The following is a 69,936-nucleotide window of genomic DNA, read 5'->3' as shown; positions in this document are numbered from 1 at the left end:
AAAACTCTTCAAACTGCGTTATATCGTAGGATGTGTCTATGTACAAACGATAGGTAACAAGGACTTTGTGATAAGAACAATCAATACAGGAACATCATGACAATTTGGTGAATAACAAAGTGACCATTTTGCAATGCCATGCTTCTTTGTCTGTAAAGCCTAATTTTGTTAACAAAAGTTTGCAGGAAGAAAGCCAACAAACCTTATTCGTCATATTATTCTATGCCTCTTAAAATTTCTTTAAATCTGAAGTAAAAATTAATATCAAAACTAAAGTAACCAATTTAGCAGTACTGACTACATATTATATTGTATATCTAGATATCAGTAGCAATATCCTCAGTTTGAAACAACTCTCGTGTTGATTGTTAAAGAAAGAATGCTTTGAAAATCATGAAAGCCCTGCTCAGTGTTTCTAGTACACAAAGAAGTGTCTCATTCAGTCATTTTGTCCAAGTTCTAAAGTGATATCTGCAGAGTTCCACAAAACAGTAGTGAGAAAATCTGCTCTATTCTGTGATTTACACTGTATACTTTGATGGCTGTCATGTAGTCATGCCACACATACATGAAAAAGTCTTACACCAAAGAAAAAAAAAGAAAAAAAGGATTGCTGAGAGTGCAGTGCACTCTCAGTGCTGAGAGCTGGGTTTTTCTAAAATATAGTTTTATGAAACATGGCAAATTACCAAAACAGACCAGACCAAACCAGAAGCAATCTCTGGCAAGCCTCAAAGGACAGTATAACTGACCACATGTACATATAGCAAAAGTCCTAAAAATACGTGTACAACCTATCTTTGGCTTCTGAATCGTTTTTTTCCTGTGGGCCAGTTTCACAGATATACCACTCTCCTACTCTCTTTCCTGGTGTACCCAACTAACCCCCTCCCATGGGGTGATGATGCCACATTGGTTATGCATGATATCAGCAGCTCTAACTCCTCAGACAAACAACTTTCACTATGTCATATTTTTATCTAAAGTAAGAAATTTCTCCATCAAGACCAGTCTTTATTCTTTACTTGCTTTCCCGTGGGTCATCTGTTTTGCATCAACTGAAAACAAAGTGCGTGATCTCTGGAATCACCCCACCCTCCATTAGGACCAAATTTTGTGATTAAAGTACTGTCTCCAGGTTGGATGTTCACTGAAGGTGGATAGAAGCTGTTTGTGTTCTTGTCAATAACTGTTTGGAATTTTTGCACAGTTGCTTCAATGTTACAATCTTTCTTTTTGTGATGAAGACCACTGCAATGGCAAATACAAAATGAAAGAAATAATTAAAGTGTTGATTTATCAATCCCATGAACATGAACTAAATAAATTATTGAACTCAACCCAGTTCTATTAGAGTGGTTCTAAACTGAGTGTCGAAACCGACACCAAAACAAGCACTTAAACCAATCAGACTACTCAGCCAACCTTAAAACATAGTAAAACCAAAACCAAAGTAATTGCCTGATTACTTTTGACACTCAATTGATAACCGCTCTGAATAATTACACATCATTATTCAGGGTTTCATTAACATTTTCATCAGGCAGGCAACTGGTTTTCACAGGAGAGCAAAACTATTAGAACTCAACTTCTTTGTAAGAAAAAACTTTCCCCTGTTAGATCAAACCAGCCAGGCAAATTGTGCATGTGCTCACAGCTGGTCAATTTGCCTGGTGCCTGGCCCTTAATGAAACCCCTAATTATTTATACATTTCATGTAGATAATTAATATAATTATATAATTATATTATTTTGATCATAATGTGACTACTATACAGTACTTTCTAGTGATAAAAAATTTAGAACAACATTTTAAAAGAACTACATGCATAATAAATGGATGACATACTAGTAACATTATGTGACTGACAGGTAGACTGTATGTTTAAGCAAAGGTACAGAATGATGTACATGATTGTGTGAAAAAAGCAAGTAAGGTCAGCTGCGTATGTTATTAAACAAAATGTTTAGTATGGAAGGAGCCAGCTTGGGTATTGAGTTTTTCCATCTCTTTCATTTATTTTCATTTTCTGCAACTTTTTCCCCACCACTTCTCTAAGATGGTACAGTGCAGATTTGTTGGTAGTTAATTCTGCTCTTTGCAAAGATTTTCGCAGTAAGAAACTGATTGACTATGTATACTAACACTCAAAAGACACTGTGGAGCTGTAGAACATTTGTGTACTAGTTAGGTATAAATAGGGTCATGTATGCCTTGTTACAGAAGTAAAGAACTTATTATAAATGCATCAGCAGTATACCATTCTCCAAGATGATACACCCTGGATCCCTTGAGAACAAGTGACTTGAAGGGGTGCGACGAGCAGGAAGCACTTATTTTCATCAGTGACCAGTCCCAGTTGTATTCATCATAACTCTTGCAGAAAACCTATAAGATAAACTTAGGTCTAATCACAGCAATTTATAACACTTCAATCTATAGCACACACCATCCACCAGTTGTCGGTGGTGCTTTGCACAAATAAGTATACATGACTGTATAGTTCAAACATCTTACAAAAAGGATGATACAGGTCATTAATCCTGATAATACATGTAAATTAGACCACTATAAATAAACCTTTTAAAAAGATAAGTTTTTACAAAAAAAGGTCGTCGACAAAATGTGTTAATTAAAGATACAGCTGTAAATGATGGATTGATGGATTGATTGATTGATTGATTGATTGATTGGTTTTAGAATGCCTAAAGGAATACTATTCCACAATCTAGGCTGGGCACAGGTGGAAAAAGTCCTGATATCCAAACATACATGTACATGTAGTGTATTATCAAATAAGTACACTATATACATGTAGTTTACATATTATTTATAGTGACTCAACACATGAAAACAGGAAAAAATGATGATGCCAAGTCTTATCTAACATGATAATCTGGTGAATCTCTGAATGCAACATTGCAATAACTTGTTGAGTAAGATTGCCCTGGTGTTCTGACGGGCACAAATCATCAGTACTGTGTAGAATGCAGCTGTCTTTGATATCATCAAACCTTGTCAACACACCTCACTACACTCCTTGATTCTGTTCCAAGTTGCTCTGTCAAATGCCATTCCCATGTTATGTTCATGTGATCGCCAGACCGAAAGTTGAGCCTGATAAAATAGAGATGAATAATTTAAAGTGACCTCATTTGTCACTACACACTCTAGATTTGAAAAAATTCAAGGGCTGTCACTGAAGCGTTAACAGGCCTACAAACTCCTGTACAGTGTGCCCCAGCATTATCATACCCTAAATATTATACGAGTGACTTACTGTATCTTTGGCACCATCGAGCTCATAATTATCCACTGTTTTGTATGAACCAAGGGTGATCAGGTCACAGTCATCCTTACAACCTCTGTCAACAGAATAAACACAAGAAATGACAGGATCAGTCTCTGATAAAATATCTATAATTTGCAGGTCTTGATACAAATTAAACAGTGAGTTCAATAGTTATGATAATACAGTCATGATTAAAGTTGTACTGTAGTGCCACTTCACCTGATTTTGGTCTTAGAAATGTGGTTTATTAACAATGGCACAAATAATGCTGAAGAATCATGGATTAGAGGGTCTTAGTTACGATGTACTAACCTCATTTTGCCATCATACAACAACCTCAACATATGGTAGAAGTCTGGGCTGACATAGTAGTCTTCTTCAAGAAACAGCACTGGACCCATGTAAGTTTTGGTGGCATTCAGCATGTCAAAAACCATGTTTGCCTAAAGACATAATTACATGTACATGCATGTTAAAATTATGTGTGTTTCTTGAGCATCAATGTAAACTACTGGGTCAGTTTAAATTCTTAATTTAAAGACATCTACTACAGATGAGGCCTGATGTAGCCTTAACTACCTACACTACTGGCATGGAGAATGATGATGATGATGATGACTACTACATACAAATCCTGAATTTATGAGGGGCTAGGCAGTTTGCAATTTATGTCTAAAGTATTTGCATTAAAGATCACCATGTCACTGTGTTACATGTAGGTGTGCAGTGGTCAAAATCTTGGATTTGAGCTTGGGCTATCAGAGACAAGCACATCGTACAAATACATGTAATTTAATAAGTTACAAGTATATGTAGTAGTATGATACTGGTCAGCAATGAATCTTCCTAAGTGCAAATCTTAAAGTTACTATAATTGTTACTGCTGGATCTTGAAGATAGTACTGAGTCCTGTCTTATGAACTGTGCAGCCTCCTCACCTTCCACCACCAGTGATGTTTAATCATGGTAAATTTTGCTTGTCTGTAGTGACCAAACATGTCCGGTGTCGCTGCGTTGTTACATCCAATCTCCCTTGCTCTAAATGAAGAACACATAAACTTGATGCCTAGGGCTCTAAAGTAATTCTTTACATTATCACACACAAAAAATAAATAAATAAATATATAAATGAATATATAAATAAATATATAAATAAATAAATAAATAAATAAATAAGTGAAGAGCAAATAGATCTGTATTATTGACTCACTACAGTGTAGCAGTATACTTGCCTCCAGTTATCTTCACAATAAAAAGAGCTTTATTCACTTCATGTGTTTGTTTGAGATAATAGACAGAGAGATCGGCTGTTCAAATGTAATTAAGGTATCAGCCAACCCACTGCGGCCGTCTGCATGTGGATCATTCTAGCGCTCTTTGTTTCAACACAAATCTCTATAAACCGTATATTTTTTGAAAGCTTAATAATCATGATTACAGCTAATTCCCTTTAAAAGGTATAAAACTTTAATGTGCTTAAAAAATGAGGTTTTTGCAAAGCTAAGTGTTTTCATTCATTTCGTTCCACGCTCACCAAAAACAAATGGAAGAAAACGATTAATACGGCTTTCATTTCTTCACATGTTTGCCTAAAAAACTGTGTCTAAGATTTCTGGAATGTGCGTTCGTTTCATTTTTACGCGCAAATATATTTGGTGATGAGAAATTATTGCCACCACCAGTGAAAAATAGGCTATAACTTTGAAATGAAACAAAGAATTAAAATCCGCAGACACGGTTTTGTAGGTAAGCTATCTGACAACAATTTGGCCAAATTTCAGCCAAATTGTTCCAGGGGCTGCTGACTTGGAGTTGAAAATGCATGCACAACTCGCCCAAATTTTCATATCGAGAAACAAGGAAAAATAGAATTCGACCGCAATGAGATTAGCGACACCTAGGCGTCAAGCAAATAAAGTGTTGATCGATAAAAGAAAGTATCAGTTTTCTTGAACAATAGTAGTTTGACAGGTAACAAGAAACAGACAAATTTCACAGCGGTGGGAAAACAATGGTTCGACCATTCAACTTTAATTTGCCCACGATGTAACATCTTCTTGTTCTTCTTTGGCTTCTTCTAACCGAATTTTAGAATGGATTGCACTCATTTCAACCGACCGCTTTTCACTCGTATCCGGTTTGCATTCATGTTCTTCGATTTCTTGTAGCCACTCGTCTTGGTTGAAGAAAGAACCTTTGTCACTTGAAGCGAGGTCTGCTGCCGATTCACAGCTAAATGCTTTCTTCCCTTTCTTTGGTCTTGGCTTTGACGAAGAAAAAGGACACGTTCTTGTTTTCTTTTTCGAAGACATTCACAGATTTCACAAGACGACAACTTTGAGAGCTTCCAAGATAGCGAATCGCATGTGTTTTGTGAAACACAAACACACATGTACTTAGCTGTCACATAACCTCTCCTTATTTTAACATGACAAGAGTTGTCAGCGGCTATTAGAATAATTAAGATGGCAAAATTGTTTTCGCTTAATAACTTCCCGTACGAATAACATTTTTTTGTGGATTTTTTTTTAAACGAAAACTATTCCTAAGATTTATTGGATCATATAAAAATCCAAAATTATGCAAAACGGTCAATTTTGGGTTGGCTGATACCTTAAAACAATTACATGTATTAATCAAAATACTGTGTAGAGCTCAATTTCTAACTCCAAAAAATGTTTTTACTTGGCCATACAACACAAACATTTTTACTTGGCCATACAACATACATGCAATTAGCCTCTCCCAGGCCTTCAGTTAGTTGGGGCGAAACGTGAAATACAGTGCACGAAATCGTGTGCTGTATTTCGTGTTTCACCCCACCTAACTGAATGCCTGGAAGAGGCAAACATGCAATTGTCTCAATCAACCATCTTGTTCTACAATTTTGTACGATAAATGTACACTTGTAATAGTGACAATCATGCCTTTGAAAAGACTTTGAATGTAGCAAAAAGGATCTTTGTTCAGGAACTAAAACATGTATGAGGGACAAAATTAATTATCTACTATAGTATATGTATACTCACAGTATGCATGTACTCACTTTTCTCGGCTGATATCCCTTGGACAGTCATTAGGATCAGTTCCAGGAAACTGATCTGGGTAGAGCTGATCAGCAAATGGAAAGAATATCTGAATAACCTGTCCAGTAAACACACTTTGTGTTAATACAAGTATTGATCAATATTTGTACACAAAGATCTACTCTGTTCAAGATCAGATTTTGATGTTGAAGGACAGTGGCTGAGTTTTGGTGTAACCAGACAGAAATCAGAAATTGCTTGGGAATTAACTGAAAAGCATCCAATTAAAGTTGTATAACTGAAACATTCATGTCCTTCTCCATGTATAGACCATATGGAAGCTGGTCAGGAACATCAGCTACTCTGTATGAGTGTATCAAATATAATGCTGGGGTTACATTTTGGTTTTAATAGCATCAAAGGATTAAGGGTATAAAATGCTCCTTCTCACAATAATTGTATATGACAAGCAATTATTTATAAGCTATCTTTGACAATTTTGTCAGATTGGAAGTCAGAACAACTCCCGGTATAAAGACGCGAAATAGCATCACAGCTACATAAGCAAGTTAGCAGTTGGGAACAGAGCTTGCAAAAAAGGAAAAAATCAGGTCTGAATGGAATTCACACCCATGACCTTTGTGATACCAGACTATGTCTTGAAATCGTTCCCCTGCGATTCAAACATGCAATATTTCATTTACAGAATTCACTTGCATAAATGTACATGTATCTTCACCAAGTATTTCACAATGACAACATGACCTGTACCCAGTTGTTTTGGTATATGTACCTCAGTTTCATAGAGAACTGGGTTTTAATCCCATGCAAGCCTTAACTATTTCTAAGCTTTACTATTTTTGCAACTGGATAAGTTGCTTACATAGCTCACACAACTGTAGTGATACCTCCTCTCTCTAGATCTTTCTCTCACAGTTCAAATATACAGGTTTTCTATACATTCAACTGCAGCAATTCCCAAGGCAATGACCAAAACAGTACATAGATGTACTATAGGTGGAAGGAAGAACCATGAAAGTGCATGTACATGTAGGTGACTTGTTCAAGAACACAGCATAAGGCCTCTGGGCACAGGCACGAGGCTTCAAAAAAGACCTTTTGATCTTGGTTCCATCACACTAATCAGGAGACCAAGTCAGCACCTCGCACAACCTCATGAACCACTACAGTCATTAGTCGTTGGATTGCCTTGTGTCAAGCATGGTTGTGTGCAGTGTAGCTACTTAATACAAGGGTTTCAGAATCCATTAACTCATTTGCAACCATGAAAAATTTGTTCAAAACAGAGAGTTATAAAGATGTGGAAAATACTCGCCAAAAAACAAAGCAGGCTGTCTACAATAATTTCTTTTAGTGGTCGTTTTTTTTCTTCTTCTTCTTTTCTTTTCTTTTCTTTTTTTTTTTGAACGTATGCATAATGTTGCTCTTCTGAGAAAGTTTCCAGCTGATTTTGTTATTACAAACAATGATTAACACATTGTCGAGTTATTCATAAATAATCAGACCAATTTACAACACGTTTCTCAAAGTGATATACTTCATTTCTTTACGGCAGTTTACTAAGGCAAGAGTTCCCTTTATACTAAAATCACTTTACCAAGAAAATATGTACGAATAAAGTCCTTAAAATGAAAGCTTAAGTCAACGACAAGAGTAAATAATATTTTTTCCCTTTGAACAAAAGATATTTAAATTGAAAGACCTAATTTTCTATTCAACAAGTTCGACAATGGTCATTCGTTTCACAGGAGGAAATTGCATGTCAACTGTTTGACCTGTGTTGTTGGTCAAAACAAATTAAGTAATTTAGGAAATACTAAGCTGAGTTATTATTTCTTTCAACATCGGCAAGAACTTATTGGCTACAAAATATCAAAATGAATTATCAATGCACTTTAACACGTCGAACATTCGCTCGACAAGTGCGTACTACCAGCTGGTTCGATACAGTTGTGGTATTAAAAAGGTGGCTGAGAAGTCACAAATTGAAGTGCCACTTTACCTTACAAAAGTCGATTGATTCCACGTGTCGGTTAATTTCCTCCGAATAGTAGTCGTGGCTGATGACGAGCAATGCGTCCTCTATCCCTTTAGCACGGCTCAACGACTTCAATAAATAGGAAAAATAATCGCGTCTGTCGTGAACTTGCACTATAATAACAATAGATTTCTGTGACAAAGTCGTGCCGAATTTGTCTCCATTTCTGATGTACTCTGCCTTGTTCACAGCTTTCACAATATCTCTTAGTTTCTGTATTTCTGGCGAAACGGTTTTGTTTTGAGAAATCGTTATCGTCGGCCGCCGGATAATTTCGTGTAAACTCTCTTGAGGAATATTGTTGTTTGTATTTTCTTTCTTCGCCATAGTTTTTGTATTGTCTTCGTTGGAGTTTGCTACCGTTCCTTGAAGATGAGGATTATTTTGTGGTTGATCTAAATGAAAACCATTACTATTAGGCGTGGAGTCGCGAGTGTAAGAAGCATCGAATGTAATCATCTCACGTAGGGTAAACACCGCAAGGATTGCACCAATTCCCAACGTAACCAAAATAAATAGTTTTCTACTGAACAAACGAATCGTCGTTCCTCGATACTTGAAAATCATGGTTCGTGTCTTCAAACGGAAAAATAAAGCGGTAAAAACACTTCCCTACAACCAAGAAGAACTGTGTAACGAAGTACATGTACGCGTCCTCGTTGAACCTGTCATGGCCGACACGAAGCCGGCGAGCCGAATAATGACAGCTAAATGTTCCTGAAAACCATGCATGACGGCTCGTAAGCTATATCCCTTGGTACCAAGCAATACCAGGTACCTTCTATGTCTCTCCTCGCGGCTGGGTTTTCATTTGTAAAGGCTTTACAACCCTGTATAGATGATTTTTCGGGGTGTTCTTCATGCATGCGCTAGTTATTCCGTGAACGGCTTCCGCTTCGCGCGCGTGAAAATTTACTTGAAACGCGACTATAGCACCCAATCTCCCCCGGCCTATCCTTGGCGAGCGACAAACGACATGGCGGCCAACAGTGACACTGCGGAAGAACTTTGTGTCACTATAAAATGGAGTGGAAAAGAATATCCTATAGAGAATTTATCCCCTTCCGACACTGTGAAGTTTCTAAAAGAACTCATAAAAGACAAAACTGGCGTTCTACCCGAGAGACAGAAACTTTTAGGCTTGAAATATAAAGGTACAATGTGGTAATTTTGCTGCAGTTGCAGTCATGATCACTGCGGACCATGCATGAATCTCAGTAACTGGAATTCAGTTGTAACTGCTGTTATTACTAAGTTGCTTATGATTGGTTATTTTAAATTGTGTTTTAAATTTCGCTTAATTTTAAAGGTAAAAGTCCAGATGATGAAGTACGCCTTAGTACCTTGAATTTGAAGCCAAATACAAAGATTATGATGATGGGAACACGAGAAGAGAACTTAGTAAGGTTTAGCTACATGTGGAAATAAATATAAAATTTTCTTGGTGGCAGAATGTTGATTGTACCGTAGTTGTTCTCAACAAAGCTGTTATTTAGTGGGAGATAAGGTGATAACTGATTTAATGCTTAGCATGTTGGGCTCTGTATTGAGCAGTCTGGGTTGAAACAAGCTCTAGTTGGGATCATAGTGGCATTTTTTTGTTTTTATCACTGGGTATTTTAAAAATGAATTCATTTTACTCTAGCAAAGACCCTTTCTAGTCACTGTGAGGTTAAATTTGAGTAGTAACATTGCCATCTTTTGGCGGCCTACCATTCTATTGAGGGGGAGGGGGGGAGGGGGGGTAGGGAAGTGGTAACAATAGGCCAGCTGAGGATGGTTGGTTAAAATATAACAGCGTTGTTGGCGTAACTGAATCTTGTTTTTTTTTTTTTTTTTTTTTTCATTTGTTTGGCTCATGTTTACAACCATGGAGAAAAATACAATCAGTTTCTTGCAATAAATGGTAAAATTAGGAGAAAATACACAGTTGATGGCTTGCTATTGTTTACCATTGTTTTAACAAGTATTATAATATTGTGTTTTAGAATATGTGCAGTCTTTAGTTAATATTATTAATATTATTTTTTGGTGAACGTCAACTTCATTTTTAGGCTGAAGTTATTTCTCCTTCTGAAGAAATTTTAAATAATCAAGTGATAAATGACTTTGATATAGAGGAAGATGAGATTGAAATAGAAAACAGGTATGTATTATTAATAAACTTCTGGTTTTGATTTGTTTGGTTGTTGTGTATGGTACATACAACAACCATTATTGGCCAAAAGGCTACTGGTGTAATTAATTATCAACCATGCCAATCCCAGAGGTAGAACCAAAATGTTTTTTAATCAAATTTTGTCAACTGTTGTTTAAAGGTTCAACTGTGTAATAATTATATAATAATTATTTAATTATTAAATCAATGTAACATTTGACATGTGATTTATTAATTTTTACTGGTAATGTCATTTTTTCTGTCCTTATGGTTATCATTTTCTTATGATGTTAAGTTCTACTATGTTTTGATAGGGATGAGAATCTTGCCAAAATTAACAAAAGGATATCAGACTATAAGTTAGAAGTTCGCAATCCCCCGAGAGCTGGAAAGAAACTACTTGTCCTTGATGTGGATTACACAATATTCGGTGTGTACTTTTTTTATATGTAATACTAACATAATTAAATGAATGAAAAATGAATATGAATCAATGAACCAACAAACGGATGACACAAAAACTAATAAATATTATTTTGATATGGAATCTAATGTATTTTCAGATCACAGGTCAGTTGCCGAAACTGGTTTTGAGCTTATGAGGCCATATCTCCATGACTTTCTGACAGCCTCCTATGAGCATTATGACATTGCTATATGGTGTGAGTCTCAGTGTGTTATTTAAGCTTTTAGAAAATGTCAGCTTAAAATTAAAAGTACAAATTGCATCAATTGATTTAAATCACAATTTTATTGTCTTGATATATATACTATTACTGACAGTGTACTGGATATTTGGCCTCTCCTGTGTTATTCGGTAATTTTGTTTGATAGTAATGCAATGATAGACTAAATAATGATGAGGTAACATAAATCAAGCATTTGAAATGTGTAACATGTCACTTATTCTTATTAATATGTTTATTATCTTTTATGCAGCTGCCACCAGTATGAAGTGGATTGAAGCTAAAATGAAAGTATGAACATTATTCCATACAACTGTATCGGTAATACTGTCAGTAGAACAAAACTGTTAGAAGTAGGCATCCATCTGTGGACTGTACCTGGGTTTAGAAGCTTTGAGCAATTGGTCAAAGTTGGTAACGAAATTAAACGGAAAGATATCCTGATATTTGAATAAAAATGTATCCTAAGTTGTATCATATTTATGACAATATTATTACAACTTAATGTACATGAAAAGTACATTTTTCTTGTTTTCTTACACAACTGCATTTGCACACAATGTCGTTAGAAGTTTAGAATCTAAGTACAACCAAAACCTTGTATATAAGTTAAATATCTTAAATGTTACACCCGTCAAGTATTTACCTCCAGTTGGGATTTCATATATAATTCTTGCAGGTATGGCACTGTATACTGTATGTTGATCATACTTAGCATGAGATGTGTAATCCAGCTCTGTAGTGTAATGATGTTGCTATAATCAAATACTCATTTTTCTTTTGTAGGAGCTGGGCATACTAAATAATCCAAATTACAAGATATGCTTTCTACTAGACAGTGGAGCTATGATTACTGTCTTGTCATCAAAATATGGCCTTATTGAGGTATATCTACTGTTGTGCTAATTAATGTCAGTTAATTAAATTTGAAATGATCACTGACCATTATACCTGTCAGTTTTCTATCAATAAATTAATATATGATTATGATTATGACTATGACCACTTCATTCATATTACATGACAGTATGATAAAGCTCTGCAAATGTATAGTGTGATGTATTTTTATATGTACCAATCTTGCTATAGATCAAGACTCCTAACAGCACGGTATATTATATTATTGCAGACCAAACCATTAGGTGTCATATGGGGAAAGTTTGAGGAATACAGCAGCAAAAACACCATCATGTTTGACGATCTCAGAAGAAATTTTCTTATGAATCCCCAAAATGGTCTGAAGGTAAACATGTATGCCTGACTAGTCCCTTTCTATAATAATTCTAAGAGACCTTTACTGTGAAATGTTGATAAGTGATGCTATGTATGATAATTTTTAATTTATTTCTCAAAGTAATGTTGCTGCAAGTCAATTCCAAGACATTTCCAGTTGCTTGCAAAATGCATACTGTAATACTACATGTATATGCACCATTTTGAGTGCAGGGAGGCTAAATGTTGTCAATTGGTCTCCCTGGATTGAGTGCTCTGAGTTTGATCCTTGGCCAAGGTCATTGTGTTTGCTCTTGGGCAACACAAATATCTCTCACAGTGCTCCTTAGTATCCCTGAAGTACACTGTGCAGCACTGTAATGTTAACCCAACCAAATGTCGGAGAAGGGTTAACTTGGGATGGTAACCGGCTGGCATCCCATCCAGGGCAGGGTAGCAATTTTCTTTTTTGGGGGGGTGGCAATATTTTTACTATGTACATGACTTGTAACTTACTTTGTGCTTCAGAAACCAGGATAGGCTCTGTCATTTTGGGCCACTCTAGCCCAAGAATTTTTGCATGAATTTTTATGAAACTAAGCAGAATCAGTGTTATCAATATTGCTTTAAAAAAAAACTTATTGCAAACTGTTTGACAGATCATAATTTTTTTAATCTCATTTTGCCTTAAGATTAGACCTTTTCGAGAAGCCCACAAAAATAGACAAAAAGATAAAGAGCTGTTAAAATTAACAAAGTATCTGAAAAAGATTGCTAAACTGGATGACTTCAGCAATTTAAACCACAAGTACTGGGAAAGGTCAGTAGACAGTATAATGATGTAATCTAATTATTGTTTATCAGTCAACTTTGCTCAGCAGAGTACATACAAATACATACAGGTACAAAAAAGAAAAAAAACAATACATGTAACTGGCCTGAAAAAAACAAACAAACAAACAAACAAACAAACAAACAAGTTTCAAAAATTAATATTTCAATAACAATAATTACAATTAATATGAATTTTTTAATAGTAATCATGATAAAACTGTTAGTCTGATAATATTGTAGGTTTGAACATTCTTGAAGGGAATTTTGGAAGACAAAAATTAACACAACTGGTTGTAGTGATCAAAATGGTTGAGTTAAGTTGTGCACATCACCTAATGTATGTATATGTACAGGATTGTACATGTATAACAACGCAAACATAGAGAATCACGAATCACTAATATATAAATTGTGTGATTGATTTCCAAGTATTATTTACAAGGTTATTAAAATCCCAAGTTATTTAATATATAAATTATCATGACAGTAGCAAATAGTTAATAACTTCTTATTGTAATAATTTTCTTATTGTTTCAATATTCTTCTTGCAGCTACAAGTCATAGATAATAGTCAATATTAATCATATGAAGACATCAATCAGCTTCTTAGAGGCATGCCCAAGGAATGAGTACAACAGCGGATCAAAACAAGCTTTAAAAAAATACTAACAAAACAAAAAAAAAGATGCACACATGAAAGTGTGGCATTATTTATTGTACACTACTTTGTAGAAAGGTTCCCAGAAACTTCATCCATGGTGTGTAGATAAATGAATTGATTTTGAACACTAGCAATGCTTTGCTTGCCACATAGTTAAACTGTTTGGTTCCATGAAATTTGTATGTAGACGTTAAACTGGATAGGGTACCAAGCTATCAAATTGGCAAGACGTTTTTTCAAAGTTTTAAATCTCATTTTCTCATTATGAACTCCATCCTACAATTTACATGCATTTCCCATCTAGGTTATCGATTTTTAAAATAATTATGTCTAATATATTGCAGCATGCAGGCTATGTATAATGTAGAAAAAAAAGATGTTTAAATTAGATACTTCTCCTAAAAGCAAACAATTCCTCATTTAGCTGAGGAATTTTACATTAAAAGACGTTCGCAAAAAGAAGAAACAAGAGCAATTTTAAGTCCTCTTTTCCCTAAGGAATAAATTTTAGACCAAGAAAATGGCAGTACAAAAATATTACACTGAATTTTGTTTCAGCTTCTCCCTCATCCATCCTTTTTGGCAATGTCCGTGTATTCAATGAATGACATGAAATGAGAACAATGACCATTCATTGAAATGTCCAGGGCACTGTTGTTCAGAGACTTCCTTTGCAGCTCATCGGTGAATTATGCAGCTGATCTTTGAACTACTTGGTCCAGGCAGATGCATTTCCTAAAAGCCATATTAGAACATTTGAACATGCCAACCACGATATTCCTATTCTTCTACTCTCTCTAATGTGCCCCTTTAGTCTTGCCCACCCCCTTGAGAAAATAGTGGCTTTAAGATTGTCATCTCCACCTGTGTTCCTATCACTTATTAACACGTCCTGCAAAGGGCCTTGAAAAGTAATATTAAGGCACCTGGGAGATTGATACATTATAATCCTGTCAATATGACCTGCTGGGCCTCACAAATGGGGTCATATATTTTACCCAATGCCCATGGTCTCAGAAATTGTTTGAAAAGAGCTGGTTCACCATCCACATCATGAGTAAATTCATTGATGAGACAACTTGAAAGTATTAAAATTACACATAGGGCAGTCTACTTCATGCAGGCACTTTCAGGGGGGCACATGGTATTTTTGCAGCTATCACTATTTGTGTGGTTCCAGAAAATATCCATACCTTCCCAGGGATTTTTTGTAAGACCACCCAGCTCTCTGGAAATTTCAATCCCTTCTGTTGGGGGAGTATGGATATTTTCTGGGAAAATGTAATTTGAATACGAAAGCTAGGAAACAAACACACCAAAGCCAAGGTTCCTCTCATAATCTTACAATAATTAGTTCACCATCATGTATGAATCATTCGTGGGAAATATGTCGTTCCAGTTGTTACCTTCCTACAATTCTCTATTCCTTTGCATGGTATTCAAAACATATTAAAACCATACACTGCAGCTGTACTTCGTGAAACCATTAAATGTCATGTTTAAATTGTCCGATATTAATCTAAGTTACACACATATACTCTCACTTATTAAGTTCACTGTCACTATGCTGGGGTTAACAGTTTCTCACAACCACCAATAAAGTAACCTAATGCTAAAGTAACTCGTCAGTTTCTTCCAATTAAAACAGAGTCATTCCACAAATTGTAACATTGTGTAATAAGTTGACAAGCTCCGTAGATTCTAACAAGACTTTATTCACAGGCCAACATGGCCGCCCACATGGCGAGAGACAAATCAGAGGATGATGGGAAAAGTCCTAAAGCATGATAGGATATGCTTACAATTGCAAGTACTATCAGTACTTTTTCACACGAACTTTTGCCAAACTGCAAAACATCTTTTTGCAATATTTCTATCAGTCATCTCACAGAAGTAGTTCTTTTTCTTTAAATTCGAGAACGACCACTTTTCCAAGGGTATAAAAAGTTTCAATATTGACATCGAATAGCTATCCAGTCATCAAGATTGTGTGTTTGATCTCGAATCTGCAGACGTATCTCCAAGTTCCATAGATCGTCCTGTAAAACCAGTTTTATAGCCTTGATTTCTCTCAAAGATAGTCTGCGGCATTCCTTCCTTGTACTTTAAACTCTGCACCTTCGTTGGGTCTTCCAGAGTATCAATCTGCCTCAAAGTTCTTTCCTCAAGGGTGCTTGGTTTCTCTTGTGCCCATTTATCATTCTTCCTAAATCGAGTCTCGATGAAATAACCTACGGTCCCCACGGCCACTGCAAACGGGAGGACGATGTAAGGGGCATACGCTCGAGCTGCGCCCAGTATCAAAGGCCAAACCATGATTTACAGAGAGGAAAAAGTTCCCTCAAGGATAGAAAACTCGTAAAGATTCGAGGTAAAATGGCGGAAGACTGAGCAGGACTTGGGAATGACTAGTTTCCAGCTTTTCTCGATTGTGAAGATGGCCTGGTGGGTTAGGCACGCTAAAGTCAAAATGGCGGAGGACTGATTGATTCAATATTTATTACTTCTATGTTATGATTTGTGGTCGTGTTCGTGTTAAAGCATGTTTCTAACGACAAAATTTAGCCCTAAAAAGTTCGTGTTGCTTTCTTTTCTCCTCGCTTTTCTTGGATTGATGTGGATGTTAAATCAGCGTTGCAAAGGTACGTAAGTAAGTACTTATATAGGACCACTTAGAAAGTACCCCTTGTGTTCGAGTTGCATGATGATTTTCATTTTTAAAGCGAGAGTCGTTATTGGCCATGGCTGGCATATGTACTTTGTAAACGTCTTAATGAATCGGGCTTATTTTTGGGCGATTGATCCTGCGTAATTTTTAGTTTATGTAGATCTTCAATCATATCCTTATTGAATTAAAATAGCGTAACGCAAATGAAAATTTAACCCCCGGTGTGACTCATACAAACTAAGCATTCCAAGTGCTACTTCTTAGAGAATAGCGTATGGAATAACGGAGCTCTTGAGCACTTCAGCGCGATAGTCGGCGATTATTTCCGCAAGTTGGTGGCCTCTCTAGATCTGGCTGAAATTGCTAACCAAAACCCACAACATGTACAGTGTACCTTGGAATAATAATAATACACAGTTTGAAAGAGGTTGCAATGCAAATGATGACACGAAAATTTAACCCCCGACGTGACTCGGACGAGCAAACCATTCCTTCGAGAGAGAATTTCTCATATGGAAAAACGGCCTCTCTGGCTCAAAATGCTAAGGAAAACCCATGTAAGCTTATTTCTCTTGAAATATTCATTACTACATGCATGCAGTTGAAAAGAGGGTGGCAAAATATGATGGTCTTCTCAGTGGCCTTTTAATGTTCATCTAATGATCTCATTATGTTAACAGAGTTTGACATGAAATATTCTCTTGCTTCTGTTGGCTGCACTATTTCCTTGCTTCCAAACTAACCTAACTATTTTATTTTGCTTCCAACAATAATTGGATTTGTTGGTCAAAAACCATGATAAGTGCAAGATTTGCGTGATTTTTTTTCCTCAAAAGTGCCTGAATTTTTGCATGTGGTTATCAATTAAATAGAAAAACATTGCCCTGTATTTTTTTCCCCTGGTTTGCTCTTTGTCTTTTACAAATAATGTATGCAAAAAACTCTGTTTTCCTGCAGTATCCTTTGGAGATCTTTCGTTGCACACACACACACAAAATCTTTTGTTTTCACTGAACAATGAAATCAGCGAAGCATCACATTAGTCACTAGTTGATGGAGCTGATACAAGTATTGTAGTCATATAGTTGAGACAATTTGCTATTGTTGCTTCATTGGGGCAATTTATTAACTTGCTGGCAAAGTGTGGGCTGAAAGTGGTTGTATTTTGTTGTATATTTTCCTCCTCTGATAAAAAAACCACCAAGCCTTTTTTTTTTAAACAAACAAAACATTAATTATTAATAATAACAATATTATAATAAGCCCAGTTATCTCTCCCTCTCTTTCCCTTGAATTTGCTTTTTAAACTTCCACTAACTTCCGCTTCTCTGTGGTCAAGTGGCCACCTCTCTCCAATGAATAGGATGTATTGTTTCTAATTGATCAGCCTTATGCTAATCTATACCTCATTCCCTACAGTAATTGAAACCTCCTTACAACGGCCAGCTCTTGACAGTGGCCAGTTTATTCTGCCCAAGGTGGCCATTCCAGAGAGGTTGATCAACTGTGTTTAGAAGAAAAAACAGGAACCCAGGAGAAAACACGGCATTGTGAGATGGGAGGGAAACTGGAAAAATGATGCAATTATAGACAATCTTTAAAATTACAAATTTGAAATGAGAGAGAGTAACTTAGTTCCCAAGGATTTCATTTCACATTTATCTGGAGTCCTATTAGTTGATCCAGGAACTTTTTATTTAAGTTACTCAAAATATCAAGTTCATTTACAGGTCTCCCAGGCTCCTGGGTAGCCATGAACACTCCTAATATTATATTACACTCAGTTTCATAACACATCACTAATATAAGAGTTCATACCATTTCAAAAAGTTTGAAAATATATGGAAAACAAATTCAATTAGAGTGACTTTTCTGTGTGCTACTTTGTTTTTGTGGCATTTTCGGGCCATTGTAAAGCAGTTTCAACAAGTGTTAGTTTCACTGTTTTGCTATCTGTATATCACTCTATGTATTCATATTAGGAATGATATGTAATAATATGTCATTTAAGCACTGACCAAGTCAATATGTAGTCTCAGTTTTCATATAATTGTGCTAATGATATAATCAGATCTCCAGCTCATCTATACATGTACATTTTTAATACTGTTTGATAAATCTATTTTTGGTCCAAGGTGCACATTTCATAGAAAAATTCAATTGCAATAATGTGATCATCATTATTTATTTATTTATTTATTTATTTATTTTTTTATTTCTTAATGTGAGAGATGTTTCCTCTTGTCTTACAGACTTGGACAGTTCCAGTGATGTGATAGAAAAAATTAACCTCATCCACCAAAGACTGATAAAGAGAGAACTTATGATGCAGCAGAAGGAAGAAGAAATCAACAAGAAACTAAAGATTCTAGGAATTACTAAATTTAACAGTTCTTACAAGGAAGGCTTTACTAAAATGCCAACAGTTTATGTTATTACTCCCACTTACAAAAGACACACACAGAAAGCAGACTTGACAAGACTTTCGCAAACGCTTTTACATGTTCCAAGACTCCATTGGATAATAGTTGAAGACTCTGAGGAGAAAACTGGTCTTGTCACCCGTTTCTTGGAAAACTGTAGCATTAGTTACACACATCTTGCAGTTAAAACCCAGAAAAAACTTATAACTAAAGAAGGTGAACCTAGATGGCTAAAATCGAGAGGAGCTGATCAGAGAAATTTAGGCCTTAAATGGATCAGGGAACATTTTAGAAGAGACATGAAAGGTGTTGTTTATTTTGGAGATGATGATAACACCTATGATGTGAGAATATTTGAACAGGTAAGCTACTTAGTAAAATTATGACTGTCTCCAGTTGCTGAAATGTACATTGTCATTAGACATGCACCAAGAGAAGATTCCTATGATGGTTTCCTTCTACAGTCATCTCCTTGGGTGCTTTTCACTTATGTAATGGAATCTGTCATCCCAGACAGATCCTATCCAACATTGTTGCTCACTTGTAGGCCTCTTTGGAGCTGGGCGACATGTAAATTGTCATACCTGTCTATATGCAATGGGAATGATCTACTATGTACCTTAATCATTATATTAATTTTGTACACAAACCTTGTGTTAAAATTTATGTAGGTGTTGCAGGTCAAAATGAAATTCAGGTTGAAATGATTTTAACCAACCCTTATTATTCATGATCCATGAATAATTAGGGTTAAGAGACAAAGTAATTTCGTTTTAACCTGCGACATAGACACTGTCCTTCATTTTAACAACGTGCCCATTTTGACATTCACTGACGAAGTCAATCAGTTTCTTTTCCCTTTTGTCGCCCGTTGTATTATTTTATTGATTGTCTTAGTTGTTCTGTTACACAATCTACATGCCTGACCCATTCCGCCATTCCCTGCATGGTTTTGTTTTGTTGCATGCTGCAGCTGTAACAGTTTTACACTAAGCAGTGTACAACGAGATCTCTCGTCGACTACAAGCTATGTCTAGTTAACGGTAACGAGAACAATGGCTACGCACGTGCATTATAAATCTTTGTATATATATATATATATATATATATATATATATATATATATATATATATATATATATATATTGGCGTCCTCTGTAAAACAACCACGTGAAGGGGGAATACGAATGACGGCGGCTAATTTTTCGTATTTTCATTTGGAATTGAATGCTGGCTTTACTTATTTAGCTTGAGCAAGTTCTGAGACCAATAGGTGCACTGTACAGATCTAAACAATTTGGAAATTTGAAGGTAAAATGCAAATTCATTTTTACTAGGCGTTGTCCTCGGGGTCGCCGTCATCATTGCTTAAGCTCTCCAATATTTATTGTTATTAACCGGACATTTTGTGGTGTTATGTAGATGCGTTACACAAAGAGGATATCTGTGTGGCCCGTCGGACTAGTGGGAGGCTTGAGGTGGGAAGGGCCAATCTGCGAAAATGGCGTTGTGGTTAAGTTTTACACAGCCTGGAAACCTCAACGCCCCATGCCTGTAGACATGGCGGGCTTTGCTATAAACGCCAAACTGTTCATCGATAATCCAGAAGTAGAAATGGATCCGCTTGCTAACAGAGGCTATCTGGAGTCCTCCATTATCAGCAAACTGGCCAAGAGAGATGAGTTTGAACCACTGGCGGATAATTGTAAACAGGTATGAAAGCAAATTTCGACAATTCAGTTAGTTCCACCTAAATTAGAGTTGATTTATGTCTGAACTGAGGTTTAAACAAAATCAGTGTTTGCTCTGACGTAGCAGAGGCTGAATTTATTCCTTTAAAAAAGGAATCTGTTGCGTTTCATCTTGACCACGTCAAGGTGTGGTGTAACAACTCTGGATACTGGTTTTGTCCTGGATTAGACCACAACTCTCTTAAACGCTGTCAAAACTTCTTTTAAGTGGTTACTCTTGTCTCTCAACGATCGCAGATTCCGTCGCGGCTTGCAAGATGTCGCTTTTTCCCAGGCTACAAATCTAGACTTTTTTTGTGTGAAAGTCAGTAGCAAAAGATGGAGAAAAAAATACTGTGGGCAGTCGGCCATCTAACTCTGTTATCGTATCCCACAACTTACAGTGCAAGCAACTGTGAAAGCTGAAATAGCATTACCTCAGTAGCAAGGTGTCTGTCTTTGTTCTGACTAAGCGCTAACGCTCAAAACTTCAGCATTGCAAAGTCGCTACGGCAGTTATTACCAACTTCAAGTTGACAAATAGCTATTTAGTATTTCTCTTGCCCCGGCGCCGACGCAGCCCGTCAGTTGCAACTCTGGCATATTCCAGTCTCTGGAAATTCTTCACTGCAGGGCTGTAAGACTCATTTGTAACTTGCCTAAGGGCATGGCGTCGGCAGAAGTCCTAGAACGAGCGCACTGGTCCACCCACTTTTTTCAGTATAAGTATGTTATTTTTATCTGTATACATGAGGCATATAATGATAGATTACCAAACATTCTAAGTGATAAAATCATACAGAGGTGGGTCTCATGTTATGCAACTCGGGTAAGCGACTCCTTGTTAGTTCCGCACTTCAATTTTCGCTACATGAAAGATTCCGTAGCGTACAGAGGTTCAACCTTCTGGAATACTGCGAAATACAAACACAATGGTCTGGTGAATAGGACTCGATACAGCGACCTTAGGTGGAATCCTAAATCTTTCGACATTTTTAATGACTTTCATTTTAAGACGATCATTATCTCCATCCACTTGTAGTTTTAGATTTGAAGGGTTTATATATACTTGATTTTAATATTTTTATTATTGATTTTCTAGATATAGTTGTATAGATATTTAGTTTTAATATAAACGACCACACAAGCTTCAGTTTCTTTAAACACTAACGTAATAACTTTGTAATTTTCACTGCTTTTACACGGCTCTCGGTGCACCTCAGGTGTTTTAATGCATTAAATTTATCCCGGAACTCAAGTTTCTTAGATTAAATGTTTTATTCCCTTGTTTGTTTTAACACAGATTCTCGTGTGGCACACGCAAACAGCCGACCCCAAAATGAAAGAAGAAGATAATATGAGGAAAGCCGGGCGCGAGCCTGACCAGTCTATGGAGGTCTAAAGCCCAATCCGACTTTTGACCTGGTCTTCCAGTCGTATTTGTATATTCAATTGCTGTCAGAGCCTTTCTGACTTGCGTCCACCAGTTTGCGTTACTGAAGCGTTCTATCAGACTAATTCCACTTCACTTTAAAGTATGAAAACACATACAAGCTCTACAATCAACTGACCCTCTCTGACTAAGGGTTGGCGTCAAAACGAACGGGTTTTGAATTTACTTGTCCACCGACCAGGCAGAATAGTTTTTTTTAAAACCATCTCAACTTGCCCTTTTTACTTTGTCCTTTTTAATTTAACTTTGCTAGCTGTAGACCGGTGTACATAAACTTACTCTCAACTTGCTCTTCTTTACAAGCGGACACTCGAAACCTTATTCACAGTTTTAAATCGTATTTGTTCGATAGCCAGGTGAATTGGCCCGTGCATACTATCTCCGCTGCTGTGCTGAAGATGTTAATTTTTATCTCTTCAACTATTTGTTTGACCCGAGCTTAAAACGTTCGGTCGATTTTTTTCTCTCCTCTCAGTCCTCGATGTACGAACGCCAGTAACCCCTTATTATGCCATATAGTTTAATACTCTGACTTTGTTTGTGTTATACGGTGGATATTTAGGGATAAAACTCTATAACGGATAAGTATGAATTAACTATCTAGTAGGTAAATATTTATCGTTTCAAATAGAAACAAATTTAGGCGCTATTAAATAGCACAGATATTTTAAAATAGGGTTATTTAGATTTTTAAGCAAACCCACCGTGGTACTCAATTGTTTGGTTGCGGTAACCATCTGTGCGTGGTTCTTGTATTTTCCGATGCTCTCAAGCTTTTTGTGTGGGATACCTGTGGTATCCCACACTATTGTCATTGGCTCGTGTCCGTTAATGCAAATGAGTTGCAAAGATTGCATTGCACTCTGGATTCACGTATCCCACAAATGTACCCTTTGGGTATCTTTTTTTTGTGGTACCGTGATGCAGTAAAAAAGTTACTCCGCAGGGCGGGGTTCAACTACTTCCATGCCTAGTGGCTCATAAGCAAGGAGTTGAAATTCTATTTTTGTTACATGAGTTGACTGCGTGCCTTTGCGATTTTTGAGCCGATCGTTTTTTCTCGAACTGGAAGAAAAAACGAATAAAAGAAGAAAATGAAGTGATATTCATTTCTAATCTCTTTCACTTCGTTTTAGAATTGTATTTAGTTTCGATTTATTTTTTATTTTTGGACAAAAATATAAAAAATCATTGTGGAACGCTGTTATGTTTATGACTCTTATTTAAGGGCCAGCCTTACTCTCTCGAAAGGAAGGCACGTTATATCCTTCCGTTACGACATCAAAATATACTATCAGACAAAGACAGACAGACAGACAGACAGACAGACATGTAAAAAGAGAGTTAGCGTTGGGGTATTTTCTTGATGTAATGGCATGTTCTCAAAACATACATGTATCTCAAAAGAAAAGCACGCCAATGTGTATGCAGAAATTAAAATTTTGATCTTAGGACTGAACTACATCATCCCTGCACGTTATCCTTGTTTTCCATTGCGAAATGCAGCCGCTCCTGGGGTCGATCAGAGCAGGTGATTGAAAGCGCAATTTGATAGAGGTTGGGAAATAGGAGACATGAAACAAAGGAAAGGGGAATTTTTGTTATAGCTTGCACAAACGAGAATACATGAACCGAGCATCCACTCAAAAGATTGGAAAAAATAGGGTGTCTTCCTCTTGAAATGAGAATCAATTTAATACTTTTGTTTTTCGTATCCCAACTACCTTACATTTACAAATCAGATCACAATATTACTGTTGGAAGATCCAAGCAACGTTTCCTTGGTCTTGACCTTTGCAGTTCAATGCTGAACTGACCATCAACTGGAAATTAAGAACTGAAGTACTTATTCTCGTCATAGAACATGGTAATTTATAAACCTTGATCAGCCATGTGTGTGTTTATGTGGGTGTTCTTCTATTCGGGACTTCGACTTCAGAACAGCTATCTGTGGTACCATAGTGTGACTGCCGTGTGGCGCAAACGCTGCGTTGTCATGCGCTGGAGTGTGCACTGGAGTGTGCACTGGAGTGTGTACTGGAGTGTGAACTGGAGTGTTGAGTAGCACACCTTGATCAGAAAAGGTTGAATTCACTAAAAAGAAGAAAAAAAATGGAAAAGAAACTGAGAAGAGGAAAGCGTTAGTCAGTAGAAACGGAATAAAGCGCTGGTGAGAGAGGTTCTCGGCCAAGTGTCGGCCTACAACCAAAACCAAAGCCCTTACTATGGCCAGTTATGACAAATTAACAAATTGACGTCAGCTTTTCATGCGTCTCTCCTGTTATTGATCATGAACTTCGTCATAACATTATCATAGTAGCTGTGGATCCACCAGGCGATAGCGACTACTTGGACAATGTTATGACGAAGTTAATTGTCAATAACAGGACAGACGTATGAAAAGCTGACGTCAATTTGTTTTTTACATTAACAAATTGTCAAATTGTCCACTCTCGCACTCACTCCCGCACTCGCTCTCGCTCGTTGACGGATCGCTTAAAGTATAAATTCATGTCTTTGTCCGCTTATTGACAAAGAAAATTAGCCAATGAGCGCGCGAGAATTTCTGCAGAAATCTAGTGAAAACTGGATGCAAATGCACAGAAGTTTCGCTTGTCCTGTAACTAGCAGCGACTGGCTTTACTAAGTTCAGTACCGGATTGATTGAATAAATGGGAGTCGTCTCGTTGCCGTTTGTACGGTAGGAAAGATAAAGGTAAGCGGCATTAGATCAAGCCGGAATGCTAACCCTCATTTTCATTGGATGTTGAAAACAAACTCAAATGTTTTCCCTTTATTCACCAAAAGGGTTGAGTAGTTTGACCTTTTTTGTTTCAATTTATAGTTAAGACTAATATTGGAAACTATTTGACTTGGAATTGTATAATGCAAGCCAGTGAAACAAAGTCAAAGATTTTACCAGTCATCTGCATGATTGCGAACCAAAATTGGACTCCAGGCCGGCGGTCCACTCAGTATCATCATCACTCACCTCTGCACGCATCATCCCTGATACTGGTGTATAAATCCTTGAGTCTATTGAAGTCTGACGTGAGAGCGTACTTTATTTCCGGTTTAGAAGCGATCTGCTGCAGTTGCTGCATGTCATAGTTTCTTCCAATTCCGATAGCAAACACCGTGATGTTTGCATCACTCAGCATCTTGGCGGGTTTTATAACGTCGTCAGTTGATTTTCCATCTGTCATGACAATAAGAACCTTGGGAACGCCTGGACGGCCTGTTTTGTCGAATAGCTCTACCTTGACGAAATTTAACGCTTTTCCTGTCAGGGTTCCGCCCTTGAGGTAGGGGGCTTTGTCTATTGCTGTCATCATTGGCTCTGCAGCATAATACTGTGTTAATGTAAAGATTGTTTGGCGCTGAAAAGTAGATTGTGAAGAGAGAAGTCTGTCAGTGTGTGAAATAGAGCAGTGTTCACTTGAGTGTCGACAGTTAATTCGCATATGCTCTGGTATTGTATCACCGCGCTCAGCGATTGGCTGAAAAAAAAAATCGCGTCACTTTATCACCCATCAGAAGTAAAACGAAAACCAAATGTGACTCCAGCGCACACTTTTGCAGTGGCTACATGTATCAGCTTTGACTTTTGATTGGTTTACTGGATAGTCAATGTAATAAGTGTTTGGCCAGAGTGTGTACTTTGGTTTTGGTGTTACGACACTCCATTGAAAAGTGTTCTGTCGATTAAACTAACAAGTATCACTATCACCATTGGTGGTTTCCTACCTAGTTATCGCACTATTGTTTTGAACCACAAGCATATAACCCCTGTTTGAACTTAATATAATTTTTAGTGCAAAAATGACTCGATATATGGGGGTAATAGGAACATTAGCGACCTTTCATTGATATTGCAACTCTGCATTTACTATGTTCTACTCTGAAATCATTTCAAGTCTTAAACATGTTACAATCGCCTTATGTTAGAATCAGAGTTTCGTCATAAGTGAAATGGGTTATAGAGGAAGTTTATAATGCTTGCGTAATGAACTTTCATAATAGCACAAACCTTGGAAGAAAACAAAACCAATCCAACGTGTGTGAAGTTCTCGGATATAACAGAACCATTCACCGCAGTTTTAATGAAATCCAGGCACTTCTTGTAGTTTCCTTTACCAGCTTTCTCGATGCTACCCGAACTGTCCACCAAAAATCCAATATCTATCTTGGCCTTGCATTCTAGGTGATAGAAACCGAAAATAGCATCATGTCAGTCTCTCGACTGAGGGGTTAAAAAAAAGTCTTAATAGGGACTTTAAGTAGCTACGACGGCGACGCCGAGGACAACGTCGATTAAAAATGAAGTTATATATTTCACCTACAAATGTCGCGATACTCTGAGTCATTTAGTTTGTTTTCCTTTGTCAAACTGATCATGGACAACCGTGTAAAATTCGAAATATGATTTTTAAAAACTACGTGTCGTGATTGACGTTCTCCACACAACACAAAATTTGGTCAATTCACGTTGTTGTTTTACAGAGGACGGCTAAGAAATGTACCAAGAGTTATAACGCGCGCGCGTGCACAGCCATTGTATTGCTCGTTATACCTTTTGTTTAGCGACGTTCCCGTTGCCGTTGCTGTTGCCATTGTAGTTTTCTTAAGCGCTGGTCAAACGGCGCATGATAGTCGATGATAGTTGTTTTTCTCCTAACTATCATCAACTATCACCAATTAGAAAACAGCTCTAAGAAAGTACGCGCGCTTATTGGGTAACAATCGTGTTTGTATTAAACAATTAGATTATGAGCTCGAGATTTCTATCGCGTGATAGCTGACGAGGGCGCAGTCCAAGTCAACTAACACGTATAGAAATTGAGAGCGAATAATCTAATTGTTTTAGTATAAATCTACTAGTCGTTCAAAACTTTCATCTAAATCCACTTCACAGACACTTCGAAAACAGAAAGAAGCGGCCCCTAGCGCACGCTGCTACGTTACTCACTGTCTATCACAGAATAGAACGTGAGTAGCGTAGCCAATCAGAGGACGGCATTCGCGATGGCACGCTAGTAGATTTATACTAAAACTCGATAGAAACACGGAACTAGCACGAGCTGTTGACGTAATCATGGCGCGAGCAAAGAGAATTTACATTATGTGAAGCATATATGAAATAATTCATATTTGAACTGCGGTAGTAGATGAAAGTGAAGAATGATCCCGCTGAAGCCCTGATTTTTTTCAGGCTTCTTCTTTCCAATTGCATAAATTGGAAAATTTACTGCGATGATCATTCTTCACTTTCAGAATTTACATTTTGATGATCAAAGTAACTAAGATGTTTCCCTTCTTTCGTCGCTGTGTTTTCTAAAAGAAATAGAAAACATGTTCCCCGTGTTTCTATCGAGTTACAGAAACACTCGTGAAAGTTTGGGAGAACTCGAAAAAGCTGTGGAAACACTCGCCTACGGCTCGTTTTCCCACAGCATTTCTCGTTCTCTCAAACTTCCACTGGTGTTTCGATAACTCGATAGAAACACGGTACATGTTTTCTATTTCTTAACTATCATTCACATGGTCAAACGGCGAAAGAAGTTCGTGATAGTTGACGATAGTTCGCCGGCAGTCGCGCGAGCAAAGTCACGCAAGCAGCTAGTTCCAGGCTCTTAATTTTCGCGTAAAAATATAATGTGGACACTAAATTGGCGTAGCGTGAGACAAACTTGTAAAAGTAGGAATTTTTCGCGACGAAAGAGGGCGGCAGCTTGTCTAGAGGTAATCGATTTGTTGGAGGAATGTACGAAAGATGAATCTGAAGAGCTTTGGTGGGGCCTTGGTGGAAGAGAGGACGGACAAGGGAATGGATCAAACGGAGAAACGAAAGCGGGATGTTGAAATTGGTGAAAGAATTGCGAGCGGAGGACACTGCCACTTACAAGGAAATGTTGCGCATGAACTGTGAAACATTGAGGAAATATTGACCGCTATGGGGCCTGCGATTACCAAAACAGCTGACCGAAAAACTATCACGAACTATCATACGCGTGGTCAAACGAGAAAAACTATCATCGACTATCATGAAGAATTTGAACAAGCTCAAAATGAATGATAGTTGATCATAGTCGATGATAGGGCGTGATAGTTAGTGGTCAAACGGAAGCGCGAGCTTCAACTATCGCCGACTATCGTCAGCTATCATCGACTGTCATGGGCCGTTTGACTAGGGCTTTAGGTCCCGCCCTCACGTATCCGGATATTTTTGAATCCGCAAGTTTTACTTTCCGGATTCAAAAATTTCCCCGTCCACACGTAGCGTATTCAAATCGAATTCGCCTGTCCACACACATCCGATGGTATCCGGATTCACTCGAGAGAAACTAGGCCTACACGTTGTGCCGCCACATTGGTTTATTGTTCGGTAAGAAACTGGACACGATTTTGCTACGTCATCGGATTCGAAAACATCCGAAATCACCGTCGTAACGTTATCGGACTCGTTACGGATTTATTTTTTTCCACCCTGGAGAGCGGATTCACAAATATCCGGATTCGCCGGATGCGTGTGGACGGAAGCCGTATCCGGAAAGAAAAAGTTGCGAATTCAAAAATATCTGGATGCGTGTGGAAGGGGCCTTACACTCCCTAATATCCCAAATTTCCAGAGGCTTTCAAGTGTAGTTTATAGATATGAAAAGTTAATACACCTGAGTAACTTAGGCAACAGTTTGCCTTGCTTGAAACTGTTTTAAACCGTGTACAACTTAACCTCATCCTAGGGTTTTTCTGGACATGCAACTCAACAAAACCTGAAATTGATTTCGAAAGTTCCTGTCACGTTCTTCACCAATCAGAACAAACCTTTCACTGTCATTTTAATGACCAAATCAGTCGATTTCGCCGTCTAACCATGCATCGAACACTGCGCTCCTTGTCCAGCGTTCAGCTTTTTCCCAACGAAACGCAACGGCGCCTGGTAACGGGGCAGCTAGCTCCTGATTTTGCTGTCGGCTTTTTTTATGTTTTGATTTAACTATTCCTTCTGGCCTCTATTTCTCGGACAGTGGTTTTGTTTTCTAGCAAATGGCGCGCTTTAAACGGAGACTTTCTGAGATCTCTTTAGTACCACTCTAAACGGGCTTCCCTGTACTTCGGTTTCATGGTTGTCGCGCAGCCCACGAACATTAGACTAATTTTGGCTTGCTGACGAGAATGCGCAGGGTTACCCCCAGCATTACATTCGCCGATACCCATTTATACACCTGGGTGGAGAGAGGCACTGTGAGAGTAAAGTGTCTTGCCCAAGAACACGATACAATGTCCCGGCCAGGGCTCAAACCCGGACAGCTCGATCCGGAGACGAGCGCACTAACCGTGAGGCCACCGCGCCTCCATTAAAAACGTTACGTACTTACTGCAAAAGCCACAAGTGAGGGAGCAGTGCTTGTTCATTCCGTAAGGATACAAGCTGCAAAAGTCGTTTGTTCGGTACGATTTGCAGTAGGGTTCATATGCTTTGTTATCCCGGCAAGTTTCATCTGAAAAGACACCGGTGGAAAGAAGAAATGTAGGTTAAACAAACAAAAACCAGTCAAAAGACTAGGCCTCAATTTCAGTATCTCACAGCTTCGTGACCAAACAGACATTTTATATTTCTGGCCCCAGTTGTTCGAAGGCTTGATAACGCTCTCCGCCGGATAAATTGCTCTCTAAGTGTAACAAAACAAACCACGCTATCTACTGGATAGCGATTTTTCCGGTAGATAGCGTTATCCACTTTTCGAACAACCCGGGCGTGAACGTCGAAGCCCACGTCTTTGTACAAATATAGCTGAAATTACCATCTCCAAAGATAGAATTTCCCTCACAATTTTTCAATTATGACCATCCTACGACCATGTGGCCTTTTTAATTTTATTTCCTTTCTTTAGCAAAGTTCTGGACCGTTCAAAGAGTGTTAACATTCCAGTTTGCATCAGGATCACCAAAACAATAGTGTAATCATCTCTGCAGATTCAGCACCATGCCTGGAGATAATTTAACATGCTGTGCCCTATTATCCCTAAATGGAGCTGCTTTGCTGCTTTGCTACTTTGTGAGGCCAGATGCATAGAAAAAAGTGGAGAATTCGTGATTTCTGGTATAGATAAAGGGTCTGACATAACAAATGCATTTGGCAAAATTAAACTGAACGAGCCCATACGTACAATGGCGCAACTTTTTAAGAAACATTGCGCACAAGGGTCAGCGTGTCCAGCTTTGCAGTGTTGCGCGCAATGGTACAGAGAACAGATATGTCGAGAACTCAGATATAAATACAAAGGAAAACTCCGCAACTCCTCTTTGCATCATTGTTGTTACACACTATCCAGTAACCACATGTCCTCCTAGAAGGCTTTTGTGTTTTTTTTATGAGCATCGTCTAGTAACCGCCCTTATGTTGTTTGCTACTTTATGCTTTTTGTTTTCACAATTCTGGTGGACACAAGAAAAAGGGATAACCGAAAAGAAAATACGACGACAAAACTAACGTATGAAATATTCCGTCAAATACATCGCATATCTGAAGTATTATTTCCAAAACTCGTGCTTCGTGTTTCATCGGGGTATCCAAACACCTCGAAACAAATGAAAGCACTCGGCCTACGGCCTCGTGCTTTTATTGTTTCGAGGTGTTTGGATACCCCGATGAAACACGAAGCACGAGTTTTGGAAATAACTTCTCATGATCACTCTTAAAAAAATAATAAACAAAGACTTCCAATTAGAATTGTTTGCTGTCTAACATTCCTTCCTCGATAATTTCAATATCAATGATATTTTTTACCGGCGTAATTAATTTGCATTTATGGTGCGATTTAATTTATTCTGAGATGTGAAAGTTGCTGGTGTTGCCAGCATTTACAAGTTGTCGTTCAGTCAGGATGTATATCGCAAGAAAGTCGTTCGAGAGATTTCGGTAGCCGAAAAATGTGGAGGATGAGAAGAAAAGTGTTGATAATGCAGTACCGAAATCAACAGCTTATAAAGCCAAATGGTCGTGTAAGGTTTTCGAGGAATGGAAACCGCATCGATTAGTGAAGTCCTGTACTTTGGAACCCGGCGGTCTTTTTACCACGAAAGACTTTGAAGAAAGAGTGCAAACTTTGGAAACGGCCATTACAGATATGCCTGCATGCAGTCTCAACTACTGGCTGTCGAAGTTCGTTCAAGAAGTAAACAATTCTTCTGGGGAACGTTATCCTTCCCGTTAGTTGTACTCGATTATTTGCGGACTGAAGCGCTACCCTTCTGATGTAAATGAAAGTGCTGCATTGAACCCTTTGGACATGTCCGACCGAAGGTAAGTTACATTTTTTGGGGATAAAATTTGGTTCGCGTAAACTACTTGTGTGCATTGTTTTTAATACTACTTTTTTTCTTTCGCTTTCTTAGGTTTCTGACATTTCGGCGTGTTTTGGATGCAGAAATGAAAGAAGCAACGCGAATGGGTGTGACTTTGAAAACAAAAGGAGACACATTGTAAAAGCTTACTTCTGAGTAATAAATATTCATTGATTTTGTGCAAGTTGTCATTGTACACATTTTAGTGGTATATACCGCTCTCACTGGAGAGTGGTATACTGTTTTTCATTGGGTATCCAAACACATGCACGTGATGTGGTATACATCTTGTGGTTGGTAGTTGACCTTATGAATTATTAATGAGTTTGAGAAGCTTTGTTGAAGGTTTTCTTCAGGGTAAAGGAGAGCAAACACCTAGCACATATTATAAATTTATAATCTGCATATATTTATCATCAATTATACTGGCATTTTTAGTAAGCTTTCAGGCTAAAGAATCTTACTTGAGGCGTCCACGCTCCGGTGCACAGCCAGAGTTTGTAAGCCAGGCTTTGTTTGAACTGGATGCCCGTTCCCGTGCATTATCACGTCACTCTTCCTTGCTGTACCCGAGTCAGCTATGTTCCAGTTGCTCGAGGTGGCGTCTAGAAAATCATAAGAAAAAAAAATATCGACGCGAACCAATGTAATTATCGAGCTGGACTCGGGTCTTAGAGTGGTAGACTTCAACAATGGACTCGAGAAAATAGGAAATGAAACCAAACTTAACAACAATGCTCGCTTGAAATTAAATCCTAATTTTTTTTTCTTTTTTTATCTTAGTTTTCTACTTAAAAGAATTCTTACCTTCTAGGAAGATTGTTAAAATATGTAGGATGAGATTCCCAACGTAGATGAAAGTTGCCATTTTGACAAATCTGTAGCAGGATTAAAATAATCGAAATTCGTGTAAGAGTAATGAAACGACGTATCTTCAGTAGCTGATGCTCAACAAAAGGCAATCGAGTACAATTGAGAAAACAAAACCTTTCTGTGAATTAAAATAATTTTAATTTACAGCCTGTATTTAAGAGTGACTTCCTGTAAATACTACGGATAGGTGTGCAAAATGCAAAAATCGAATTCCCTCAAACTTTTTCACAAGAAAGCCCTCTGGAAACTATTTAGGAAAATACAACTTTTAGTTCGTTTGGATTTATATTTTTTAAGTAAAGCGATTTTTTAATTTTCACCCTTGGAGAAGCCCTAGAACCACTGAAAAATGTGCTTCATATTTGCGACTCGTGTAAGAAAACTAAAACAATTATCAAAACTATTTCAATATTACGCAATTCAATGACCCTTCCTTTACAAAGTACCGTTCTTAGAATTGGAAAAGATTCAAACCTTAATTTTACCCTCCTAAACAGCATTATCAGGAAGCTCGATTTTGGCAAATTTCAACAGTAAAACTCCCTACCTGGTACATGGATTCCGCTGTAAAGATGGTATTCTATAGAAAGAGTAAGGTTTCCTCTATCGTTCTGTGAAATAAAATTTTGGGGCAACTCAAACTACAAATTTAGACGACGGAAAATATTTACGGTACTTGCTTGAAGTTTATGACCTTTGAACTTACAGTTGTCTTCATGAATACAAGAGATAACCTAAACAACAGTTGAAATTTTAGCGTGAATGCGACCCTTTCTCCAATTTTTATGATTAATAGTTATTTTGTTATCTTCTGTGGGCAATTTTATCGAAAGTAATATTTTTTTTACGCTGAAAAGGAGTTCTAACTTGTTTATGAGTACGTGCGTATTTGTTTACTGATGCGGAAATTTGTGGATATTAAATTTATTCCATCTATGTTCTATTTCGTGTGCTGCAATGCGTTTCGTGTTCTCATTAAAACAAAATGGTATTGCCAAGTAGAAGGTTTTCTTCTCAGATTTTAAAACAACATATAACTTTTGACTTACCGTCCACATGCATGGCTTGATTTACTCAGCAGCGTTACACCGGGTGTGATAGCGGTGAGATGGCGTGACGATAATTGACAAATCGCTTTTCGCGAATCGAATTCATCAAAAAATATGTATATATAATACCTTTCTTTAATAAAGTCTGCAAATTTTGAAACTCTCATTGCTGTGAAATAAAAAACCTGGATCTACTATTTTTATGCCGCGGTCGTGTGATCCTCGAGTGTGGTATCACATGACAATAACAACTAAGAAATGGCCACCTGCAGTCATTCTCAAATCGTTGTGGGCACGTGCGGTCCTAGTGTTACGAATCCCGCACATGTTCAATGTGTTTTAATTCGAAAATGTGACAAAGACATTCGAGGTGATTTGAAGGCTATTGGTGTGAGCGATTCTTCTCTGGACGAAGCAAGGCTATTGTTGGCTAGAGCAGATCAGTGTATTCGTAGTTCAATTTTCTCTTTAGATCGAAAATATTGCAAAAGATGATCGAGAAAATACTGAATGCTACGGTAACAGACAGTCGCCATGAGGCCCAATAAGGTGTGATTTCATGATACGCGAAATCAAAATCTCATGGCGCTCTTTCAATGTAGCTGACCGTGCAAAAGCGTAATAGTCTCTTGAGTTATATTGCGGCCCGGCTATTTACAAGTTTCTCCCACGAAAATGATCCCATTACTAACCACGTGGAGAAGTGGGACTAGAAATTAAAGGTGGGGCAGGGGGGGAATACTTGTCGGCTTGCCTCACTACAAGAGATAAGTCAAGAGAAACTTTAAGGTAGTCACATATAAGGGAATTACAGAGATGACTGAAAAAATAATAATAATTTGTGGACCCCGCTTGTTATTATGAAAATCCACGAATCTGATGACTTATTGTATTGTTGTCCTCTTGCTTGTTAAATAAGTTATAAAGGCACCCACCAGCATTGAATCCCATTCACAGAACAAAAACGCGGATGGCTCCTCTGCTTCCTTCTGTCACCGAAACATTCTCACGTATCATTTAAATTGCATAAGAAAGCGGAGTCCTATAATACTGCGTGACATTTTCTGTGATGCCTTTCTCAATGTTATCCAAGGGCTTACATCCCCGGGGTTAGCTTGCTGTCGCATGGTTTTTCGAAACCCTTACCGTTAAACTAAACTTTCAGTAAACGCATATCACACATTTTGTTTCCGAGGTTGTTTTGACCTGGATGAAGGTATTTTATACCCAACAGTATGCCCTCGTCATCGGGACCTATGGGAGATAAGGTGGCGTAGCAACAAAAAGAACTGTTCCTGTCCAGAGCAATGGATACAACATGAGACGAACCAGAAGGGGGATCGTGGGATAAATCTGGTTCAGTCCAGAAGACTCCACCCTCAGACGCAAATTTTGTTGCCTGTAGGCTCTCATAATAAAGTGTATTATCGTTTGTCTCACGATATAGTCACTTGAGATGTAGATCGCGACGTTTCGACTGCTTACCGCTAGTCTTCTTCAGGCGATAAGGTCGACTGATTGCACGGTATCATTTATATCACAAAGGTCGGCTGTGATTGGTGCATTTCGATCCTCCTATTGTTCCATTGTTCCGACGAGTAGCTGTTCCCTCAGTGGTTCGCTGTTGTACTGTTCTCCTGTTGTCGTGTTTTTTGATCGTGGGCATCCATGCTTCAGGAATTTCAATTCCACTATCCCTGTCGATATTATAAGGGTGACGTCTTATGGGATTAGCTTCCTTGACCCTACGTGTGTACCAGTGAGGATCTCGATCAATAAACTTGACCTCATTCCAGATAGGATAGTGGCCAGTCTCGTGGGTGTGTTCAGAAACGGCGGAGGTCTGGTTACGGGTGAGTCGTATATCCCTGTCGTGTTCTTAGATCCTCTCCTGCATGGATTTCCCTGTTTCCCCGATGTAGACTTTGCCGCACTCACAGGGAATCCTGTAGACAACACCATCTTGTTTAGCCGGGTTGACGGTGTCCTTTGGTCGCACTAAGTGTGACCGAAGTGTCGTGTCGGACTTAAAGACGGTACGAATGCCTTGTTGTTCTAGGCAGCGGCGGAGAGACTCCGAAACTCCTTGGACGTAAGGTAAAACGGCGTTGGATTTAAATTCCGCGTTGGGCTCTCTTCTTGGGGCTGTTCGTGCCTTTGTGATCTTCTGTACAAACGAGGAGGGATATCCGTTAAAAACAAGTACAGATACCCAGACCTCTGCTGTTTCTGAACACACCTCGAATATCTTTGCCACATTATCCAATTTTAACAAATTGAACATGTGCGGGATTAGAAACCCTCGGACCGCACATGACGCACATGCCACCGACGATTTGAGAATAACTGCAGGTGGCCATTTTTTAAGTTGTTATTGTCATATGATACCACACTTGAGGATCACACGACCGCGGCATAAAAATAGTAGATCCAGGTTCTTCATTTCACCGTAATGAGAGTTTCAAAATTTTGTAGACTTATTTCACAAGAGTCTTTATCAAGAAGTCTCAAAGCATTATGATGTTAAAAGATATAATAAATATATTTTGATGAATTCGATTTGCGAAAAGCGATTTGTCAATTATCGTCACGCCATCTGACCGCTATCACACCCGGGGTAACGCTGCTGAGTAAATCAAGCCATGCATGTGGACGGTAAGTCAAAAACTATATGTTGTTTTAAAATCTGAGAAGAAAACCTTCTACTTGGCAATACCATTTTGTTTTAATGAGAACACGAAACGCATTGCAGCACACGAAATAGAACTTAGATGGAATAAATTTAATATCCACAAATTTCCGCTTAAGTAAACAATTACGCACGTACTCATAAACAAGTTAGAACTCCTCTTCAGCGTGAAAAAAAATATTACTTGCGATACAATTGCCCACAGAAGATAAAGAATAACTACAAATCATTTAAATGGGGGAAAGGGTCGCATTCAGGCTAAAATTTCAACTGTTGTTTAGGTTATCTCTTGTATTCATGAAGACAACTGTAAGTTCAAAGGTCATAAACTTCAAGCGAGTACCGTAAATATTTTCGGTCGTCTAAATTCGCAGTTTAAGTTGCCCAAAAATTTTATTTCACAGAACGATAGAGGAAACCTTACTCTTTCTATAGAATACCATCTTTACAGCGGAATCCATGTACCAGGTAGGGAGTTTTGCCTTTGAAATTTGCCAAAATCGAACTTTTTGATAATGCTGTTTAGGAGGATAAATTTGAATTTTTTAAAAAAATTCAGGTTTGAATCTTTTCCAATTCTAATAACGGTACTTTGTAAAGGAAGGGTCATTGAATTGTGGAATATCGAAATAGATTTGATATTTGTTTTCGTTTTCTTACACGAGTCGCAAATACGAAGCACATTTCTCAGTGGTTCGAGGGCTTCTTCAAGGGTGAAAATTAAAAAATCGCTTTGCTTAAAAAAATATAAATCCAAATGAACTACAAGTTGTATTTTCTTAAATAGTTTTCAGAGGGCTTTCTTGTGAAAAAGTTTGAGGGAATTCAATTTTTGCTTTTTGCACACCTATCCGTAGTATTTACAAGAAGTCACTCTTAAGAATCACATCTTTATAAGCAATAAACATAAGAGAAGAGCATTGAGCTGATCACACAATTGCATACTTAGTTAAACCAAAGTCATTAAAACCATCGGTTGTTTGTGTTATTCTTCACGTATAATTTAAACACTATGTTTCAGTGAAGTGTACACTGTCTTTGTAGATTGGTTAAATAAACTGCTTGCTACTGATGTACCCATGATCAAAGTACAAGCACTATGTGATACTTACGTATTAGGGCGGTAAACTGAGGGAATTAAGTGACTACCCAATTGTTAGAACGTATACTGTTTCATGGATAGAACAAGGAACAGTTTCGTATAGCCACACGATATTATTTCCTTGAGACACCTTGATCAGTGAGCTGATAAATAATTATAGGTCAAAGAGGCGTTGTTTTACGTGTGGTGTATTCACACGCTGGTAACAATTCACAGGTTCCACTAAATATCACCTCACTGGTGTTTTTCTTTGAGGAGCTGTGACTGATTTACTAAGCAGATATTTGACAGAGAAATTTACATTCTTAAAACATCTTGTATCTTTTTGTAGTTTACGATAGTGGGGTCAGAAGGGAAATGGTAAGCATACAGAAGGCTTATTTTAACTTCAGTTGCCCACGTTCGAAAGATACTGAGTGTTGGCAAAACAAACTACGCCATGCACTGGATGGTGATTTCTCCGGAGGAGAGTTGTTCACCTTTTGAGCTACTGGGTCTGGATGAGCTTCATGTTGAGGGTTGTCTGATCGTGAGTCTGCCTGTATCCCAGTCAACAGCAATGATTCAGGTCTCGTCCACACTACACCGGAGAAATTTGAAAATGAAGTTCTGTTTCTCCGGTTAGGCCTTCCTCCACACTAATCCGTCACGGAAATGGAGCTTTTCGAAAACACCCTTCAAATCGGAGGAATTTGCATAAAAACGCTGGCTTTGCGTTTTAGTTTTGACGGAAAACTTTTAAAAACGAAACTTTTCGAAAACAATAACGTTGCGATAATCATGATTTTCCCTGCCTGAGTTTTCCTCGACAACAAATCCAAAATGACGTATTATTCATTTTATTTATTTATTTATTTATTTTTATTGTTGTGTTTTCAAATTCCTCCTGCGTAGTGTGAACGGAAAACATTTGATTCGTTTTCAGAGTGAAACCTCCGTTTTCAAAGTCCTCATGCGTAGTGTGGACGGGGCTTCATTTTCAAAATTGAAAGTGACCTCGTCTTGATGTCAACTTCGTTTCATATAAGTTCGTTTACAAAAAGTGACATTCAACTGCCTCACAGAATATGTATCAATGGAAGACGTGACTAGCAAAATCAAATTTAACCTGAGAACTCGTTTAATGTCGATCAATGACTGTACATATTGAGCGTCTTCGCGATCCATTTTTCAGTTGTTTCTCTTAAAAAGTACTTTTTTTATTAAAAATTATTCACGGATAGCGTGATATGTGATATTTCATCAAGCTGACAAATTTCCATAAATGTGTTCTAGATATTAAGTCTGCCTTTTGTTCTTCGATGCAATTTTGCTCCAATTAATTAAGGAACCGAGATCTAAACAATTGACTTTTTCATGCAGCTTGTAAGAAGTTCGCTTACACTAGCTATGGATTTGATTGCAATATGCCTATCAACAACTTTCCAATGGTCTCACCAAAGGCAGATAAAACGACTGTGACGTGTATAAACATCAACAAACATTTCGGAAATTGCACCCTGAAATGACCAATATTCCAGAAGTGCCTCATCATTTCAAAGTGTGTCTCCCACTATGCCGTTTTAATTTGATTTTCGCAGTCAATTCAAGCCAGTTTATTTATCACATCCGCTTGCCATGCGGAAAAGTCTACTTCTATACTTAATTATGTCCAACTTGCGTTTATTAGCTATTGTGCCATCTAAGGGAAGTGATCGAGGAGTCAGTTGATTTAGACGAAGCGCTCTTCCGAGCAGGATCTTAATCCCAAGTTAAGGTAACAATTCTAGTAGCGCATTTCGTAACGTATGACTATTTTTGAAGCATTAACGCGATGAGACTTGCCGTAGACCTGTGACATAACCATATCGTGTAAGTCATTTTGTTAGTTCCGAGATTTCCCTTGGCATCAAGTTATTCTCAAAACACCTGTATAAGCTCACAATAGCGGTTTAGTAGAAAAAAATCGTGGTTAGATTGGGAGCCTTAATAATTAATACAAAAACTTACAAAGCCAGTTTTGTTTTGTCGCGACAAAACACAAAATTAAGACTTTTTTTCTTGGAATTTATTTTATTTGCGTTCAAAGGACAAGTTGTATAGTATTGTAGATTGTGACGTTTCCATTTCCTCGTGAGATCCCGATTTGCATTATTTTGATCTTCCCTCTTCGCCCATAAAAAAGGGGGAAAACATGTATGCAAAGTTCTCTCTGAAACCAACCGGTCTGCAAACTCAAGTGTCAAGAGTTATGCATGTTTGAAGTTATGCCATATGGTAGCATGATACATCTTCTTGCAAACGTACTGAATGCTCATAATAAGCCAACAATCGTGACTTTCGATATCGAGAAAAACACATTTGCTTAAGAAATCAGAAATATACCACGATTATCAGTATTCTAAGTGGACAGCCTCTTTTCAGTCTAAACTTCTGTACGTATCTTTTTATTTTTTTTGTAAAACAGCGATAGCAAAGACGGTTATGTCTTCTCTGGCACAGTAGAGCTTTTCGAGTTGTTAAAATGATCCTAAGGGTAATCTCCGGATACGTCGATCATAGTCCAGTGTCCCGGCTTTAATAGCACCTGACTGTTTCCTTAGCTATTGACAGGATTAATGTCAACTGACAGCTGGTCATGTATAGGGAACTATTTGCATATATATTGATACTGATATACTTAGCTGTCGAAAAGCAGTAGTGGACTAATCAAGGTGCTCATAGTGATAGTTGCATCTTACAGAAAATGCGAATAATGGGACACCGATCGAGAATTTCGACCTTCCAATTAAGTAGCGAGTAATCTTTTCTGGTAAGTCAGTTCGCCGGCGAAAGGCGACGTAAACGTCAATCTTAAGTGAGTGAAATTTCTGTTCTTTCTTTCTCAAGCGCTTTAATGTCACTACTTAATTTAGAATCTTACACCGCATAAATGCAATCCATTTGGTTCAGTTCGTTTAATACACATGGGAAGTTCTATTAACTTTTGACTGAGGATTATGACAGTCTATTCCGCCCATATCTCATACTTTTCTTGGCCAATTTCAGTTCTGATCTGTTGTTAGTGGCGAGGTGTGGGGTGTAACTACCGTGAGGAACAGAGGTTCCAGTTTCTTTAGCTGAGTAACAAACGTATTCTGCTCCGATCGAGTAAGAGCTGAATCTAAGTGGTGTACGTTTTCGTAGACAGTTTTTCTTTATCAGATGGAAGTAAAAGTTGAAGTCAAAGTGGGACGATACAAAATGAAACAAACCATAGGAAAGAAAAATGTATTCTAAGCCGTTAAATTAACACGATGAAAAAAAAGACTGTAAAAGTGAATCAGGAAAGAGTCGAGGAAGCCGAAATTGTAAATTATAAATTCTCTAATTAATTTCCTCGGCAACATGCATGGTAAGTGTTTGGAATCGCTGTCAGATGGTGGTTCGCGAATGTTTGTCGTCCATATCTGATAGTAAAAACGTTTTTCATTTCTAGCACTCGTAGAGTTTGTCGCACCTGCTTAACATAATCTTTTATTTCGACAAGATCTTGGCGTAAACTTGCGGTAGCTGTAAGTTGTTCCACACAAAACAACCCGCCATAAAATTCCCTCTTCAGCAACATATTTGGTACGTTAAAAAGGACTACAAGTATTTTAAAGTTTAAAAAGCATACAGGACCAAAGATGTTATCTAGTCTCAATACATATTTAAAAACTCAGTTGGAATTTTTAAAGTCCAATTTAATTCAGCCTCCAGGGAAAGCAACAAATCACTTAATTTTTAATATCAGCCAAGTAAAGAGAAATTTAGCCTTGTATAGGTTTTGTAATGACACTATGTATCGAGGTTTTGATTTACGACGTTGATAAGGTGCCTTCATAAAGCTGGTCGAGATTGAGTAATAGCTTTGGAATACAATATTGCAAAGGAGTATTGCCTTTCAAATGCAAATTTTTTTTTGTCGAATGGTATTCCGGTTTAAACGTCTGCTGTCGTGGTTTATCTTCATAACTGGAGGACAACTCTGATATTAGTTCAGCCTTTCGAAATCAAGAAACCTATGGCAGAATTGGTGAACTTTTTTTCCAGTATGTTAAATTTAAACATAAACCCTTAAGGTTCAGAAAATTGTCTGCCGTGAAAAAAAGTTGCGGTTTTTTCCTCCTTTTAAATGGTGTTACAAAACAGTTTTGGCTTGATGGGAGCTATATGTATTTGTTTATAATTTAGCTAGGTTTCCTGCCGTGGCATCATAGGACAAAGAAGTTAGAAAGAGTTAGTGTTTTTCTTGGCATAAGATCTTAAGCTATCTATCGCTTTAGCTTATAATAAAAAAAAAGTTCCTTAAACGTCATTATTTCTTTTTAAGTTTACTACGCTTGACGTAATTCCACGGTAGTTGATATTCTTTACGATAAGATTTACCAGTGACGCGCCACTGACGCGAGGGTGCACCTTTCATTCTTGGGGCCAGCTCAGTTATGCATCAATTGGTTAAAAGATTTGCTGAGCGTTTTTTTCAAGGATAAATATTTTATCTGAATAGGATTCGTAATGCGGTTGAGTCTAAAAGCAAAGTAAGGTTGGCCTTGATCTGTGAAGAGTTGGAAGATTAATTTCGAATCTAACCTAGGGTGAAAGAATTTTTTTTTTAATTGTGGTTTATGAGGATATTGTCGATAAAGGAACCGGTGTCGCATTTGGTCTTGTGACCATTTATTGGCTTGGTTCGGAAATTAGAAAAGTAAAGCCTCTTGAGCCCAGTTAAGTCATAGTTCTTTGCTCTTATCTACAGTTTCTGAAGTGGCTCGGTTATAGCTACTACTTCCCCCCGCCCCCGACCTCCACCCCCTGGATAGGATGGCATCGTGGATTAAGCCCTAGTATTGTGTCACGTTGCCACCATTAGGCCACCATGCTTCCTAGAGAAAGAACGTTGTTATCAAATGCGTGAGGAGATCTTACATAATCTGCCCAACTGCCGCTTTTAAAGATAGAAAGTTGTCCGTAAGGCGCTCTTAGAAATTATTTTGACTCCAGCTTTAAATGAAGTTTTCAAAAAGACTTAACGTGAAGTTTGGCAAAATAAAGAAAATTGCCCTTTCGGCTGACATTTTTGTCCACCAAGAAGATCTAGACTCTTGACTTTTAGAAGATGCTAAATTTAATAAGATACGCTCTTCGGTTGTGTCGAAGTTAGCGCACGTTTTCAGTGAATATCAGGCGGTTCATTATTTTACGGCGGAAATTGTGACATCTGATCATCAACACTGAGACATGTTAAATTAATTATTTTAATCAGTTAACCCAAGGGGGCTCTGGGTTTATCTTGGAACATTTTCCACCGACTATACTTTTATTAATGTTTTGTGACTGATATTCACAAGGAACGCGATGACACTTGCATAGCCAAATGAAGTTTAATTCAGGTACTACTGCTTGCTTATTACCAATGTGTTCTCCAGGGCTCGGTCAATTCGCTTTTGAACCTATTTATTGCTGAGCCGAGAAACAAATTCTCAATTTGGACCCGGATGAGTTTGGAAGGTAAGATAACTGAACAATATTTTTGCGGCGACGCAACTCATAACATGGAAATATTCAGTGAACTAGCCGAAACGTTCACCTTTTGAAAAGTTACTCCTTTTTCATCGCGGTGAAAATGAAAGGCCGAATGCTTGTTTCGATGCAATGGGATATTCCATGGGCTAGGATAGAGTCACTTTAGTTTTCGTCTTAAGGCGCGATCGGTGCTGCAAGTCAAAGCAGTGAAAACTTTTAAACCATTCAAAAATTGAAGGCCACCTCGTACAAAATACAATGGGTTTTACGGCGGCATAAACAACTGCGACGGCGAGGACGATGCCCAATGGAAATATATTTATATTTTACTTCAGAATAATTTCGAAGTTATCTAGGATTTATTCCGTGTGTCTGTTTCTGATAAAAACTTACTCTTGCTGAATATGCTACGACTGCTTCCAGTTCCAAATAAAAATAGATAAAATTAGCCCTAGGCCTCGTCCACACTACGCCGAAGAATTGAATTTGAAAACGGCGTTTTCACTCTGAAAACGCAAGTAATGTTTTCCGTCCACTCTACGCCTGAGAAATGTGAAAGCACAGCAATCACCGATAATCTTGGATTAATGTTTAAGGCAAATCGGGAAGGAAAATCTCATGATTATCTTGACGTCATTGTTGTCGAAAATCTCCATTATCAAAAATGTTTTCCGTCCACACTAAAACTCAAACCCGGCGTTTTCAAATTCTTCCGTTTTCGTGACAAATTAGTGTTGACAGTAGGCCTAAATGTAAAAAGAAAGCTCCGTTTTTAATTTTCCCCGGGGCTTAAGTGGTTCACGTTCTTCAAAAATTTTGGCAATTGGTTATTTCACATTGTTAACCATCCTTTTGGTCGTTTAGCGACGTTCTCGTTGCCGTTGCCGTTGCCGTTGCCGTTGCCGTTGCCGTTGCCGTTGCCGTTGCCGTTGCCGTTGCCGTTGCCATTGCCGTTACCGTTGGCGCCGTGTTTTGCTTGAGGTGCCCAGTTCGTTTTTAAATTCCTCCGATGCAGTGTGGACGGGCCCCTAGTGGTTCACATTCTTCAAGAAGGCTAGAGATTGGTCAGTTCACTTTGTTGCCGTTGCCGTCGTGTTTTGCCCGAGGTCCCTAGTACGGTAACCGTCTCTTAGAGTCGCACGCTGCCGACAAAAGGCGTGAAAACATTCATCGGCAATGCCCTCCGGTGACTCCATGTCCCCGTTTCTTTGTTTTTTCTTTGGGGGGGGAGGGGGGGGGCGGGGGTTAACAGTTATGCAGAATGTAAAACCAAGATTCTGTCAAGGCTATTCCAGTATATGAGAAAAAAACGCCACCTTAAAGGAAATAACTTGGTACAAATTGTTGGGATGCTAAGGAAAGGGTGGCTTTATGAACATTTCACCGTAATTTCATCCAGCGCCGGATAAGTTAGTAAACCTGCAGGGAATATAACAAAATCTCGAATGCCGTTTTGCTACCGTTGAAGTCGTTTGAGTTAATTAATTTTCAGCAAGCTAAGATGCAAAAATATGTATAGAATCCGAGTCTTCATGACATCAGATCTTACAAATAAATCTTTGCTTATGATTTAATAAAACAGTACCATCATTTGATCTAGATCATCGTCAATTGTTTGGAAACAATTAATTTATGTAGAAGGTATTCAATAACGAATGAAATAGGAATTTATCGCTGCAATTTTGGCGTCGTCAAAACATCGCTTTCCAGTTATATAGTGTTTCAGATTTTCAAATAAATATCAGTTAATTTTACTGTTTTTGAAACAAACTTGTTTTTCACAGTTTGTGCGTGATTTAAAACCTGTCCTGAAATCTCTGCCAGTTTTTTAAATTTCATCTCGGTTTTCATTTCATTGCCAACTTCATCTCTTCTTCCCTCTTTATCTTGTTTAATCCAACTGAATGATTGGTCAATAAATAACTAAGGTGACATACCATTGCTTCAGTGAACCACACTATTGTAATAACTCGCAAATTCTGTGGCACTGCACGCACTGCACGCGCTGATGACAGCTCCCAGCTAGCAACGTTCACGCAAACGGAAGTTTTAATTTCTCACATTACTCATTATCGAGTTAATTGCCACCTTTACATCGAGTGTTCGGAAGTAAAGCGGACTATCCCTCAATTAATAACTTGAAATTCCCTGTCTTGCTTAAAACTGCAGTAGAAATCGACCCCACCTCTGAAAAAGTTTCGACACACGCCTTGACCTACATGATGTGATTAAACAAGCTTGCGTTCGGTTTTATAAAGTTGAAAAACTGACGAAAATGAGACCACTATTCGCCAATGCAGACGAAACGAACTAGTTCTATTATTGTTATGGTTCTGTTAAAACTCTGGTAATAAATTCATGCTTGTATTAATTCTCAGAAAACACACGTGCCAAAGGTAAGCATTCAGTGCATTTTTTGGGTGGCATTCGTCAATGAAGAATAACTAAAATTGTCCGTCAGAAATGAAGGAAAGATATATTTTCTAAACGAAGAGCTATCGAACCTAACTCGTGAGCGGACCATCTTGGCGACCGTATTGCAACATCTCGACCGCTAAGAACCAATCAGAATTCTTCTTTCCACCAATGCTTTATTATTTTACAAGAAATAATTTGCAGTTTTGTGGGTTTGCCACATTTGCTTTCAAGAGCTTAACTACTTAGCCTGCTTCAATATAGATAAATCAAGAATTTTGTGGCCCTATAGCTGAGAGAACTATACTAATCCTATTTTGTTTAGTGCTTTTGAAATTTAAGTGCGACGTAAGTTCGTCGATGATTATTCGATTGAAAATCTGTAACGGCTTTTAGTTCAGAGTTATACAATGTACTACGAGCAACCTTTAAAAAGACTGTAATACACAATAATTGAGAAATTCTTTAAAATTCTGATCTTTCAAAGTCTCTTACATTGGAGCTTCAAAACACGTCATATCCGTTTCCTTGGTCTGATGTTCACATTATTAAATGCCATTTTTTTTTCTAAGAAACAAACCATTATGCGAAATAAATAATCTAATGAGAACTGATTATAGTAAGTGTATAGATTGCGTGAGGGAGTTTACGGCCTGAAAGTCAACCGGGTTTATGGCCTTTTTACTGACCCTTGCCTACAAAAAGTTCCAGTATCATAGACGAATAATGCGCGTTTAATTAATGTTTTGTCTTCTTCCATCTTAGCAAATTATAAACTTCATTGACAGCTAAAAATATATATATCATTAGCAGTTTAAAAAGGTCTTTAGTATTTTAAAACAATCAATACTCGATCAAGGACTTTTTTTTAAATTTCCTCCATGTACGTGTAAATTCAGCAAAAATTATTAAAGCAAGATAAGGTAATTATCTCCTTGAAAGCAATTTGGAAACTTAGCCTTGATAAGCACGTTTTGATGATTTTATTCCGGCGTTTTTTCTTAGGGCTTAGACTTGTTTGCTCAGGAAAATATATCAAACGCTCAAGTCAAATTTTTATCACAATATCTAACTCCTCGAATTTCGTTTTTCTTTTTTTTTTTTCCCACTCTTTCATTTTCTCGAGGCTGCAACAACAGAATAAAACACTAAAGCAAACGTTTCATCGCGAAATTTAACACCTTGAATTTCATTTTTTTTTTTCAGTTTTCTTCTGAGAGTGATCTAATAGTAAGAACGACTCTTCCTCGCATTTCCACCCTTAATCCGCCGCACGTATTTCCAAGTTAAAATTAAAACTCAGTCACATTTAGCTCTGGTTATTTTATTAAAGCTATTAAATTCTTAAAATTGTCTTTTACAGTGACGGACATATGCATAAGGACCCTTTAAGATATCTATTCTGCCTTCTTTGTCATTAGTGGCAAGGCTAATTTTTGGCTGAAATGAGTTATTAACGTTACTTTACAAAAAGCTTTTTTTTTTTAGCAGTAATTAATCAACAGGACGCGAATCAATATCCTGTTTCGTCCATTTTGTCTTTCAATTCTTTCAAATGAATGGATGTATTTGATTTATTATTCTTTCATTAGCAAATAAGTATACTGCGTATATCTTTTGTATATTAATAACACTTTTAATGAAGCAGACCGGTCGTTATTAGTTAGTGTGAAAAGGATTGACTTTTTAGAAGGTTTTCCTGCTACGTGCCGAACAGCTTACGTGCAGATTTGTTACGCAGTTTCTGTAAAGCTTCTAATTCACCTGGCCAAAGGGGTAAGTTTCATCTTTCTTTCTTTTTTTTTTTTGGTGTCTTCTTGATTTTCTCAATTCCGATTTTCTCGTTACAGTTTATAGATTTTTTCCCCTTAACTTTTTCTTTTTTTTTAGTGGTGGGGGGGGGGGGGGGTAGGGTGGCGTTTAACGGTCTTTTAAAGATTCAAATCAGTTAACGTTGCAGACATAAAAAAAAAACATCGTTCAAAACAGGTACGTATTGGGAATAAAATTGCTATTGCGTCGTTGAGGTTAGGTTGAAATAATTATCTATTGCAACAGCTACAAGACTAAAACACCTCTCGCTCGCTTTTCTATAGCTACAATTTTTAAATGCATCTTGCCCGGTTCTCTGATTACGTTAGTAACCCGGCCGCCAGCGAGTTACAGACGAAGACTCATGACTGCTATTTTGTGCCCGTTTCATTCTTGGTATGGTTCATATAATTATTACATATTAAACAGGAATTTTACAGCAACTCGGGCAACTTCAAATTATATACCCACTTGAATACAAAAACAGTTATGAGACGAACTCCCTGCTACGTGTTTCGTGTTTTTTTTTTTTTTTTCTTCTTTCGTCTTTGTTTGTTTTGTTTGCAAATTGGACGGGAAATTGGATTCAGAATGAGTTCAGTTTTTTTAGTGTTTTTCTTTTTTTTTTTTTTTTTTTTGTAGTCGATATGTTTTGATAAATAGCGTCAAGGAGGCTGCAATGGGTCACGATCGTTATTTTAGTGATTAGATTACATATGCCGATAATGATTGCCTTGATCTTTTAAAACAAAGTAGAGAAACTACGGAATACTGATCACGCAGGACCAATAGACGGTCAATAAGAAAACCTAGGAAGTCATTAAAAGGGATGTTTCTTCAAAAGTTGGAGAAGATTTAAACAGATCTCCCATGAGGTAAAACAGATGTCTGTCACGCGCGAGAACGGTTTGGAAATTTGCACAGATGGAAAATGAGAGTTTACAGCTGATGAGAAGTTCATTAGGTGTGTGTTTGAAGCTGTGATAAAACATTACAACGAATTTTCTTAGTTTGTTTTCAGTAGATATGTAAGTTTGTAGATGTGGAGAAGCTGCCAAAATGTTGCTAGATATAACTTTCGCATTTCCCTGCCGTGCGTTATCTGCATGCAAAAGATAAAACAAATAAGTCAATAAAAAGAACAATAAAAATATTTTCAAAAAAAACCCTGAAACTAATAACTTTTATAACGAGAACAAAGTCCTATTTCTTAAACAAACAAAATAGAAAGGCAATCGTGTTGCCTCGGACGCAGTGGAAAACAAGAACAAAATACTTTTTTTGATGAGTTAATGAATGGATACAAATTGCCTTAAAAGAATATTGCATGCACCAAATGGTCTTCGTTTTTGTCCTATTTGTCCATTCAGTTTAATTAAGATTTTGAGTGCAGTTTTGAATTACATCCTGCCGGGAAAATGAAATTATCTTCTTGTTGCTCATTGTTGGGCCTTCATCAGCTACAAATGTAATCGAAAACCATATTTTTTTGTTAGTTTAATCAAATAGCGTGCAAGACCAAGTTTCGGCCCCCTCTAAAAATCTGAAAATCCTAATGAAATTGGAGGAATAACGATTAAATGTGCGCATCTGGTCTCGCAGCTCTTTCCCCTGTATAGAAACGAAAGACATTTTACTGCTGTGTTTTAATTTCCCTGTTTCCGATTTCCAAAGCAATTTGCCCGTTGTGCGTGAAAAATGTTTGTCTAAAAGGCCATTACGTGCTTTTTTCTACGTGTTTGTCATGTTTGATTACTCACATTGATTGACACTGGCGCCAGTTTAATATTTAAGAAGTCGCAAACTACTGTGAATGTCATCACTTAAGCAGACAGCCAGCCTTAATTATTGCTATTTCATACAAAGTCGGCTGACTTAGATGCATAAATTGTCTGAATCCTACGCTTTACGTACATTCTCCGCGTTATGATGTGACAAGTTGACGGAAAGTGAATATAAAACCAACTTTGTTACCACTTCTCGAAAAAGAGTCAGGGAAAGCTACGATAAGCCGTTCTATCATTTGGTAAGGATAACTTCTTGTGTGGTTTTCTTCTAAATATTATTCCCCTTCTTTCTCTCTATTTCTCTCTCCTTTGTTGCACCGCATCTTCGTGCTTTTGACTATTTAAGGGCGGCATGTGATTCTTCAGTTTCTTATTACAGTTTTTTATATCAAGTGAAAAAAAAAAAATTACAATTCCTTCTCAACGTTAGCATCTATTATCAATCAGCGGAGTTCTTCAGTGTTAGCTGGGCCATGTTCTGCAGACAGCGACACCTTATAATGAAGTTAACTTCACATTTACCATTGTTACTCGTGTACGGTTCAGTTCATGCATATGTTATATATAAACATACACAATTCTGTTTCTGATATCAAAAGCTTTGAATACAAATGAAAAAAATATTTCCTTAACAGACGATTCATCTTTTTTTGAAAATTTTAAATAAATGGAATGATATTCTGGTACGAATGTCTTTTCCACTTGTTTTTACAATCAATTTTCGTGGTAAAACTTACATTTTGCTTGTAGCAAATACGCGGCAATCAAAATTGTCCAAATTTCAGTAATCCATCTTTTTGGCTTGCAATGAGGAGCAGAAATGCAGAAAATTATTATTGTGTTTATTCGTTTTTTGCATCTAACTTATATTCGTTCCCTCTTAGTTTGCGGTTAAAAGAAATGGTCACGCATTTTGATACTTTGCATAAATAAATAAAGTTAGCCTTGAGATAAACATTTCGCAACTGATTATGACAACGCCAATGCTAGAGATTTGTTTTAGGCCTTTTAGTATTTTTGTTTTTAGAATGTAATTGTTTTTCACGTGCCAGTTACGTGGGGCCCCTATGGAGACCAGCCTTGAAGCTGAATGGGCTATCTTTTCTAAATAGAGTTTACTTACTTCAGTGGTCGAATACCTTCCATCCGGGCATTTTTGGCGGACTCCATGGTTGAAAGTGTACTATAGCTCAACCTATACTATCAGTTACAGTATCTGCATACCTAAGTTTGCTAGTATCCTCGCTTCTTGTATGAAACTTATACTGAGAACAACATTAACTAATTTTCATTCTACTAAAAATAGAAATTAATGCCACTGTATTTAGTTTCAAACACGAAGTGAGAAGTAGCTTTAAACGTCTCTGAGGCCTCATTATCATTCTCTTAGTAAGAGATGGCTCCTAATAGTTCTAAGGATGGTGAAAGCTTTAGTTTAGTAATCTGCGCCGCTGCAAGGAAAACGTCAGTGCTTTCCGATATTTTATGACCTTTGCATTTCGTTGACGTTTGCGTTTCCTACTAAATAAAGTTAACTGACTTCAATGGACGAATACCTTCCATCCGGGCATTTTTGGTGGACCGGTCACTCCATGGTTTAAGGACGTTCGCGCCAATTGTTTCTGCGCATCCTTACTGCGCACGCAAATTGACACGCCACGTCATGCATCGATGCGCGCGCTAAGTAATAAAATAATTGCTATAGCTTTGCCTGGATTTAACGATCTTGGACGTTCGGTGACCCTTAAGTTTCTTTTGGTGAATCATTTTCTCTACCTATTTTCTACGTTTAGCGAAAAAATGAAGAAAATCTATCGATTAGAAGCTTGATTTTTTTTTGCAAAATGCACCATCGAATTCCGTTATTTTTAGCTCTTCGTTTATCTGTGCGGCAGTTTCAAATACCTCTCGAAGGGTTAATTTTTGTGAAAACGTTGGCAATATTTGGAATTATGTACGCAACAGACCCACTTCTACAAAATATGACTAACATTGCTTGCCTCCGTTGACTCACCTTCGATATTTTTAACTATATACCCCTGTAGATCATGCTGATTTACGCGCGCCAATTTTTCAAAATCAGGGTACTTTTTCTCCACGCTTTATCTCTGAAACGAAATCAATGATCCCAATTTTTTTTGGCATTTCTGACACAAGTAACTCATTATCTGACTGCAGTAAAAATTTAAAAAAAATCTATCCACTGGAAAATTTCGCGCGAACGTCCTTAAAGTGTACTATAGCTCAACCCATCAGTTGCAACATCTACATACCTAAGTATGCTAGTATCCTCGCTTCTTTTATAAAACTTATATTGAAAATAACATTAACTAATTTTCAGTCTGCTAGAAATAGAAAATAATGCTTCTGTATGACTTTCACAAACGAAGCGAGAAGTAGCTTTAAATGTGTCTGAGGCGCCATTATCATTCTCTTAGTAACAGATGGCTCTTAATTGTTTTAACGATGGTGAAAGCTTAAGTTAAGTAATCTGTTCGTGTTGTAAGGAAAACGCCAGGGTTTTCCGATATTTTATAATGTCTGCGTGACCACAAAAAGCAAAATTGACAGTGACTTTTCTTGCATTTCCTTTGGTGAGATTGATTTTAATTTGGCAGATTGCTTGCAACCATTTTGCTTTTTTTACGCCGACTTTATGTCAGAAAAACATAGGATGTCAGACTGATAGTTTGGAAAACTTTGCCAACGAGAAATTCAAGAAAATCACAATTAAAGCCTGGCATGATCACTGAAAACCTCATTTGTTTGGGCAGATTTCATTCAAGACAAAAATTCATTATTTTAACAACCGATGGTTGTAGAACATCATTTCATCATTGCTTATGACATTTGATAGGTTTCGGTGCGCTGGAGGTAAAGATGGACCCGAAAGCTAGCATCCAAAATATAACACTAGCGCGCTCAATACTATAATGATTACCCTGTGGAGTCTCTAAAGGCACAGCCTGGAGCAGCCTTTTCTTTTCACTACTTTCGGGAGGTCACTTCTTTCTGGGGCGCGATTCTTTCTGATATCTAAAACGTATACCGTAAATGGGTCGATCTATTGGAGTAGGGGAGATGGTCTGCGGTATGTCTGTGTTCAATGACTTACTCGTTTGGAAATCTACTCGAGGTATTGTATAATGTTTAAGTTTTGAATAGATAAAACCCATCGTATTATGAGAAATAAGAAACGCGCTTACATAATTTTATTTTCTTAAATTATAAGGGATGAATTCCACCAACGCCACTACGGCTTGGATGAATTCCGCCAACGCCACTACAGCTTCAGACGCCCTCTCAATCACTTCGAAGATTGCCATAGTCACAGCTTATGTAATCATCTTTACAATCGCGCTGTTTGGAAATTCCATTGGATTGTACGTGGTTTGTGCCAAGGAAACTTCGCGGCGAATCACCAACCTCTTGATCAAGAACTTGGCAATCGCTGATCTTATTTTCACCGTCATTGTAATGCCATATTCAGTGCTGTTCATGTTCCTAGAACCGCATCGGTGGTTTGGAGGGATCATGGGTGAAATTACATGTAAAGTGGTATTCTACGCTGTCCCTGTGTCTATTGCTGCGTCCGTTACAACAATGGTGGTTATTTCCATGGATCGATTTTGTGCCGTCTATTTTCCACTGAATCAGGCCTTGTTCCACAACCATAGAGCCGTCACATCAGTCATATGGCTTTTTTCTCTAATCTCTATGACGCCTTACTTATTCATCTTCCAAGTTTTCAAGGAAGGTGATATGTATTCTTGCTACCAAGTTTGGCCCTGGGCTGATGACCAACATGAAATATTTCTCGCCCTCAGAATTTTCCACGTCATCTTGTTTTTCCTCCTCTACCCTCTTCCGCTGTTGATAATAGCCGTGGTTAACTCTCTGGTTGGTCGTCGGTTGTGGCTTCACAGGGCGCCGGGAAGCACAACTAGTGTTAACAGGGCAGCTGTTGAGGTCTCTCGGAAAAAAGTTGTCAAAATGTTGGTCGTCCTCGTAGCTGTTTTCGCTATTTGTTGGGCACCCACACATTTGTTTCATTACTTTGTTTTTTTCAACCAAGCCATCTTAAACAAAATCCCCCTCGTCGTGATGAATTTCATGCTCTGGGTGTCCCATGCAAACAGCGCAATAAACCCTATGCTGTACATTGCCTTAAACAAGAACTTTCGCTACGCGTTTCTGGATGCAGCAGTCGCGCTGTCCACTTCTCCTGTCCAAGCAGTAAGTGCCTGCATGACTTACTTCTTGGAAAGACAAGCGACACCGGAGTCGCATCTTACAAACGACCGCCCTGTTAGACAAAGACAGCACAGCACATTTCGTGTGGCACCTGCAGTAGCAAGTAATGAACACAATGCAAGGCAAGGTCATGAAACCAAACTTTAAGCACGACCGACTAGGTTGCCGAAAGGCGGCTAAATAATATCGAGGATGATGGAGTTGTTACTCGATTGACTGATTTTTTTTTTTGGTGTCGTAGGACCTGTTTAATTGCCGGTAAAGTCATGGTTTCAGCCAAAAAGTATAATTAAGTCTCTATTAACCGACGTTACGTTAAAGGTCTAGACAAAACAAAGCGGGACAGATCGTCAAATAGCTGGCGTGTGTTTTTATTGTAGAATTTGATCTGTGCTGTCCTTTTGATCTCCTTCGGCTGCGATACAGCATCGAGGAATATCCCAACTGTAATTAAGTTTTCTTGTTTCTTTTTGGAATTCAATGTCTTCTTTACAGGCCACAGACTGTCTATGCAACACAAGACAGTTCTCTTAGTGAATGGATAAAAAATTGAGATATCACTCAATGAAAAAGTAAAAAGTAATTCACTCAGTGAAAAAGTACTTTATTTTAGCATTCATCGCTCAAGAAGTGCAATCGTTGAGTTCCGTAATGAGCTTTAAAGTATTTATTTATCTTACCAAAAAATGTACGCAGCCTTTTTTGTCCTATATATGACAACTTGATAACAGTGGATCATAATGGATAATTGAACTGTATCAAACCTGGAACCAAAGACAAAGTGGGTTCACGTTCAAGTTTCTCGTGTGAATATTTTTAAGAACAACGGAAGCTTAACAGCTTGCAGTATCCCATTGCGGAAACGCCAAAGCAAAAAGGGCAATATAGACGAGAAAGGCCTTGTCGCACCCTTGCCTCGTCCAAAAATCTTCTCGTCGTAAAACCCTCGTACTCCGGATCCGTCGCTGATTTCCGAGAGACAAACAAACTGCAAGCGGTCTAAACGGGACTCCCATGAACGTGACATCCACTGCAATATGAACGAATGTAATTATTTTATAGGGTGCGAACGTAGAAAAACATCTTTAGAATCAGTGTGGGATCAATATCATAAATCTAATTAGTTTGCTCATTTTCAGGCCTACTCTTGATCACAAAGGCGATTAACAACAATATTGTAAATAACCTATTTGCTTGAAAAATGTAATTTTTTAGAGTCCTTCCCCCTTTTTAATTAATACATAATATATTCAGTTAGCTCTGAATAAAGGATGAGGGATTGGAAATAACACGCAAGCGCGGGCTACATGATCAATCAAGTCATGTCCGCTTCATTCGTCCCGTTTCATTTGCGGGTTTACGACATTTTCTTTTCCATCCCTCCACCTCCCCAACGATGCATGCACCTTTACTAGGCCGAACTTTGTATCAAGAAATTTTTTCCGATGGTTGTTATCTTTAAAAATAAGCTTGTAAGGTTTAGCTCAAAGCAAGATTAGTCCAATCTTTTCTTTTCTCATTGTTACCCAGTAAAGAGAGCTCCGCCGCCAGGCAGCATGAGGAGAGTGATATTTTCACGGAATGGAGAGAACACGAAGGGATTTACACTACACATCACTGTTGCCATGATCAGTGTAGTAGCATAATTAGCCCAGGAAAAGTTGCACTCGGGTCACACTTGCCGGAGCTTATCCCTGATTGTGTAACTAGGAGTTCTTATTTCCTAGGTTGGGTGCAAGTCTCATCAGTTCCCTTTTATCCGCCGTTTTTCGCGCCGGGCTCCAACTAGCCAACGCTAATGCCAAATTGTCAGATTGTCCTAGGCGTACTTTTAGGAGTTCGTTGTCACCGATTTGTATTACTAAATGGCAAGAGTCACCGCAGCAGTTTAAGGTCTTGCCCAAGAACACAACACTATGGCCTGGCCGTAGACCGTTTGATCCGGAGCATTAAACAGTAGTCCCCGCCTCTTCCACGTACCATCGTCTAGCGCAGTGTAAATGGACCTTCTGTTGGTCGCATCATATTCAGACTAACGCCAAAAACAAATTAATCAACTTCCCCTTGCCTCTCTTAAAATAAGGACAACAACAACTTTGTGTGGCTGAAAATGGGGAAGTGGGTGACAGAGTGCTCAGTTAATATTTTAACCCCATGAACCCCTGGAGTGTCAAGAAAACAAAACCTACAGCCCAAGGAGATGTAGACAGTGGATGGAAAGAAGGGAGTAGGCCTTCACTCAGGGCCACTGTAAACATTCCTGGGTAGAGAGGAGGGAGTGGGCCTCCTCTCTGACTGGAGGGAGTGGGCCTCCACTAACCTAACTCCAGGGGGTAAAATTGGAGGTAGTTGGCCTCCGAAAGTCGAGTCTATGGGGGCAAGAGTGTGACGAGAGGAGCACTTCATCCCCATTCCCGTGTTTATTTGACCAACCTAAAGAGAACTTGCAAAGAACGGTAACAATATAAAAAAGTATAAATTGTGAATTATGATCTCAAGTATCTATTCTAATCTACATAAACAAACCTAAGCGAGGTACTTAGTTTCTACAGTTCGTTCAGATAAGTAACATACTTAAGTGTAAGTGAAGTATGATCATCGCAGTTAATTTTCCAATTTAAGCAATTGGAAAGAAGAAGCCTGAAAAAAATCAGGGCTTCAACGGGATTCGAACCCGCGACCTCCGCGATACCGGTGCGATGCTCTACCAACTGAGCTATGAAGCCACACATTGGGAGCGAGGTCAATTAATTGAGTTCATATCTTCCCGTGAGGAGTGAAATGATGTGAAGTTTATATGAAATAATTCATATATGAACTGCGGTTGTAGATGAAAGTGAAGTATGATCATCGCAGTTAACTGCGATGATCATACTTCACTTTCATCTACAACCGCAGTTCATATATCAATTATTTCATATAAACTTCACATCATTTCACTCCTCACGGGAAGATATGAACTCAATTAATTGACCTCGCTCCCAATGTGTGGCTTCATAGCTCAGTTGGTAGAGCATCGCACCGGTATCGCGGAGGTCACGGGTTCGAATCCCGTTGAAGCCCTGATTTTTTTCAGGCTTCTTCTTTCCAATTGCTTAAATTGGAAAATTAACTGCGATGATCATACTTCACTTTCATCTACAACCGCAGTTCATATATCAATTATTTCATATAAACTTCACATCATTTCACTCCTCACGGGAAGATATGAACTCAATTAATTGACCTCGCTCCCAATGTGTGGCTTCATAGCTCAGTTGGTAGAGCATCGCACCGGTATCGTGGAGGTCACGGGTTCGAATCCCGTTGAAGCCCTGATTTTTTTCAGGCTTCTTCTTTCCAATTGCTTAAATTGGAAAATTAACTGCGATGATCATACTTCACTTTCATCTACAACCGCAGTTCATATATGAATTATTTCATATAAACTTCACATCATTTCACTCCTCGCGGGAAGATATGAACTCAATTAATTGACCTCGCTCCCAATGTGTGGCTTCATAGCTCAGTTGGTAGAGCATCGCACCGGTATCGTGGAGGTCACGGGTTCGAATCCCGTTGAAGCCCTGATTTTTTTCAGGCTTCTTCTTTCCAATTGCTTAAATTGGAAAATTAACTGCGATGATCATACTTCACTTTCATCTACAACCGCAGTTCATATATCAATTATTTCATATAAACTTCACATCATTTCACTCCTCACGGGAAGATATGAACTCAATTAATTGACCTCGCTCCCAATGTGTGGTTTCATAGCTCAGTTGGTAGAGCATCGCTTCGGTATCGCGGAGGTCACGGGTTCGAATCCCGTTGAAGCCCTGATTTTTTTCAGGCTTCTTCTTTCCAATTGCTTAAATTGGAAAATTAACTGCGATGATCATACTTCACTTTCATCTACAACCGCAGTTCATATATCAATTATTTCATATAAACTTCACATCATTTCACTCCTCACGGGAAGATATGAACTCAATTAATTGACCTCGCTCCCAATGTGTGGTTTCATAGCTCAGTTGGTAGAGCATCGCTTCGGTATCGCGGAGGTCACGGGTTCGAATCCCGTTGAAGCCCTGATTTTTTTCAGGCTTCTTCTTTCCAATTGCTTAAATTGGAAAATTAACTGCGATGATCATACTTCACTTTCATCTACAACCGCAGTTCATATATCAATTATTTCATATAAACTTCACATCATTTCACTCCTCACGGGAAGATATGAACTCAATTAATTGACCTCGCTCCCAATGTGTGGCTTCATAGCTCAGTTGGTAGAGCATCGCACCGGTATCGCGGAGGTCGCGGGTTCGAATCCCGTTGAAGCCCTGATTTTTTTCAGGCTTCTTCTTTCCAATTGCTTAAATTGGAAAATTAACTGCGATGATCATACTTCACTTTCATCTACAACCGCAGTTCATATATCAATTATTTCATATAAACTTCACATCATTTCACTCCTCACGGGAAGATATGAACTCAATTAATTGACCTCGCTCCCAATGTGTGGCTTCATAGCTCAGTTGGTAGAGCATCGCACCGGTATCGTGGAGGTCACGGGTTCGAATCCCGTTGAAGCCCTGATTTTTTTCAGGCTTCTTCTTTCCAATTGCTTAAATTGGAAAATTAACTGCGATGATCATACTTCACTTTCATCTACAACCGCAGTTCATATATGAATTATTTCATATAAACTTCACATCATTTCACTCCTCACGGGAAGATATGAACTCAATTAATTGACCTCGCTCCCAATGTGTGGCTTCATAGCTCAGTTGGTAGAGCATCGCACCGGTATCGTGGAGGTCACGGGTTCGAATCCCGTTGAAGCCCTGATTTTTTTCAGGCTTCTTCTTTCCAATTGCTTAAATTGGAAAATTAACTGCGATGATCATACTTCACTTTCATCTACAACCGCAGTTCATATATCAATTATTTCATATAAACTTCACATCATTTCACTCCTCACGGGAAGATATGAACTCAATTAATTGACCTCGCTCCCAATGTGTGGTTTCATAGCTCAGTTGGTAGAGCATCGCTTCGGTATCGCGGAGGTCACGGGTTCGAATCCCGTTGAAGCCCTGATTTTTTTCAGGCTTCTTCTTTCCAATTGCTTAAATTGGAAAATTAACTGCGATGATCATACTTCACTTTCATCTACAACCGCAGTTCATATATCAATTATTTCATATAAACTTCACATCATTTCACTCCTCGCGGGAAGATATGAACTCAATTAATTGACCTCGCTCCCAATGTGTGGCTTCATAGCTCAGTTGGTAGAGCATCGCACCGGTATCGTGGAGGTCACGGGTTCGAATCCCGTTGAAGCCCTGATTTTTTTCAGGCTTCTTCTTTCCAATTGCTTAAATTGGAAAATTAACTGCGATGATCATACTTCACTTTCATCTACAACCGCAGTTCATATATCAATTATTTCATATAAACTTCACATCATTTCACTCCTCACGGGAAGATATGAACTCAATTAATTGACCTCGCTCCCAATGTGTGGTTTCATAGCTCAGTTGGTAGAGCATCGCTTCGGTATCGCGGAGGTCACGGGTTCGAATCCCGTTGAAGCCCTGATTTTTTTCAGGCTTCTTCTTTCCAATTGCTTAAATTGGAAAATTAACTGCGATGATCATACTTCACTTTCATCTACAACCGCAGTTCATATATCAATTATTTCATATAAACTTCACATCATTTCACTCCTCGCGGGAAGATATGAACTCAATTAATTGACCTCGCTCCCAATGTGTGGCTTCATAGCTCAGTTGGTAGAGCATCGCACCGGTATCGTGGAGGTCACGGGTTCGAATCCCGTTGAAGCCCTGATTTTTTTCAGGCTTCTTCTTTCCAATTGCTTAAATTGGAAAATTAACTGCGATGATCATACTTCACTTTCATCTACAACCGCAGTTCATATATCAATTATTTCATATAAACTTCACATCATTTCACTCCTCACGGGAAGATATGAACTCAATTAATTGACCTCGCTCCCAATGTGTGGTTTCATAGCTCAGTTGGTAGAGCATCGCTTCGGTATCGCGGAGGTCACGGGTTCGAATCCCGTTGAAGCCCTGATTTTTTTCAGGCTTCTTCTTTCCAATTGCTTAAATTGGAAAATTAACTGCGATGATCATACTTCACTTTCATCTACAACCGCAGTTCATATATCAATTATTTCATATAAACTTCACATCATACTTAAGTGTCTCTGAGAATCGTAAAGATCCTTCAATAAATTGACATGTCGAAACCACCTCAAATGTGATATGTAATTGCTCTAAAAGTTATAAATGTTCGTTTTGGTAGGTTTAATTCGAGTGTATACAAAGAAACCTCAAAAGAGGTGCTTATTCTAAGAGTCCCATTGCTCATCTTAACAATTAACGCATCTATTAAATAAAACTAAAAGTGGTGCTTGAACCCTCAAGGTTTACATGTTATGTCAGGAGTTTTTATTGATTGCGTACATGACAACCTAGGGGTGAAATTGATGTCGCCCTACAATTTAAGCTGTATTACAAAATATCCTAGATGATTGGAAAAGCCCTTAGGTAAACTATATTACTACGAAGATCTATGAGTGGGCAAGTGCTTTGGGTGGGTGGGAGGGAATAGAAAATATTCTGGACAAAATGCCGCACTGTAGTCTATCTCGTGTGAGAGCAAAAGACAGTGACCAAATTTAGCAAGCACGTATCAAGATGCTAAAGTTCGCTGTGATTGGGTGATTTTCAGGATTCTCACGTGAGGTCATCCAAGGTCGATGAATAGATGATTAGCAAAGCACACAGCTCAAAATGGAAACAAGAGTTGTTGATTAACTGAAATTTATTTCATATGTTCAATAAATTGTGATGCAGCAGCAACAGCAACAGTAATAACAACTAATAGGCTATTTCCGAGTTACATTGTGCCTCTGTTTCAAAACGAGTCCTCGTGCAGACCTTTCATACGAACAGGTGTTTGATTGGCTGTAGGCGAAACACATTTTCAAATGAATGGTTTCGCACGAAGACTCGTTTTGACACAGAGGCAAGAGGCAACTCGGAAATGGCCTGTTTGTGTCTTACGAGCCGGCTCACGTTTAAATAACATCGTAAAAAGCAGACAGCTTCCATTGGCAAGCACTATCGAGGCAAACACTGTATTGTGCCGAAAGACCTTCACAAGCAGTTCTCTGTCCTTAAAGAATTGTTAGAATGGGTTTGATTGTTTAGTGCACGAGATATTGCCAATAAGAGAATTTGAAGTTTAATCGCACTCAATTTCAGCCAAACTATCGTGACATTGTAGAAATTAACTCTGATTAAGTTCACCTTCAGCGAACTGACAGTTTTTGTGTTCTTTTTGAACTTGTTAATGGCGTCATAACGACTCCGAAACGTCGCACGATTTTATGATTTATTTTTACAAGTATTACCAAACTTCTTCTGCTGTTACAACATCGCTTTAAACTATGACACTTACTTGTTTTAACAAAATACACCAACACTTTCTGAAAGACATAAATAATGCACATAGCAGTGTTAAGCTCAAACATTGAAATATTAGCTACATATACGTAACATGTCTACCTTACACCGTATTTTCTCAATTAAACGCCCCCGGCGTTTATTTCAAAATTGACCTCGTGGACCCGGCGTTTAATCGGGGCCCGGCGTTTATTTATGAAGTGCAATATTCTGTCATTTTTTTCAGATTGATTTATTCACCCATCCTCCGAAACCTAGGGCAGTTTGTCACCACGAAATGACTTTTCCATTCGGTAAACTGTCCCTGAGTCTTGGAGGATGATTATTGCTGAAAGATACAGCATTATAAACAGCACAGGTATGTTACAATCAGGACATGTGGCACTGAACAGAACAAAAATATGTAAAATAAATAGGAGCAAGTATGGATACAAAGTTTTAAGTTGCGTATAAACGGCAATGTCGCCATCTTTCTCCTCGATACTATCAGTTAAGCGTCCGCATTTACGATTTTTAATGTACCTTAATTGTCATAAACAACAAACTCGTTAACTTCTGGAAAGATATTGCGATCGGCGAAGGTCTTATTGTAAGTCATGAAGAAAACAACAAGTACGATCCGTGTGCCATGGCTGTTTACCGTGTGCATGACCCTGATAATGAGAATATAAATGTCGGACACATCCCAATCGAACTCTCTTCCGCTCTTTGCTTCTTTGTAAAACATGGAGGGAAAATTTCGGCTAAAGTGACACAGGAAACCTACCGAGCTAGCAACTTGGAACAAGGCGGCCTTGAAGTCCCTATTTCTATTCAATGTGCGATTTCCTCTTAGAAAGGACAACTTATGACAAGATTGAAACAGCTCATAAACAAACGCTGGAGGGATCCTCGCGATTTTAGTGACAGTGAGCACTGTAACACACGAAAGAAAGTGCGTTATCAGTAATAAGACTTAATGACAACACGAACACGAACATTTTGTTTTATTTTGTTGTTCAGCTACTATTCTTGTTATGTTAAGCCGGACTTTTCCTTTTGAACGTTTATTAAGATTATCAAAACACCATAGCGTACTAGTATGTCGCAGTAGTGCTATTTAACAAGGGAAAAATCAAATTGTTGGTTCGAACGCAAATAAACGCCGGGGCCTCGAACAAACGCTGGGGCCTCGATTAAACGCCCCCGGCGTTTATTTCCAAATTGGCCTCGTGGACCCGACGTTTATACGCGGCCGGCGTTTATACGCGGCAGGCGTTTATACGCGGCCGGCGTTTAATCGAGGTCCGGCGTTTAATTGAGAAAATACGGTAACCATTCTTCATCTAATAATACAGAATCTCATTGATACATGGTAAATGGAATAATTTTGTACAATAAAAAAGTGTCGTATTACTTTTGACTTCGGTGGGAACGGATGCTATCAAAATCGCAGCCTCATTTATTCATAGCTAGATTACCAAGTCACTAACTACCAGTAAAATAGAAAACAAATTGATTGACTTAATTATTTTTGATTCGACGCTTCGTTTTTTCAAGTGTCACATTTAGATTCAAATTGATTTCTTTACTGCCATGTAGCTGTGTAGATGTAGATGTGCAGTTATGTTTTTACTCGATTACATTAGGTAGGTGGGTCGGTAAAGTCTGCACACGAGTTAAGTGCCCCATCAGGCCAGCGCTTATCTCCAGTTTTTGTGGCATGAAGTGACTAGGAGTATTTCTCCTCCCCCCTGGATGGGATGCTAGTTTATCGCAGAGCTATCCCCGGCATTAAATTCGACCGTGCCCATTTATTCACTTGGGTGGAGAGAGTTACTGTCAGAGTGAAGTGTCTTGCACAAGAACTGCACAACACAATGTCCACGGCCAAGGCTCGAACTCGGACCGCTCGATTCAGAGGCGAGCGCACTGACCAAAAGGCTACCGCACCTCCACTCGGTTACATTAACATAGTTATATGACGTGTAATAAGTACAAGACCATCCCTTAGAAACAAACTGATATCCTATACATACTCTGTACATAAATACTATAAGTTATAAGTAGCCAGTTAGCCGTATTCTGTTCGAAATCCGCGAATCTAATTGGTTCTCTTATCTTTCCTAGATTGAACAATAGAGCGTTTCTGTCGGGAAACTATCGACTAATAGTCGCCCCGCGGAGGGCAAATATGCTAGTTTTAAGAACATCAAATTTCCAGTGGGTAACTATCAGGCCGATAGTTCCGAGACATGAGCATTCTGTTGTCTTTATTGTTCACGACTAAATTTTCTTCCAAGCGCCACTGCAAAGATCGTATTGAATTATTTTCAACATTAATTTTTAGATGAAAGGCGTGAAAGCCAAATGTAAAATTGAAAAAAGAAACAGACCATAACCCACTAAATCCAGATCAATCAAATATTTGTTCGAATATTTATTCAATTTTCACGAACGAGTACTATCCATCCGGGCATTTTCCACGGAAGGGGACTATTTAAACAATAGAGTGTCTCTGTCGAGGAACTATCGGCTGATAGTTGCTCCGCGAAAATTTGATGTTCTTAAAACAAATATTTGCCCGAGAAGCGAAGCTTCGAGAGCAAATATGCTAGTTTTAAGAACATCAAATTTCCAAGGGGCAACTATCAGACCGATAGTTCCGAGACATAAACACTCTATTGTCTTTATTGTTCACCACTAAATTTTCTTCCAAGCGCCACTGCAAAGATCGTATTGAATTATTTTCAACATTAATTTTTAGATGAAAGGCGTGAAAGCCAAATGTAAAATTGAAAAAAGAAACAGACCATAACCCACTAAATCCAGATCAATCAAATATTTGTTCGAATATTTATTCAATTTTCACGAACGAGTACTATCCATCCGGGCATTTTCCACGGAAGGGGACTATTTAAACAATAGAGTGTCTCTGTCGAGGAACTATCGGCTGATAGTTGCTCCGCGAAAATTTGATGTTCTTAAAACAAATATTTGCCCGAGAAGCGAAGCTTCGAGAGCAAATATGCTAGTTTTAAGAACATCAAATTTCCAAGGGGCAACTATCAGACCGATAGTTCCGAGACATAAACACTCTATTGTCTTTATTGTTCACCACTAAATTTTCTTCCGCGCGCTAGTTCAAAAATCATATTGATTATTTTCAAGTTTTTCAGATGAAAGCCGTGAAAGCCAAATGTAAAATTTGAAAAAGAAAACCGACAAAAACCCACTTAATACAATTTAAATTGTTTATTTTCTATAAACCCGCTTGTTTACAGAAAAAGTTACACGGACGAGTACTATCCATCCGGGTATTTTCAGCGGACGGGCACTATGGGCTGATAGTGTCTCTCCGCGGACGAACACTATCGCGTCACGTGATCGATTTAAAGCAATAGCAATTGGAGAAAATTTAGTGGTGAACTATAATCGCTCATAGAAAAAAGTCGTTCGTAGTTAAACGAGTCAAAGTTTCAGTAACATTAAACTGAGTGAAACATAGTTTCATAACAAACAATTGTCAAGCATGAAGGATGACAGCTGAATTAAGTTGTTTACCCATAGCAAGAAACCCTCAGTCACACATGTAGCATGCTCTTCCACTGCTAGAAACGCTAGTAAAAAGTGTTTATTTGTGTTTCAGTTATCCATGATGGACTCAGAGCTTGCTTATTATCAGAAGCCATTATACCTTGATCACAAGCGATCAGTTTGTGTACCATTGTTCGTCTCCTTCATATAGAACCATGTTGAAACTGACAGTGTTTATTTACAAGCTTGCTGCTAGCGTCGATGTTATTGATCATTTATTAAAGCCTTCGACAGACCATGTCTTGCCGGCTCTAATTTGCAAATCACAGGAACCGTTTTAAATCTAAGTAATCGCGGCGAATTTTCATCTCTCCCACTTCCCATAGTAAGTGTTGAGTCATTGCTCTTAATCAAAATCTGTGTAGAATTTCTCTCCTGAATGATAACATTTTCCTCTTACCGAAGAGCTTTGTGTGTCACTTTACCTCAGCTCTATTCAAATATCCTGTTGCTCGGAAAATTCCTTCAAAGTCCGCTTGGACCCGCCCGCGGAGCCGTTATCCTGACTACGGTTGGTCGACGCCTGTTTTGGCAGTTTGATAGGCAACTGCAACATCTTAAACCTGGACAACAGGTAAGCACTGAGGCCAGCTCCCTACGAAAACTACCACTTAGAATGACATAAAGACACGGGTTTATAGCACTGTTTGCATGGGCTAGCCAGGTGAAAACAAAGGAAACTTCCACCTGTACTTTGTGGTAATGTTCAGGGCGCACAAACCAGAAGTAGTGATTGACGTATGTTGGAAACCAGCAAAGCGCAAACACCACAACGAGGATGACCAGTTTTCGCACGACTTTGCGTTTAGACATTTCAGCCGCAACGCGATTGTTCTGTGTTACGTGCCCTGGAATGATACGATGCCATAATTTACGACAAATTAAGAAGTAAACAACAGCCATAATGGAAAGAGGAAACACGTACAATATGACGAACACACAGATGTGAAAGATCTTGAGTACTCGATACGTTTCTGTAATATCATTTGGATCTCCCCAGGGCCAGGCCTGTACACACGCAGGCGCATTGAGAAGTGGATCGAACTTAACTTGAAAAATCAGAACATTAGGGATCATTAGAGCAATCGATAAAATCCAAACGATTGCCGAGAACACTCTTGACTGTCGAAATAACTTGTCTCTCAAGGGATAGAAAACGGCGTAAAATCTGTCGATCGAAATGACCAACATTGTTAGAACAGTCGCAGCTATGGAAACGGTTATGATGTAGAACACGGCTTTGCACGTGATAGTACCTAGTGTTCCGCTAAACCATCGGATATCACGGTAAAAGAAAGCCACAGAAAACGGCATAGCTGTGACAGTCAACAGCAGATCTGCAACAGCCATGTTGGCGATGAATAGATTTGTGACATTGGTGGCTGAAGACTTCTTTAGAGCCACGAACAAACCAAAGGAATTGCCGAAGAGGGCAACAATGAAAATCAAGGCGTATGCTGCGGTCATGGCGGTCACATAATCTGATGAAAACGGGCTAATAAACTGCGGAGCAGGGCTGTTCGGACCATGGGGGACGTTTGTTCCTAAAAAGAAAAGATAAAAAATGTATTATAAATTCAAAAATCGGTAGCCACTGAATATTTGAGTGATCGATTAACTACTATGCAATTCATCCTTTTCCGCGTACTTTTTCAGTTCTCTCTGTCCTTCTTAATTAGAATGCACTAAAGCTTGTTACATGTACTAGCTCGCGCTTGTCACTCGATACTGTGATTAGTTAGTTTCAATTAAGTGATTTGATAGTCCACGCCACGGTTGATCGAAGGCGAACAAAGGCCTCACTGTGAAAAACAAAAGCTTTTTTAAACAAATCTTCTGCATCTGATTTCTCTCCTTTTGCAATGTCAGTTCTACCAATCAGAAAACTTAAAAACAGATTAAAGCAAATGAAGGACATTTTTTCAGCAAAACATTTTACACTAGGAAACGGCATGATTTATTATAGCAACAGTGTTACCATTTTCTGTCGCTGCAGCAGAGTCGTTGGTCATGTTTACAGAAGCTGACATCTCTATAATCCTGCTTGATAAAAGAAAACATGGAGAGAAATGAGAAACAAAACTTAATGGCAATTGAGTGACTTTTAGAATCTTGAAATTACGTGTATACGTAAGCAGGAAATCAGTATTTATTAAAAAGCATGTATTCTATCTCAAATGCATTTATGTTATTCAATTTTTGTGAAACGTCTTACAAAAGAGAAGATCAGTTTTCCTTTTTCTGTAAATTAAGGAGAGTTGTCTCAGTTACCACTAATTTTACGAATTCTCGAGAGATAAATCAGAGTGCTATTATTAAATACTAAACTGAAACGTGATCTATAAGATACTGCAAAACGTTGGGCGATCATGGGATCGGGTAAATGAATAATGTTACCAAAACTATATACAAAAATCAAAATATGAAATTCGGTAATTTACATAATTCAAGTGAAATAATCGCAGTTCAGTAGCAAGATCCACTGCTGTTCCTGTAAGAAAGTTACTTTTCCACCAGCAATATCTTTTAGTTAACTGCCTGAAATTCGTTCTGTGTTGAGGTACAACTAAAGATCGCGAAATGAATCAGTTTCAAAATATAAATTCGTAATGCAAAATATAATAACATAAAATAGTTATGACGTTGTAAAACCTGTTTTTAAATTTCATTGTTAAGTTCTGCCCTTGTATAAGCAGTTTTCCAACAAAGACTTAGTTCATACCTCTTCTTGTCATGTCTTCTTCAATTCACCCTATCTGATGTTATTACCATGACTTTTAAGTGCCTTTTAGTGTGAAAGTAGCCACGCTAAAAGTCGTTTCCGTACATGAATAATGCGCTTGTTTGAATTGAGTGGGCATGCGACACCTGTCACGAACAACTAATTAAATAAATGCATTTTTGCGTGGATAATCGAGAACATTTTAAATGTTTAAAAAAGTTTCATTCTTTGCCAGATTTACCGCAGCAGCTTAATGTTTCAAGTACAGCTTTTGTCAAATAAGTCTGGTAATAATTTACGCCAGTTCGAGGTTATGAGAATTTTAAATGATTGCATAATTATTACAGGAAATAGCCTGATATGTGCTAATATTTATAAAAACCGGAATCAGGTTAAAGTCGGCGAGACCGGTCCTTAAAAAGGGAAAGCATCCGTAGTTACGTTGATAACTTCTTTGAGCCTTAACTCTATCTTAATGAAAATCACTGCTTGATAGCGATTTGCAAAAGGTCGTATTATCCAGCGACGACATTAATTTGAAATCCTTAGATAAACACAGGAAGGAACCCTAAAATGGCTGGGCCCATTTACTGTGTTAATAGTTACTAACTAAATTTTAACCGATAGCGGCCGGCTAGACAATTTGTAGATATATATCTTAACTCAAGCAATTATTCCGCGAAACTGAGAAAGCGAATCGTTTCTGTATGGCTTTGTCTGAACAAACTGTGAGTCTTGTTACAGAGTTAAAGTCCACTGGCTTACCACAAAGAGTGTTGGCGCCAATGCAGGCATTTAATTGACCAGAAGAAAGTTTTGTCAATGAAGTATAGAAGAATATTTTATGATATTTTAGTAATATTTGTCTATCATATTGATAGCCGGTGTTTTTGACGGAAAATTATCTTTCAACCAAGGTATCGACTCTTACTGTCACTTCTTGACGAAAATTCGCATTCTAACATATTTTCTGTATCTTGTTAAATACATTTTCCTCCGTATTTTCAAATCTTTCGCTTTGATCTCCGTTGTTAAATTTATACATTTAATATCAGATGTACCTCTAGCTTACATTTAACTTTCTTTCTTTCTTTCAACAGTAGCCATGACTGGTGTCTTGTCGGCATGTACGTTTACTTTAGGAGCTTGTATATAATAACATCAGTAACCGCAGGATCACGAAAATCAACTAGGGTATTTACACTTAAGATGAATAGCATCATTTTGCCTTCGCCTTTGCTGCCTCAGCTGCTCAAGGTGAAAGAAATGAAAGAATAAGCCTTACTGATATAGTGGTATAAATGGTTGCTCTTGTATAGAGGTTCTTAAAATAGAAAAAATGATTGGCAAAGCCTTCAGTTCTTCAGGCCAAGACAAAGGACCATAATCACGAGGTGGATGTGCATTGTACTAACAGTTGGTTGTGAGGCGGAGTTCTGCTAAAGCCATGTTTGCCTCTAAAACATAACTTGATAAGGAATTGTCAGAGAGTAAATCATGAGATTGTTCACTAAGAGATTTTCTACAGTTAGTCACAAGTGTTTCCATGAAAGAACACGGAGGAAGCAAAAGAGCATGTAAGGCTCTTAACTGATGACCTGACCCAACAGACCCTTTTCAAAATGGCTACCAATTATTTATTCTCTTGGAAGTTTTAAAATTAGCCAGACCAAACTTGTTTTTGAGTCAATAGTTCAAAAGAATCTTTACTCTCAGACGAGTTTAGTGAGGCTAAATTTAATGCATACAACAGAATTTTAAATAGGCAGTTATTTATGAAAGGGCCTCTATGACTTGTAATGTGGCTTAAGAACTGATTGGTTTAACTTCTCTGTTCTATTCTTATTAACCGTTCAAAGTCAAAGGCTGCACTTGGTATTGGTCGTTTAGAACTGCTCTCAAATTTCTCACGCACAAGAAGCATACATCTCGAGATAGAAACGTAAAAAATAGAACTGAATAACATTCGGTAGAATTTATTTTTTACCTTGCTGTCCAAGTTTCCAATGATCTGTGCCTCTCACGTAGAACTGAATGACAAAGTAGATCCCTTTTCATAACATAGAATAACCGGCGTAACGTTTGGTTGATGTCAGGCTGTAGCGCAGAACAACTCTAGAATTTCCGGCAAGAAAAGCTCCACGATAAGTTTGCACCTCGAACAGGGCTAGTACTGTCGTTAATTTCTTTACTCGACGTGAAAGTTATCTTAATGAACCACGATTCGGGACATTTTAAGCGTTAAAACGTGCAATACTCTGTTTAGATATGGATGATGGATGACTAATATGTCATTTACGAAACGAATATATAAATATTTGCTGTTTGAATAGTTCCAATTAGTGAAGGAAGGTAAATAAATGATAGCAAAAAAAACATTTAATTTTAAGATTTTCTCCTGATAGGCTTATTTTCCGGATGGTTTTCACGAGTGGCAAAAAGCCCTGTTAATCCTGCTCACGTTTTATTTGAATAGCTCGGTTTGTTTTAGCGGTCTGAGCATACTGCACTACACGTATAATAAAGAGACGAAGAATTAGATCAGTGAGGACAGCAGAGAGTTACACAAGCGAAAGCATACAAGTACGTGGAGAACGAGTGGAGACCTCTTTTCTTTCGTTGTTCTCACTGCGAATCATTGTGTAGCCTGAATTGCAGGCGTCTCCTTTTAAGTCTCACTCCCAAGAACCAGTAATACCGTCTGTGTCGTCACTACCCGAAACCGAGTTTTTTATTTTGATTGTTTTTTTTTTTAAACGTGGGAATTATTGTACATAAAGCTGGCGAGGAGGGAATTCAAGTACGCGTACGCATAAAGTTCATCCTGTTCACGTTTGTCCCCTATGAAAAACTCCTGCAAATCGTGCTTTTATATAGCATGACGCCGTACTGCGAAACGGAGGCGGCGGAGAGGGAGGTTGGGAAAACGTAAACTTTCCTTAAACTTTTTTAAAGAGAACGCTGCTGCTTTTCGTATACTATCTGTTTAGTCTATGCTGTATTTCCGTCAGTAATAGTTTTCTTTCCAGTCTGCTTGAAACGAGCATTTTCCAATTGCGTTCGGAACGGCGTTTCTGGGTCTCTTGGGACTCT

The 69,936-nt window shown here is 38.2% G+C and overlaps 6 protein-coding genes across 8 annotated transcripts; 3 read left to right on the top strand and 3 right to left on the bottom strand.

Moving 5' to 3' along the window:
* Positions 1 to 614: 614 nt before the first annotated feature.
* On the bottom strand, positions 615 to 9,207 carry LOC145478363 (alpha-1,6-mannosyl-glycoprotein 2-beta-N-acetylglucosaminyltransferase-like). The gene is made up of 8 exons (XM_081456367.1): positions 8,343 to 9,207; positions 6,340 to 6,437; positions 4,232 to 4,331; positions 3,606 to 3,736; positions 3,282 to 3,366; positions 3,029 to 3,118; positions 2,262 to 2,389; positions 615 to 1,251 (listed from the first exon to the last, which is right to left on the bottom strand). Exons 1-8 carry the CDS (start codon positions 8,943 to 8,945, stop codon positions 1,041 to 1,043), a joined length of 1,446 nt encoding a protein of 481 aa, XP_081312493.1. The 5' UTR covers positions 8,946 to 9,207; the 3' UTR covers positions 615 to 1,040.
* Positions 9,208 to 9,216: 9 nt separating this feature from the next.
* Positions 9,217 to 15,408, top strand: LOC145478364 (ubiquitin-like domain-containing CTD phosphatase 1). Of its 2 annotated transcripts, XM_081456369.1 has the most exons (10): positions 9,217 to 9,532; positions 9,688 to 9,779; positions 10,433 to 10,524; positions 10,851 to 10,966; positions 11,100 to 11,198; positions 11,476 to 11,513; positions 12,009 to 12,107; positions 12,352 to 12,465; positions 13,127 to 13,254; positions 13,820 to 15,408. In XM_081456369.1, the coding sequence occupies exons 1-10, from the start codon at positions 9,217 to 9,219 to the stop codon at positions 13,830 to 13,832; spliced, it is 1,107 nt and encodes a 368-aa protein (XP_081312495.1). In that variant the 3' UTR covers positions 13,833 to 15,408. The 2 variants fall into 2 exon arrangements, with proteins under 2 accessions (XP_081312495.1, XP_081312494.1); XM_081456368.1 differs by lacking the exon at positions 13,820 to 15,408 and having other exon boundaries at positions 13,127 to 13,812.
* A 783-nt stretch (positions 15,409 to 16,191) lies between these two features.
* Positions 16,192 to 23,389, top strand: LOC145478366 (galactosylgalactosylxylosylprotein 3-beta-glucuronosyltransferase 3-like). Its single transcript, XM_081456371.1, has 4 exons — positions 16,192 to 16,571; positions 18,850 to 19,382; positions 20,443 to 20,733; positions 22,054 to 23,389. The coding sequence occupies exons 1-4, from the start codon at positions 16,472 to 16,474 to the stop codon at positions 22,150 to 22,152; spliced, it is 1,023 nt and encodes a 340-aa protein (XP_081312497.1). The 5' UTR covers positions 16,192 to 16,471; the 3' UTR covers positions 22,153 to 23,389.
* A 142-nt stretch (positions 23,390 to 23,531) lies between these two features.
* On the bottom strand, positions 23,532 to 32,423 carry LOC145478365 (matrilin-1-like). The gene is made up of 6 exons (XM_081456370.1): positions 32,359 to 32,423; positions 32,016 to 32,156; positions 29,583 to 29,705; positions 26,234 to 26,403; positions 25,196 to 25,583; positions 23,532 to 24,297 (listed from the first exon to the last, which is right to left on the bottom strand). Exons 1-6 carry the CDS (start codon positions 32,417 to 32,419, stop codon positions 24,089 to 24,091), a joined length of 1,092 nt encoding a protein of 363 aa, XP_081312496.1. The 5' UTR covers positions 32,420 to 32,423; the 3' UTR covers positions 23,532 to 24,088.
* Positions 32,424 to 46,741: 14,318 nt separating this feature from the next.
* On the top strand, positions 46,742 to 55,559 carry LOC145478362 (tachykinin-like peptides receptor 86C). 2 transcript variants are annotated; one of them, XM_081456366.1, is made up of 2 exons: positions 46,742 to 46,981; positions 52,037 to 55,559. In XM_081456366.1, the coding sequence occupies exon 2, from the start codon at positions 52,039 to 52,041 to the stop codon at positions 53,203 to 53,205; it is 1,167 nt and encodes a 388-aa protein (XP_081312492.1). In that variant the 5' UTR covers positions 46,742 to 46,981; positions 52,037 to 52,038; the 3' UTR covers positions 53,206 to 55,559. The 2 variants fall into 2 exon arrangements, with proteins under 2 accessions (XP_081312492.1, XP_081312491.1); XM_081456365.1 differs by lacking the exon at positions 46,742 to 46,981 and adding an exon at positions 47,109 to 49,043.
* A 7,679-nt stretch (positions 55,560 to 63,238) lies between these two features.
* On the bottom strand, positions 63,239 to 69,109 carry LOC145478337 (orexin receptor type 2-like). The gene is made up of 3 exons (XM_081456324.1): positions 68,831 to 69,109; positions 66,100 to 66,164; positions 63,239 to 65,665 (listed from the first exon to the last, which is right to left on the bottom strand). The coding sequence occupies exons 1-3, from the start codon at positions 68,899 to 68,901 to the stop codon at positions 64,587 to 64,589; spliced, it is 1,215 nt and encodes a 404-aa protein (XP_081312450.1). The 5' UTR covers positions 68,902 to 69,109; the 3' UTR covers positions 63,239 to 64,586.
* Between the last annotated feature and the right edge of the window lie 827 nt (positions 69,110 to 69,936).

The sequence above is a fragment of the Orbicella franksi genome, chromosome 2 (genome assembly GCF_964199315.1).
Source record: "Orbicella franksi chromosome 2, jaOrbFran1.1, whole genome shotgun sequence".
Classification (NCBI taxonomy): domain Eukaryota; kingdom Metazoa; phylum Cnidaria; class Anthozoa; order Scleractinia; family Merulinidae; genus Orbicella; species Orbicella franksi.
The sequence above is the reverse complement of the archived record's forward strand: the minus strand, read 5'-3'. Positions and strand labels throughout refer to the sequence as shown.

Coding starts and splice junctions, on each gene's coding strand:
- LOC145478363 (XM_081456367.1), bottom strand. CDS start 8,945: ATGATTTTCAAGTATCGAGGAACGACGATTCGTTTGTTCAGTAGAAAA. Junction 3,737..4,231: donor AACATCACTGGTGGTGGAAG/GTGAGGAGGCTG, acceptor TTATGTCTTTAG/GCAAACATGGTTTTTGACAT. Junction 2,390..3,028: donor GAATCAAGGAGTGTAGTGAG/GTGTGTTGACAA, acceptor TTTATCTTATAG/GTTTTCTGCAAGAGTTATGA.
- LOC145478364 (XM_081456368.1), top strand. CDS start 9,217: ATGATTTTTCGGGGTGTTCTTCATGCATGCGCTAGTTATTCCGTGAAC. Junction 9,533..9,687: donor TTTAGGCTTGAAATATAAAG/GTACAATGTGGT, acceptor TTAATTTTAAAG/GTAAAAGTCCAGATGATGAA. Junction 12,108..12,351: donor CAAAATATGGCCTTATTGAG/GTATATCTACTG, acceptor ATATTATTGCAG/ACCAAACCATTAGGTGTCAT.
- LOC145478366 (XM_081456371.1), top strand. CDS start 16,472: ATGTTTCTAACGACAAAATTTAGCCCTAAAAAGTTCGTGTTGCTTTCT. Junction 16,572..18,849: donor GTTAAATCAGCGTTGCAAAG/GTACGTAAGTAA, acceptor CTTGTCTTACAG/ACTTGGACAGTTCCAGTGAT. Junction 20,734..22,053: donor TGGCGGATAATTGTAAACAG/GTATGAAAGCAA, acceptor GTTTTAACACAG/ATTCTCGTGTGGCACACGCA.
- LOC145478365 (XM_081456370.1), bottom strand. CDS start 32,419: ATGGCAACTTTCATCTACGTTGGGAATCTCATCCTACATATTTTAACA. Junction 29,706..32,015: donor CCGGAGCGTGGACGCCTCAA/GTAAGATTCTTT, acceptor GTGTCTTTTCAG/ATGAAACTTGCCGGGATAAC. Junction 25,584..26,233: donor TGGTTTTGTTTTCTTCCAAG/GTTTGTGCTATT, acceptor TCTACTTTTCAG/CGCCAAACAATCTTTACATT.
- LOC145478362 (XM_081456366.1), top strand. CDS start 52,039: ATGAATTCCACCAACGCCACTACGGCTTGGATGAATTCCGCCAACGCC.
- LOC145478337 (XM_081456324.1), bottom strand. CDS start 68,901: ATGAAAAGGGATCTACTTTGTCATTCAGTTCTACGTGAGAGGCACAGA. Junction 66,165..68,830: donor TTGGAAACTTGGACAGCAAG/GTAAAAAATAAA, acceptor TCTTTTATCAAG/CAGGATTATAGAGATGTCAG. Junction 65,666..66,099: donor TGCTGCAGCGACAGAAAATG/GTAACACTGTTG, acceptor TTTTCTTTTTAG/GAACAAACGTCCCCCATGGT.